At 32.5% G+C, this 72,089-nt stretch overlaps 2 protein-coding genes, 2 long non-coding RNA genes and 1 other non-coding gene across 7 annotated transcripts; 2 read left to right on the top strand and 3 right to left on the bottom strand.

The window, feature by feature from the left end:
- Positions 1-10,919: 10,919 nt before the first annotated feature.
- Positions 10,920-11,600, bottom strand: LOC107900157 (uncharacterized). Its single transcript, XM_016825856.1, has one exon. The coding sequence runs from the start codon at positions 11,598-11,600 to the stop codon at positions 10,920-10,922; it is 681 nt and encodes a 226-aa protein (XP_016681345.1).
- Positions 11,601-32,054: 20,454 nt separating this feature from the next.
- On the bottom strand, positions 32,055-34,517 carry LOC107901880 (uncharacterized). 3 transcript variants are annotated; one of them, XR_001685481.2, is made up of 4 exons: positions 34,213-34,517; positions 33,426-33,487; positions 32,403-32,462; positions 32,055-32,277 (listed from the first exon to the last, which is right to left on the bottom strand). It is a non-coding gene; the product is annotated as an uncharacterized lncRNA (long non-coding RNA). The 3 variants fall into 3 exon arrangements; XR_001685482.2 differs by having other exon boundaries at positions 32,055-32,274; XR_001685480.2 differs by having other exon boundaries at positions 32,055-32,462.
- A 17,679-nt stretch (positions 34,518-52,196) lies between these two features.
- On the top strand, positions 52,197-53,386 carry LOC107901881 (uncharacterized). Its single transcript, XR_001685483.2, has 2 exons — positions 52,197-52,602; positions 52,934-53,386. It is a non-coding gene; the product is annotated as an uncharacterized lncRNA (long non-coding RNA).
- Positions 53,387-54,261: 875 nt separating this feature from the next.
- On the top strand, positions 54,262-56,872 carry LOC107901882 (pyruvate dehydrogenase E1 component subunit beta-3, chloroplastic). The gene is made up of 4 exons (XM_016828048.2): positions 54,262-54,543; positions 54,626-54,732; positions 54,846-54,889; positions 55,595-56,872. Exons 1-4 carry the CDS (start codon positions 54,435-54,437, stop codon positions 56,565-56,567), a joined length of 1,233 nt encoding a protein of 410 aa, XP_016683537.1. The 5' UTR covers positions 54,262-54,434; the 3' UTR covers positions 56,568-56,872.
- Positions 56,873-67,691: 10,819 nt separating this feature from the next.
- Positions 67,692-67,798, bottom strand: LOC121218929 (small nucleolar RNA R71). Its single transcript, XR_005915411.1, has one exon. It is a non-coding gene; the product is annotated as a small nucleolar RNA R71 (small nucleolar RNA).
- Positions 67,799-72,089: the final 4,291 nt, after the last annotated feature.

Genomic DNA, 72,089 nt, shown 5'->3' with positions numbered 1-72,089 from the left:
AGGAAGATTATTTTGAAATACGTTTTCTATGTATCAAGTTTCAAAAGAAATTTGATTTCTATTCCATTTTTATATAAAGATGGCTTGACCATGAATTTTAATAATATTATTGCAATATTTAGAAATCACAAACTTATTTTTAATGGATCGATGTCAAATAATCTCTATTTTTTCAAACCAAAGATGTACACACTACTTAAGACTGAAATTTTAGGAAAAAAACTTCAAAAATTTCTTACTCTAATGAGATGTAATTTTGGCATTTGAGACTTGGTCATATTGACATAGAAAGAATCATTAGGCTTGTGAAAGATGACACTTTAAGTTCACTTAAAGAACATTATCTCCCACTATGTGAATCTTACTTGAAAGGTAAAATGACCAAGCAATTTTTAATGCAAAAGGAATAAGGGCTTTGAAACCCTTAGAACTTGTGCACACTGACGTATGTAACCCTATGAGCATCAGTGCGAGAGGTGGTTAATAGTATTATATAACCTTTATTGATGATTATTCTAGATATAAGAATGTGCACCTAGTGCACTGTAAAAGTAAAACCTTTGAAAATTTTAAAGAGTTTCGTACAGAAGTGGAGAAACAACTAGGTTTACCCATAGATGCCCTTCAGTATGATCGAGGTGGAGAATATTTATTAGATGAGTTCTTAGAGTACCTCATAGAGAATGAGATTCTATCCTAGTTAACTGCATCAGACACACCACAATAGAATGGCTTAGCAAAGAGAAAGAATCAAACTTTGTTAGACATAGTTCATTCGATGTTAAGTTATTCAAATTTGCCAATCTCTTTTTGGGGATATGCAGTACAAGCGACTTACTACATTTTGAATGATGTGCCAACTAAGGCAGTATTGAAAACTCCATATGAATTATGGCATGGCAAGAAGTTGAATCTAAACCATTTAAGGATTTGGGGATGCCCGACCCATGTATTGGATAAAGATGTGAGAAAGTTGGATTTATAGATAAAATTATGCATGTTTGTAAGATATCCAAAGGGAACAAAGGGTGGTTTGTTTGATAACCCAAAATAGTAAACAATGATAGTATCAACTCATGCTACTTTCCTTAAAAGAAGTTACATGAATGACTTCAAACCTCGTAGTAAAAAATTACTCAAGGAACTTCTGAGAAATACACATAACCATACAAAAACAGTTTTAGAACCAACTCCTAATAGTAGACATGCAAACAATTAGTAGCATAGGGTGATTCGTTGTAGTGGGAAGGTCTCTTGTAGGCTTAAATTCTTTCATTCTGGCGGAAGTGTTTTAAACATTGAGTCCATTAAACTTGAAGATGATGATGACCCACCCACATATGAAAAAATGATGTAGCGTGTTGATTCCAAGCTTTGAGAAATAACTATGAAAGCTGAGATGGATTCTATGGATTCCAACTCAATGTGAGAACTTGTAGACTTATCGGAAGGGATAACACCCATAGGATGTAAGTGGATCAACAAGCGGAAAAGAAATACTGATGGAAAAGTGGAAACTTATAAGGCCATACTTGTAGCAAAAGGTTAGACCTAGAAAGAATGTATTAATTACAAAGAAACCTTATCTCTTGTTGTTATGCTTAAGTCAACCCACATATTGTTATCCATTAGAGTGACTCTCAATTATGAGATTTGACAAATGGATGTCAAGACAACATTTTTCAATGCCTATCTTGAAAAAAAAACATCTATATGATGCAACCCATCGGAAGTATAACTAAAGGAAATTAGTATAAAGTTTGCAAATTACTTAAATCCATATATGGAAGTAAGCAAGCATCTCACTCATGGAATCAAAGATTTTATCAAGTGATCAAGACTTTTGGATTTGAGCAAAACATAGATGAACTTTGTGTTTATAAATGTATTAGGGATGAAAAGGTGGTCTTTCTCGTTCTATATGTTAATGACATTTTACTCATTGAGAATGATGTAGAGACATTATCATCGGTTAAATTTTGGTTAACCTAGTAATTTAGCATGAAGGACTTGGGAGAAGGTAATTTTGTTCTAGGTATTTGAATCCTAAGGGATCGAAAGAACAAAGTGATAACACTATCACAAGTTTCACACATAGATAAGATATTTGAACGTTATCCAATGATTGATTTAAAGAAGGGAAATCAACCTTCTGTATCGGGATTTCATCTCTTTGGAGAACTGTCCTAAGACAACAAAAGAAAGAGAGAAAATGAGAAAGGTTCCTTATGCTTCGGTAATAGAAAATCTCATGTATGCTATGTTGTGCACATGTCTAGATATTCGTTTGGTAGTGGGGTTGGTGAGTTGATATCAAACGAACCCAAGACCAAGACACTAGTAAGTAGTTAAACATATACTTAAGTATTTACGACGAACTAGGGATTATATACTTTTGTATTTCAAAAAAGATCTTACTCCTATCGGATATATTGATTCTGACTTCCAAATATGTCGAGATTTGAGGAAATCGATATCGAGCTACATTTTTGCCCTATGCAGCGGGTCCATTGTGTGGAGAAGTGTAAAGAAAAGTTGTACTGCTGACTCCAATATGGAGGCCGAATATGTGGCTACTTATGAGGGTACCAAAAAAGCAACATGGCTTAGAAAGTCCCTTCCAAATCTTAAAGTCATTCCTAGTATGGAAATAGGTATCGCACTGTATTGTGACAACAGTGCAACAATAGCTAATACCAATGAGATGAGAAACCACAAGAGGACAAAACATATTGACTGGAGGTATCATATCATAAGGGAGGTAGTTGCAGACAAAATCATGGATGTAGTGTAGTTAAGGTCGCATACGAGGATAACCTTGCAGACTCGTTTACTAAGAATATACTAGCTAGGAATTTTGAGAAATAATTAGAGAGCCTAAGAATACGAAATATGACTCATCTACTTCATTAGGGCAAGTGGGAGAATATTGGATCAAGTGCCCTAAGTGTAGTATATTCGTTTGTAAAGTTGTAAATTTTCAAATAGATTGGATTTGTGGATTACATTAATATACCGTGTATAAATTTCCTCATGTGGATTTTGCATGCAAAGAAAAATAGACGAAAATATTGGCTCACTAGTTGTCTAATATTTAAACTAATACTACGCGGTATTACGTGATCAGATCGTAATACGAAAAGATAGTTTATATTAGTAGACAAAGCTAAGCATGTCCTTAGTCTAATCAGAAATGAGCAAACCGACTAAAAAACTAATATGTTGTATATCAAGTCCAATTGGGGAGATGCATTGTCTTAAGCATCGGAGCAGATGACTCCTAAAAGATAGAGACATGGATGTGACTGACTAGAATGTCAATACATCTACTAGACCCAAGAAGAATAGATCTTGAATCTATTTATGGATTTATGTATTGACTAGAATGTCAATACATCTACTAGACCCAAGAAGAATGGATCTTGAATCTATTTATGGATTTATTCATTTGTGGCGTTCAAAGTGTGAAATACCTTAATCTTGAGTGGACGACAGACTATATATGCATGACTCGTATACTTTGATGTATGTAAAAGCTTGATTTAAAATATAAGGAACCGAAAGCCATTGCGTTGTGTCACATTTCAAAAATCGAGTTAGTAGGAATTAGGTTAGTGAATTGAGAGAGTGGTCATGCCTTGTTTATAAATAAATGTTGTGAAATTACGTCAAGAAAATTGATCTGGTTTTGTGTTGTGTTTGTGTGTGAGAGGTCTTGTGTTCAAAACCCTTTTCTTGAATTTTTGTTAATTTTTATCCCAATCTCTAACTTTGAATATTAAGTTTATCTATTAATTTTGCTCAATTATTGACAAGAATGAGCTTGTTGGTTCGGTGGTAAGGCTTCATCTTACCCAGAGGTCCCAAGTTCAAATCCAGTATGTGTGCAAAGTGGAATTCTTTTTTCTAATCCCTGTCTGTGCCACCGATGTGGTAGAAATTGGGTCAAATTCGAATTCTGAAAAATCTGATTGGTGGGTAGTTAAGGGGATTTTGTGGGATATGGGGAATTTTTTTTTAAATTATTCCAAAAATTTCTTGCCAAAAATCTCCCATTCCTCTTCTTGCTCACATTAGTTTTTTCTTTTCTTTTCTTTTTTCTAGTTTCTTTCTTTCCCTTTCTTTTTTTTTATTTCCTTTCTTTTCGTATTTGATACCGTAAATTGTTGCCACTATTTTGTCTTTTCTTTTTGTTCATTATTTCCTCATTATTATCTTGTTTTCACGTTATCATTCATTGCCTTGTATACCTTGTTCGTTTAACCCGAGCAATTTTAGGTTTTTTACTACTGTGTTACTTTGTAAGTGTTTTACTTTCACTTCTTTGGGGGTTTTGGTATGGCTATTATGCTTTTATTTTTTTTTGTTAAAAGGGAGGTAGTAAAATGTGTGTGTGGCCGATTAGTGTTGGACTAATCATAAATTCATTTCTTTTGATTAGGTGAAGGTCAGGAGGAGATTAACCCTCTAGTGAACTAAGGGTTGGTAAGGTTGTTGTTGCTTCAATCAAGGGTAAGTGATCGAATGTTTGTAAGGGACTGATTTCTTGGGACTAATGTCAAATGTTTAGTATGTGCGTGTGGTTGATATAGTATTCGAATTTAGTTTATTATTGACAATTAGTACCACCACTTCCACATTTTCATATATCCTTTAGCATTTCAAAAGTAAGTATTTACCAAGATTTAAACCAAAACTATCATCCCAATATAACATATATATGTTAACCCTATGTACATGCCACATAACCAAAACTAAAACAAGCATAAAACTACCAGATCGATGGAAAGATAGTGTGAGCTTCGTGGTGGTCCACCCGACGCGTTCCGCAAAACCGATAATCTTCATGGAAAGGGAGACAACGAGTAAGCATTTAGAATGCTTAGTAAGTCCATGCAAAATTTACTTAGCTTAATTTAACATAACTTACTTTAACATTTCAACAATTTATGCAATTGTAATATATTGATATCTAACATGGCATCTTTGGCAACCTTACACTTTCATAAACATTTCAACGAATATATCAAATGGGTTAGTTCAAATACATATCATGAACTTATAACACAAATATATATAACATTCCTTCATATCAACTTATAACATATGTACAATTTCATTCATGTATATATATTCATTTCGACCATTTTGTTTCCATTTAATACCATTTCCATTTTTGTCTTTCACCCTGAGAACTGAAGTAAATTGAACTTTGGATACACATGACTGATTTGCTCACACAAGTTATAATATTTGAATTTTCTATCCATATGCACATTTAACCCTGTAACATCATCATATACACACTACTTAATCAAATATCAATTTCAAATTTAATCATTATCATGTATCTATTCATATTAGTCATTTATTTCATGTTTATGATATAGTCCTTTTGATGCCAAAACACATTATTTACCTAACAATTCGAACAAAAAAGTAAAATAATATAATAAAAACATAACATGAAATAATAAAGTAAGGCTCGTATGAACTTACCTAACAAAAGCGGTAATAGACAAGGAGTCAGGGACTAATCCACAATTTCTCATTTTTCTTGATTATATCCGATTGATTCAAATCTCTATCTATAATAATTCATTTCAATTTATCAATTTTAAACATATTTTAACATCTTTTCATAAACATATATCAATTCAATTTCATTTTTTGGATCCCCCTAAAGTTTTGCATTTTATTTAATTTAGTCCCTAAAATCAAAATTGCTATAACTTTCAAATTTGAGTCTCGATTCCGAAATAGATCCCAACTTCATCCTTCTATAGCTCTCTATTATCAATAATTACATTAATTCAACATCATTTTTGAAATATTTACATTTTATTCCCTAAGCTCAAAACTATCAATTTTCACTTTACAAATTAGTCTTTTTTTCATATCTAAGCATCAAATCTAACAAATTAATACTAATTTCATAAAGTATTCAAAATGAAAACTTTTATAAATTGTAACAGTTTTACGAAATAGTACCCAGATTATCTAAAATCGAGCTGCCACGATCTCAAAAAATAAAATTTACGAAAAATGAACTTAATTTGACTTATCGTGCAAGAGGACCAGACATGAAAGGTTCAAAAATGGCTTATTCTTTTTTTTTTCTAAAGGTGGGGAAAGAAATGGTTGAAGATGACCATTTGTTTATGTTTTAACTTATTTTAATATTAAATTAACATTTTTTAACATATTTTTCACTTAATATAAGAACTAACCGTCCATTTCTTTTGAAAAGTGGCTAATTGTCATTTTAAACCTTGGATAATTACTAATTATGCCTTTTAACAAATAAAAATGTATAGTGATTAACTTTTATCACTTTTACAATTTAGTCCTTGTAATTAGTCATTAATTCGGAAAAATTACTTATTGAAAATTTAATTCACCTATAAAATAACTCTGTAAATATTTAATAAAAATATGTTCGGGCTCGATTTATGGAATCAAGATCTCGATACCCAATTTTTTGACACCACTAACTTTAGGATCGAAACACTTGTACCTTAACTAACTATCCAATTAACAAATTCGTCAGACCAAAATTTCATGTAACACTATAATTACTCGTAAATATTAATTAATAAAATTTACGGACTTGATCACCGAATAACGAGGTTTTGAAACCATTGTTTCTGGCATAACTGAAATCGGGCTGTTACAATGTCTAAAATTTATATTTTATCTTCATAAAAAGTACTTTTTGAAAATAATGATAAACTCTATCAAAATTATCAAAAGTACTTTTTAAAAGATTTTTTTACTACACTTTTCAAAAATAGTTTCCAACCTTAATGGTAAACTAGTATCACGGGGCTAGAACTTTAGTTTCGCAAACCATAGGGCTTTAGGCGATTTTTTTGCTCCAAATCTGCCTATGTCAGCCTAACTCTCACAAAAGTGAGAATTCTCAAAGAAATTCTCTAAGGCATTGAAAATATAGCGGAAACACACTTGAAGCAAAAGAGCAACGAAGAATAGAAAAGTCAAAGAAAAATAGCACGTCAAGTGTTTGAGTAAATTCTACCGAATACATTCACAACTATGATTGAGCTCTATTTATAATTGAGCTCCCCAAAAACCAACTGTATGGATTGAGTTACATCGACGATAAAGATACGAGTTTATCTAAAATTGAGAGTCTTAAGAGATTTAAACTCTATAAATCTTATCCTTTTAGCATTTACACTATTTACCCTAATAACTCTAGTTTTACTGGAGTTTTTCACTAGGCTACCAAGGTTCCAAGTAGATAAGTTTCCCCATGGGTTCCATAAGTCAAATCAGTTCTATCGGGTTAAATGAGCTCTATTTCATTAGTTAACCTTTATGGGACACTTTTTGCACAATCATCACGGGTTTTGATTCGTAGTACATGATGTTAGTCCTAAGAAATGGGTTGTAATGTTTTTGTCAATAGAGGCCACCTAGCATTATTTCAAAAATAATTCTTTCAGATTTTAAAATGTTGATCATTCTAATTTTTATTTTGTGAAATAAAAAAATTTCATTTTAGAATATTTAAAGTCTATTTACAAAATAATGTTCTTCTAAACAAATTACTAGTTATTGATCTGGTGGTAAATGTCTTTTAAAATTGTTTAAATTCAAAATTTGCATACAATACTTCTATTAACTTAAAAATGGAATGCAAGTTTTGATTGCATAAATAATAAACTAAATCCTCGATTTTCCTAATTTCAAGGCACTCTTCTATTGAAAACTACACTCGAAAGACTTGGCTTGGAATAAGCAAATATAAGGAGTAATTTTTTCGGGATAATTTCATATTTGGTACCTATAATTTTATAAAATATATAATGTAATATTAATAGTTTGAAAATGTTCAATGTGGTACAAAAACTATCAATTTGTGTATTATTCAGTACCTATACTTTCATAAAATATCTAATAACATACCTGTACTTTGAAATGTCTAATGTGGTACCTAGAGTTAACATCGTTAGTGAATGCAAAACTAGCCAATTAAAATTCAACATGTGGAAACTTTTCTTTTTCGAAATAATTAATTTCACATGGATAATATATCGTTATGTGAAAAATTAAATAAAAAAATTAAACTAAAATAAATTAAAGAAACAAATAACTTAGTCTAAATCACATATAGTTAATAAAAAAATTAAGTAAATACTAAATTTACATAAGCAAAAACATCATATTTTTCATTAAAGTAAATACTAAACTCATCTTTTTCGAAGAGCTTCCCATGTGAAATTAAATTTCCTTCACAAGAAACCTTAATTGTAAAAATTTGATCTTGATTTTTTTTTTTCAAATTTTCTTTCAAAAATTTTACCTTTAAGATGAATCCACATTTAGAAGCAAAGTTGGAGAATCTCATGGTAGTCAACCTTCCATTCAAAGCTCACTAAGTCAAGAAAGAGACAAATATCGGAAAATTTTGATTTGTATAAATTTTAGAAATTTTAAGGTTTTAAAAAAATTAGAGAAATTTTGAGTTATAACTTCGCTCTTCAAATCTTCTTAGAGAAAAATCCCAAGCTTTTTTAAAAACTAAACATATGTTTAAGTTTAATTAATTTAATTTAATTCTATTTATTTTTGTTTTATTTAACTTTTTATATAATATATATTATCTATGTGGAATTGATGGTTTGAAAGAAAAAAAATCCGCGTATCGAATTTTCATTGGTTGGTTTAACATATACTAAGGATGTTAACTTCAAGTATCATAATAATGTACAAATTGATAATTCAGGTACCGCATTGAATATTTTCAAAGTATATAAGTACTATACTGGGCATTTTACAAAATTACGATACCAAATAATACATAAATTAAAAATTTAAGTATCACATTGAATATTTTCAAAATATGTATATTAGATTAAATATTTTATAAAAATAGAAGTACTAAATATTTTATTTTTTTCTACAAGAAAAGTAATAATATTTTAATATTAATTCTGGAAATAGTGACTAGGACATACAGTTACCCCGTACCACACAAGATTATAAAGGTGAAATTATTCCCTATGCTGCTATCTAGATTTTGTGCAAAGTATTTAATTGAATACATACAAGTCATTGGCATGGTAAGGGTTGAATGAAAAGGAGAGATTGAAAATAATAACACATTCACTACAATCCAAACCCATTTGCACAACTTGCTTGCTTCCCAAGGGTAGACAACAAAATGGGATGGCAAAGCCTCCAATCAAAGGCACAACGAAAGAGACTAGCTCAATTCCAATAATAGTTTTTTTTCTTCTTCTTCTTTCTAATTTATAATGATAAAAGAACTTTTTTCAATTCCTTTAAAAAATGGAGAATTTTTCTCAATTGGATAGACCCATAATTGCTGGCATTAAAAGTTTCACATTTGACTAGCTAGAATGGAATTGATAAGTTAATGTAATAATTATACAGCGGGTTGTTGCCAACACCCCTAGATTCGCCTTTGGATATAGTATTAATATTTTAAAATTTTCACGGTATTGTTGTTGTAAGAGCACATTTAAGACATGAAAAGTTGACAATATATATTTGTTAAAAATAAGTTCTCATAAGTAATACTTTTTTCACATAATTTTAATTGAGAACTTATCCTAAATATTATAGAATTATAACCACTCGCAGTTTTAAAATCTTATAATTAAGTTCAGTTGCATTCTATTATAATGAGCTTTAGATAGAATTATCATATTCCGATGATCATATCTTTCATTTAAATGATTACATAAGTCAAATGGATACTGCATATACAATTTTAATTAATTTCAAGTTTTTAAACATATTTAATAACAAAAAAAATTAATAGTGAATCAAATCTTTAAGATTTCAAATATCATACATAAAATAATTGAACTATCCATCTTTCTCTCTATCTTTAATAAAATAACAAGTTCTTTAAGCCTAATCCTCAAAGAAGTCTTCTGTTTCAAGATGTGTAGTATCATCTAATCCATAATATTGTGCTTTCATTCAAAAAATAAATTTTATTATAACATATTTATATATAAGTAAAAAAAGGTATATTAGTAAACTTATGAAATTATATTTTATTACTCATTTATATTTATATCGGATATAATGCAATATTTATTTACTTCATCATATAAATACTTTCATAGACAAATCTGAAAAAGTTTTCCCTATTCAATGCTAGAGGAATAGAGTATAACGAAGTAGAGACACAATAATTCTACTCAATGAGTTATTCTTTCAATTAAACTAGTGAATCACTAGCCATTCTCTCCGATTGAAAATGCTCTCTAAGTGTTACAAATAAAAAAAAGTTAAGTTTTGATATTACTAGTAAAAGTTGAAGTTTTAAGTTTTCGGGTAATCAAGTTTGGGTCTTATAATAAGTAGATTTAATTCTATATAATAGTGGCTTAAACATGTATTTGTAATAATATTGTACTTAAACTCTAAAAGAAATATCTTTTAATAAAATCAAAGTGTTTAGATACATAGAATTATTATATGAAAGTGTAATTATATTAGGATAGTTGTGTTTGTAAAAAAATTGTAATTGTTAAGATAGTTATGTTTACACGTACAAAGTAATTATAAGGAAGTGTAATTACTTATGATAATAATTATACCAATTTAGAAATTTTAATTTTTTTTAAATGTGTTTGATTTATGAAAGGTAATCATTGGAGAGAATAATTGGATGGTACAATTAAGTGTATTACCATGATTACTTGATGAGGGATGACTTTTCAAACACTCAAATCCGGCCCCAATCTTTCATGAAGGAATGATGGATTAAGATCAAACATTTTTAGTGAATCTAATAAAAGTTCAGCCTTTAGACATTGTAATGATTGAGTGAGAAGTTTATCATTGAGCGTAATTTGTGATATGAAAATCTTTAAATTTCAGAAAGTAAAGAACTAAACCTTAATTTATTAGATTTAAATATGGATTTGATTTACAGTATCTCCTTGCTCTTCATATTCGTGATCCAAAGGTTGGGTGTTTCTAATACCTTGAAGCCTAATCTGCGTATTGAAGTTGTGAATAAACTCTTCAACTCTCCTGTTGAGTTCCTCATCTGTCATTCTCCAATACTCGTTTTCATCTTCTGCTTCATGGTGTTTGGTCTTTGAACTCTGCAAATTGTTCACTTTATCAGACTCGTTTCTTGGGATAGTTTTTGGTTTAGTTGCTTCATTATCAGCTTTCATGGGATGTTGTCGCAAATTATCATCCGAGTTTCTCACTCGGATTTCATTCTTCTTTTCATCTTCATTGAGACTGCTTTTTGTGACAATTCTAGTGTATTGTGAGACAAATGACGGAACAACAGTAGTACATGTCCTTCTTGCGCCGTGCAAGGCATATTCACCATAAAGGTCGAGGTTGTGATCTTTGGAGGAAGCGAAAGCGCCATAATCAGCTGCAATAAAGAGGATGAGAGTGTTGGAAATAGCAAACCAGAACTTGGAATTACTGAAAAGAGTGGATGGAGAAAGGCTAAAGACGTAGATGATAGAGATGTAAATCACAAGGGAGAAAAGGAAGGCAAAGGAGGGCATTCCTTTCCCCTTCTCATCAAAGCTTTTGGATTTGTGGGTTTTCATTGGAATATTCATGTGCTTGGCTAGATTAGTTAGTGGAGATGAAGAAAATATGGCTATTTGAAGCAACTTTTTAGGGTTTTAAATTGTATTTTTGGTCAAGTTCCAAGATCAAAGGGCTTTTATAGAAAAAAAAAACAAAGGTTGGCAAATAATTGACCGACCACAATCTCAAATATCTCCCACAATTTTCCATGTACTTCTTTTGTATGTCCCACGACCTTTCTTTATAACCCATCAATTATAATACGATAACTAATTGACCTATTATAACTTTGTTTAATAATGAATATAAAGCTTCAAATGGTGAAACATGTATGCTTGCATAAATACATACTTATTTTCTTATCTCGTGAAACATGAGATTTTTTTTTTAATAAAAAAGACAGAAAGCATAAGTAAAGACTATTCAGCTCAATCCTAGAACTCTCAGCAACTCTATCGCAAGCTAGTAGTACCTAAATTTCAGGTGAAGCCACTCGAATCAAGCTAACCCTTGTAATAGATTAAACCCCAATTCTGTAGTGAAATTTTCACGATAGTAAAATGAAAATGATCTCAAAAATAAATTTAATTTTTCGAATTAAATGAAGTTTTAAAATGAAAATAAATCGTAGTGAACCATTGAATACAGAAATATTAAATATATTTTATCATAGATTTTTTACGGTAAAGTCGTAATGATTTTAAAGAAATTAGAATTGGATTGAGAAGATTATTTAATTAAAAATATATTGAAGTTTATTTTGGAAAATAAAAAAATAAATATTGAGTTGGATCAAATTGTTAAGTATTGGGTTAAAAGCTCGAGAAGTATTTGTAATTGGACCCGATATAGGAGAGACCCAAAAGCCCTTCATGTTAAAGGGGTGGACGATGAACCCTAGTAATATTAACTAGGGTTGCCGCCACCTATACTTTTAGTTTAACTAGGAGCTCGTTTTTCTAGTTGAAATAAACTTTTACAATTCAATAAGGGTTCTACCTTACTCCCTATAAATGGTTGGCACCGATAAGGCTATTTACACAACTTTCAGATATCATTATTTTGCCCGAAAATAGAGAGACTTTTATTCTCTAAGAATTAAATATATTTTCTGGAATAACGATTCTGTTAGTTTCTATTTGAGAAGAAATTTTCACTTTCACATTAAAGAAAAGAAAACTATTTTTGGTTCTCTATTTGATTCAATTCGTTCTATCCCACACTCAGACTCGAAGTAGTTCGTGGTACGAGAATAGCAGAGAAGGTCGTTTGGTTGAAAGCCAGGAACGACAAGGATTCATCTATTCGAAAACATAGATGCAAATTTGGTTTAAGGTTTATTGCTATATCACAAATTGAGTCGGTTTACAAAATTTTTATTTTCCGCTATATAAAAAAATCGTTTTCGAACCGAATTTTTTCCAACACTCTAATCGAAAGAAGGAACATTACTATCAAGTTAATCTAATACGATACAATTTGATTCGACCAACATGGTTTATCTATATAAGAAAATAGAGTCAATCCTAATCAGAAGACATCACACTATCACAGGTTATTGTGACATATATTTCTAGACTCAACATGCACTACTTTTCAATCCTAGAATCGACTAAATATTAGCTTCGGTACCACTACATGTAACACCCCTTACCCGAACAGATTGCCAGGTCCAAGCTACAGGATGCCATATTCGTTATCGGAGCAACTATTGTCAGTTATACAGTAAAATAATCATTCAAACATACAATTATATGTTAAACACATTTGCATTATGATTCACAATCAAATTTGAACCTTAACCAAGCTTATGAAAGCTCTTTTGTTGACCCTAAAATGAAATATGACTAAACTGAAAATTTTCAAACCATACCAAATGGTGATCACGATATCCAAGGCTAGGAATCATGATTTCAAAGGCATTAATTCTATCATACATAACAAGATAATAATAACATACATTCATGCCCCTAAATATGCATACAAGTACAAGAATGTCACATCTTATCAAAATTAATCACATATGGAGAAGAGAGAAAATTCTGGTCTTAGTTTATATTATAAACATAGCACAACCTGACATTTTGATTCCAATTGTTGGAAAAAATCGGTTCGAAAATAGTTTTCTTGTACAGCGAAAAATAAAAATTTTAAAAATCGAGCCAGTTTGTGATATTTATAGCAATAAACTCTCTACCGAAATCGCAACTATGTTTTTGGCTAGACGGATCCTTGTCATTCCTGGCTTTCAATCAAACGACCTCTGTTATTCTTGTACCATGAACTACTTTGAGATTGGGCTCGAACAAGTCTAATCAAACACATAATTAAAAATAGTTTTCTTTACTCTTAGTGTGAAAGAAAAACCTCCCTTAATAGAAACCGACAAAATTTTTATTCTGAAAATAGAATTAATACTTAAAGAATAAACTTTCACTATTTTTGGGCAGAATAATAATATCTCATAATTGGGTTTTTAGCCCTATCAGTGCCATCTATTTATAGGGAGGATAAGTGAAATCCTTATTGAATTGTAGAAGTCTATTTCAATAGAAAAACAAACTCCTAGTTTAACTAGGATCAAGTAGGGCCCCCTAGTTAAACAAACTAGGGTTTGTCGTCCCTCTCTTTAAACATGAGGGGCTTTTGGGCTTTTAGGCTTCTCCCATATCGGGTTCAATTACAAGTACACTTTTAACCCAATATTTTATAATTCAATCCAACCTAATATTTGTTTTTTCTATTTCTTAAAATAAACATCTTAAATTAATTTAAATAAACTAATTTCTCAATTAAATAATTTTCTCAACCCAATTCTAATTTCATTGAAATTATGGCGACTTTAATGTAAAAGAATCCATGAGAAAATATGTTTAATATTTCTACATTCAACGAATTTACCATTACCAATAAATTTATTTCCATTTTTGAACTTCAATTATTTAATCAATTAAATAATAATCCGAAAAACCATAAATCCATTTTTCAAGTCATTTTTAGTTAGAGAAAATCACATTCATTTCCAAATGTTTCACATTTCTCTAACTTTACCATTTACATCCATTTTTGTTTATTTGATTCAATATGCAATTCATTTCTAGTTTCAATGAGCTAACAAAGGGACAGATTGAACATATGTAATTAGGGCTCAAATGATTTATAATTAAGTTCTAACTTTTTGCCTATTAATAATAAACTCATTTAGTCATAAAGTCATTTCACTATAGTATTGTGACTGAACATTCCCTAATGACATATCATTATGAAAGCAACTCAATCAGTGTTTGTCCAATGACCTTGTCATAAGTGTGTTACCCTCATAGGATATTCTTAATCTCTTTGGGATAAATCTGTTCTCCCAATATGATTCTATTTTATCTCATGGTAACCATTACATCTTCCTTCATGAAAAATTAATTGCTATTAAATAGTAATCAAGTCATTCATCAACAAGACGAACGAACCCTGGCTAAGTTTACTTTTCGTAAACCATATAATGCCAATTAGAGGATACCATTTACCCACATCTCAAGCTATGAATTCCAATGCTTTGAATGATGCTACATACTATAGAAGTTTATAACTCTAGAATATAGAGTTATCTTCGATGCTTTTAGACTAATAATTCATGCAAATTATGAGTGGTTGATAACAAATTTCGTAGTTTTTATTATAATTTTGTTTTGTTGAATAATGCTAAGGTAAATTTGTTATCTTGATTAATTTATATACTAAACATATGATTTTTGCATCTTTGAAGGTAGTTGTTGCTTTAGGAAGAAAGGACTTGAAACTCACTTATTGATGCTCAATGCTGTAGCATCTCTACAGTAAAAAACCTAAGAAATTGAGCTAATGTGTTGTCATCTTTGGATGCCCCAAAGATGGTAATTGGACTTCAAAGTTCCTCTTAACCCAATTCTAGAATGGATTAAAAAGTCTGGACAGCTTAAAGGAGCCCAAATCATCCACATGCATGCCTAAACCATCCACATGCATGCCCAAACCATCCATGTGACTTGTTCTTCACCTACCTCAACCACCAAATTAGCCATGGAGAGGATCTCGCAACTACTTACCATCCATGGAGAAAATCAAGCAACTTCTCTCCACAAAGCAAGCAAAATCGTCTACCCTCTCCTTTAAATCAAGCAAACCATCCACCCTATTCCCCAAATCAAGGAGGTTGACCACCTAAATGGAGAAATCAAGGGATGACATGCTAAAAATAGTAAAGAACAAAGGGGCTTAACAAGTATAAATAGGGGCAAGCATTTGGGATCAGTTATAGAGCAATTCAGAGGTGTTGAGAGCAACCAATATTCAGAAACTTGAGAGCATTTGTGCATAGGTGTAACCACAAAAAATATATATACTTTTTCAGCACATTTTGAGCTTTAATTCATGCAGTTTCGTAGTAAATTTTGTCGAAATTCATACTTTAATTATAAAATAATTAATTTATACTTAAATTATTAAAATATTGAATTTTAATTATTTTTAAAATAAAATTTTACAATTTTAGGTTATTTTCGACATTTTTACACAAAAGATAGAAATTGACTCAGTAAACACCTTGAAAGGCTTGAACTATTGAGGTAATTTTTGCATCAAGTGCACCAAGAGCAAGGTTGAATATATTTCCAGACAAGGATGGTCCAAATGATGATTATTTTATGTACTTTATATTTAATTTTTATCCAAATTTAATTGGGTTAAAAATTAATATAAAGCTTGAAGGAGAAAGTGGCTTAGTATGCTAAGTAGAGAAGACTGATCCACCAAGCAAATTGGTAGCCTAAAACTGTCCCTATAGCTGATGATTTTTGTTGATTTTTATTCTTGCAAAACAACCCTTTAGCTTTCTTTAAACTCCATTCTAACCCTTCCACTTTTCGTGCCTTTGAATATTTGCCCCAAGCTAAATATAGCAAAGTTTGAATTATTCAAACTTGCTCCTTTTCTAGCTGGCCAAGGAAGAGTGTATGGCTGCTAATTATTTAATATTTTTAGCAGACATTCACACCTATAAATACCCCCATTTGTTACCTCATTCAACACACCTTCTTTTCCCACACATATCTTCTTTCTTCTCGTCCATTTCCTTGATAATTTCCCCTATTGGAAAAGAGCCACTATTCACCAATTTTTAGCAATATTTAAAGTGTTCATACATGCCTTGATCAACAGAACAAGCAAAGAAGAGGAAAAGCGTATTAGTCTGGCTAGAGAGAAACGTCGGGATTACTTTCTAGCTCCCTTCTCTTTAGATTTTCTTGTTTATGTTATGAGCATGATGATGGATATTTATTGTTTTGTTATTCTTTATTTAATTAAAATGACTTAAATTAAATTGGTGTTGGATTAATTGCATTATGTTCGCTTAAATTACTGAACTCATGTTTGTGTTGTTATATGTCTTGATTAAGTAAAATCATGTTTATGTTATGCTTGCATTATAATTGTAAGGTAACAATTGAATTAATTATTTAAATAGAATGAAATTGTAATTAATGGACGCGGTACTTAATTGGTGCATGTTTAATCTTCTAAGGTAGCTGAAGGTTAAAATTAGTGACGGTATTAAACAATACATTAGCCTTGCATAACTTGCAAGTTTATTGTGATTAAATTGTTTTAATATAGGTATATGTTGTTGCTTCACTTAAACTTATATGTGCTTATGAAGATTGATTAGTTTTTTGAATTGGCATTTGGAAAATGTTCAAGAGATTGGTTGATTTAATAAGTATGTATGTGCACTAGTTAGAAAGTTATCAAGTTGCCATGAAATTTTTCGTAACAACATGAGCATGAGTTTAGAAATTCTAAGTTAAAGAATGTGATTGATCCAACACATTTATGTCATCTTGATTTAAACCCATTTTTTTGAAATCATGCATTCAAATTTTTACTTTTAATTTTTCCTTAGTTAATTACTTAGTTAAGTTTTAGTTTTTCAATCACTTTCTCAAAGTCAAAATATTTTTAATCACCAAAGTATTTGATTTATATTTAATAAATATTTTTCTTTCACAATCCATGTGGGTAGGATAATTCGACATTTACTTGTTAACAATTGTGTACATTGCACATTTTCGTCGTTCCAATAGGAGTAAATGAGAAGAGAGAAGGAGGAGCAACATGAGCAGTGCCACGGAAAATCACTTAAATCAACTTACAATTTCCTTTCCTTTAATCTTTTATTTTTTTCATTGTTGAAAAACATGATTGTAATTTACGATTTGTCTTTTAATTTAATGATTATGACTTAATTTTGTTGATGTTTGTTGATGCTAGACTAATCACATTTCCTTACCTTATGTTATTAATACTTTGCTTATGATGTTCTTTGCATTGGTTGTTTATTCATTCAAATAATATCATGAACATGCTTACCCATGCATAATTAATGTTGGGAAGTGCATGAATAATTTATTAATTTGAGCAAGATGCATGTTTGATCTTTTTATGATTGAATTAGTAATGATATTTATCAATATTGTTACCTTGCATAATCTCTAAGTATGATGCTTGCTTATGGACCTTGAAGTGAATTGAACATAGAAATATGCTAAAGAAACTAAAAGGTAAAAAGTAGAACTTCATAGCTTATAAATTCTAGGTTAGTAAATTGCCAAATTGCCATGAACCTATCGTAACATACAATAGTATTGTTTTTAGTAATTCTAGGTTTAGGGAAGATGATTATTCTAGCTCCTTCAAGTCATAGTAATTAAATCTTGTGATTTGCTACTTATGATTCTGTGTTAACACTTTTATTAGCTTTACATACCTAGTAATTTTACTTAGGTTAATTAGTTAACTCAATTCACTTTTAATTATTTCCATCATTAACTTGCTAATTGATAATTTCAAAATATTTACCTTACATATACAGTCCCTGTGGAGACGATACCCTTACTCACTACTTTATTACTTGCTGACAAATTTGTACACTTGCACATCATGCAATAATTTCGTGATCGCATACCCAGCACACCAACTTTTAGTTCGCTATCTATTTAAACTCAAGCTTTTTCTTACATCAAAGTATACGACACACACATATAGTCCGTCATCTACTCAAGATTAAGTTATGCTATACTTTGAATGCCACAAGTGAATAAATCCATAAATGGATTCAGAATCTATTCTTCTTGGGTCTAGTCTGATGTGCTATTAGTCCAGTCAGTCACATTTATGTCTCTATCTTTTGGGAGTTATCCGCTCTGATGCCAAACACAAGCATCTCCTTAATTAGACTTGATAGAAGAAATATTATTCTTCCAATCGGTTTACTCATTTCCTATTAGACTAAAGACATGTTTAGGTTTGTCTACTAATATAAGTTGTCTTTCCATATTACGATTCGACCACGTAACACCACTTAGTATTAGTTTAAACATTAGACAACCTGTGAGCCAATATTTGTTTCTATTTTTCTTTTCATGCAGAAACCATATTAGAACATTATACAAAGTATATTAATGTAATCTGTGAAATATTTTATTAACAAATTTTTTCTAAAAAAATTATAAGTTTACAAATGAATATACTACACTCAGGGCACCAGATCCAACATTCTTCCCATCACCAAAAGTTACCTTTCCAACAGGAGAATCCTCAAAATCAGTAAGATAATTATTGTTACCTTTCATGAGCCAAGAGCAACCACTATCAAAATACCATACTTTGTCAATAATAGACTTTAACGAACAATGTGAAATAATTAGGCACTTAGTCTCCTTCTTCACCTATACTTTTTCTGCATTTTCCTAGCCGATGAGCCATAAGGAGTGTGCACTAAATGCCTCCACCTTAAATCATGCATCATCTGGAAGAAACGTGGTCTTATATGACCAAGGGGACCACAATAGTGGAAAATAACCTTATGAGAATGAGAAATCTTCCAGTATGAATTGAGTATCATAGGTTTAGAACTTCCACCAACTTTCTGTGAATTGGAAGCTTTTACAAAAACTACAAAGCTTGTTATAACAACTTTTCCTTTATTAACAAAGCCCAAGCCTCCTTTACTTAGATCTCTTTTTCTAACAGCAAGAATTTCATCAAGTTTACTGCTACTACTGGTGAACTTTTTAAGCATAAGATTAGCATCTACAAGTTATATTCCAACCTTTACAAGATTGTCTTAACTTCTCTACAAGAAAAGCCTTTTTAGCGACTACCAATTTACCTAATATATTATTTTCCTATGTCAATTGAGTGTTGATTTCACAAATTAGACCCCATTTGCGTAGCATCACTTTATAAATCTTTAAAAAATCTTCATCTATCCTAACATTTGAATCTCTATCAGAATCTTCATCGTCAATAGTACTAGTAGTGAAAGTAATAAAATTTTGATGATCCTTTTGTAAATCAGATCCAATGGATGAATCCTCATCACTCCAACTAACACAGAGTTAATTCAGTTTCTTCTTTTAAATATTAGCACATTCAGATTGGATATGACTATATCCTTGACACTCATAACACTGCACACCCTTCTTCTTATCTTTTTTTATTTCCTTCTTAATGATGATTCCCTCTGACTTGTTCTTGGGAACATTAATATTAGCTTCAAACTTTTTAAATCTCCTTACTTATTTCTTGAAGACCTTATTGAAACTTTGATTAAGTAACACAATCTGCTCTTGAAGATCTTTAATTGAAGCATTTTCGGGAGTTGGCATGTAACGCCAAAAATTTATTGGTTTTGAATTGCTAAATAATGTCAAGTGGTTTGATCTGGTTCAATTGTTAAATGTCTAGATGTGTGCTTGAGGACCTGTGTTCGATTCCATTTCCTTAGGGATTTCTTTCTTAATTTTGTTTCCATATCTGATTTGGTTCGTAAAGGTTATCTTTGATTTTGTAAATTGGCTAACAAGAATAACCATGTTGGTTTAGTGGTAAGGCTTAGCTTACCCATAGGTCCCAAGTTTAAATCCTGTTGTGTGCAAAAAGTGGAATTCTTTTTGCTTCTCCTTGTTATGCTGCCCATGTTGTTAGAAATTGGGTTAAATTCAAACTCTGGTTAATTTTATAGGTTAGTAGTTAATCTGGGTTGTTGGGATATTATGTTTTCTTTTAAAAAAACTTGAGAAATTTTCTCCTAAATTGTCTCCCCACTTCTGTCATCCCTTCCTTTTTCTTACGTTTTATTTCTTTTCTTTTCTTTTCTTTCTTTCTTTTGCCTTTCGTTTTCTTTTCTCTGTTTCTTTTTCTCAATTCCTGTTGTTGAATTTACTTTGTGTTCTTTTGGATATCTTTCTATTTTCTTTTCTCTTTCCTGTTAGTTTTGTTACAACGTGGTTCACACCTTCTTTGATTTCTCCCTTACTATTGTCCAGATGCCAGACTTTCTTAGTGCTATGCTAGCATCTTTTTACTTAATGTTGGCGTGCAAGCTTTAGAAATTTGGTAAAGTTTCATAGCTTATGTAAGTATATTCGTATGTGTTATTTTTAATAAGTTGATTTTGGGACTTGTTGAGATGTTTCTTTAATTCAGTTGATGTCGACGAGGTTTGTGATGTACTTGTTGTTTGGTTTTGTTTAGGAAAGGACTTTATGACGGGTAACCTTCTAACTAGTTGTGAGCTTCGGGGAACCGTTTCTTTTCTGGGTAAGTGTTCGAGTGCTCAAATTTAATGGTTGAATGAGGTTGGTTGGTAATGGTTGAATGCTTTCTGTCTCTTAGGCCGAATACTCAATTTGAGTAAATGCCAAATGGTAGTTTCGATTGTAGAGTTTCTGCTAATTAGCTAAATTGTGGATGTTGTGTATGCAGAACTTAAAGTGTTGTTGTTCTGCTGAAATCCCAAAATAGATTAGGTGTGTCAATCTATCTTGAAAACTCATAAAACTATGCAAAATCAAAACTGTCAACGCCCCAAGATCGTGTGGTAGGCCGTGTGGGTCACACGGGCATGTGTCCGGACATGTGGGCCATATTGACCATCAGGTAAGGGCGTATAGGCCGCCCAAGCATATGGACCCATCCTAAGCAGGTTCATTCGGGGTGTGTTTTGGGTCGTTTCTTCGAGATTAATGTCTTTTTTGTATTTGTAAATTTGTTAGGATGTAACCAATTAAGATTGTCTGGTATGGTAATGATGTACGTATGTTTTCTATTAACATGCTAAGTTACGTAAAATGGTATAACTAATTTACAAACTCGTATTCGTTATTGGCTTGTTTCTTTCTGCCTTGTTCATAAATGAGCATGTTACATGTAATTACATTATTCTGATTACACCTGAACCTATGATATGACTATGCATGTGCATTGGGTTGGGTTATGTTTATGTTGAGGAGGAAGTTCTAGCAGACTACGTTTTGCAAATTCTGGCAGTATACCCACAAATTTTCTATTATTATTCTAACGGTTTTCCATAATAAATCTAATAGTTTGGCTACAAAATTTATAGTGGCTAAAGACCATGATTATGGTGTGTTGGGTTAGATGGGTATTAAATACTCTAACTGGTGTATTGGGTGGAACAGAGTTGGTGTGTAGCGAATGGGGGTAGGATCTGATTTTGTATGACATTTTGCATCACGATGTATGCCATGCTTCTGCATATGTTCTGTTCTATTGAAATTTGTGATTAAATTTTGTTATCTGTTATATATGTGGGCCAAGTCACACACTGGGCTTTCTAGTTCACTCAATTTATTAATCTTTTCAGGTAACCCCCAGACTTAGGATTGGGCGACGATTAGGAGCTCGGTTTGGTCTCATGCTTATGTTAGTTAAATGAGGTTTTACTTATGTTTTACGGGCTTTTAGACTGTGTTGGTATTTTTTGACTTTCTTTTGTTTTTTTTTAATATTCAAAAGCTATCTTAAACAAACTATTTGTTTTTCTGAAAAATAAATTTGATGTTTGTTTTGAAATTAACAAAATATGGTTTTTCGCTGTAAAATTTTTAAATGAGCATTTGACTTTAAACAAATAAATAGATAAAGAGATTTACTAATCGACTTTTTTTTTCTTACAAACGTTTTGGAGGACACGCAAGATAACCAATAAGCCTTATAGATAATAAATCAAGGCGAGTCTTTACTAAACTAATGACACAAGATTAAGACATGTTTTACTAAACATATGTACATGGTTTCAAGGAATTTATGTGACCTTCAAGATCCGGTCATAGCGTCTAGGCCAGATTTGGGGTGTTATATAACACTTCCTCCTTTACTTGAAGAGCAATATTTCTATTTCCTTTTACTCTCTTGCTTTTAACTTCATCAAAATTCATCTCAAAGGTCTGCAATGAACCAATAAGTTCATCAATAGCCAATCTTTTAAAATCCTTAACCTCTTTAATGGTTATAACCTTAATAAAAAATCTATTAAGAAGAGAACTAAATATAATTCCCCAAGTAATATGATCTCATTGACGGGCTAGATACAATCCACATAATCAACACAACCAATAAACTTTGAAAATTTTATAGAAACTTTTTCAAATATGGAAACTACCTAGACCATTGCAGTTATTATAGGAGTGGGCATTCCTTTTCACTTTCTATATTTTTCAATAGTTTCTTTTGTGCCTATCTTCTAGATGTTATTGTTAGCTAACTAGTTGTCTTTGTTGGAAATTTAGTTTAGAAAAACATTTTTCAGTCACAACGAAAATTTAAAACTTTGAAATTGAGTTGATTTGTAATATTTATAATAATAAATATTCTACTAAAAAGTACCTGTGTTTTGCGCAAGACAGATCCAAAATATTCTCGACTTTCAATCAAACGACCTTCTCCACTATCCTCGTACCCCAAATTGTGTCGAGTGTGGGCTCGAGCAACACGAACCAAATATAAAATAAGAAATTATCTAATTACTTTCAGTAGGAAAACAATTCTCTCAATAGAAACCATTAGAAATTGTAATTCTCAAAAAATAAAATTTATTCTTAAAAAATAAATTCCCACTAGTTTCTGGCAAAATAACAATATATGAAACTTGTGTAAAACTTATGCTAATAGCTCTTCTAGTGTCATTGACCTGCTCTCTGTTTTTTATTTCATTTTCATTTTCTTTCCCTTTTCTACTCTTCTATATTTTTTCAACTTTCCCAACTGAAAAAAATAACCATAATATCTTGCATGATTTCTCGTCAACCAAGGCTCAATAGCCTCTTATATGACAAGGATTTGTTTTTTTTTCTTTTCTTTCATCAAGATTGTCAAAAAAAAAAGAAAGAGTAAAAACTCTGATTTGTCTTTTCTTTAAATCTAAAATATTAATTAAAAATTCCATTTCATGCAAGTCAAGTTCAAGAACCTAACAAAAATAAGATAAATATTTAATTTCTATTGTTCTAATAAAAAGGTATTTAAAAAACAATATTTTTATTTACACTAAGATGTAAAACCTAGAAAGCTTTGAGGTTTTTTTTAAAAATCATTTTTTATTTTTCAAAAATGTCTGACCATATAGGGCTTATCACCCCTTACTCAAGTGGCAAGCTACTTGGCCTAACCTATTGGGCTACTTTCTCTTGTATCAGATAAAAAAAAACAAGTTCAGTAGTCATTAATTAAATAAAACCTTCAAATTAATTATAATTAATTAATTAATTTACGTAACTTAGCTATAATTTCATTAAAATCATGACGACTTTATTTTATTAGAATTTATGTGCAAACTTATTTAATAATCGATTTTTTTATTCTGAATAAAATTTAACTATGAAAACTAATTAGTTTAATTTTCACTTTGGACTCGATTATTTATTTCATCCTAATAATAATACAAATAAATTAATTTAACCCTAAGTCATCTATTGTCTTTGCGAGAAAATGCAATTACTAAAGATAGTAATTCATGCAACTTATTTATCAAATATCGATTTATCCATTTGTTCAATGTTTTCACATGCAAACCATATAGAATTGCAATAAGATAGCAAATAAATTGATTGAACATGTATAATTAGACCTAAAATAACTTGTAACTAAATTTCAAGTCTTCATTTATCAATTACCATGAATTCCTCGTTATATATCATTGCAAAAGCTACCTATATCAATAAGTTTCAACTCAATGACCTTGTCATAGGTGTGTTTCTCCTATAGAGTTTTTGTGATCCTTTGAGGTTAAATTTGTTCATCTAGTTTGGTTACTTTTATCTACTATAATGAAACCGATCATTGCTCAACCTAGTAATGATTAAATCATTAATCCTAATTAAATGACACATGTCCATGTTCTATTTTCATAAACCATACAATGTCAGTGAAAGAAAACAATTTACTATTTAATGAGCTATGATTCCACTATTGTAAGTAAAACTATGTCATGCATAAGTTATACACCCAACATACCAACTTTCAGCTTACTACTTTGAGACGCATAAATTTTCAATACATCAAATTATTTAAGTCATGCAAACATTGTTATTCACTTACTTCAAATTTAGGTAAGTCACACTATGAATGTCAGAAGTGAAGTAATTCATAAATGAATCTAGGATTAATTCATCTTGGGTTCACTCTAATATATTGTCAGTTTAGACAACTACATCTATGTCTCTATCTTAGGAGTCAATCCAACTTCAATAGCCAAGACAAGTTATCTCCCTATTTGGACTTATAGACAACATAATAGTCTTAACATGATTCATTACCTCATTCATAACCCCATGGAAATATTTATATTAGTTACTAATGTAAGATGTCTTCTCCATTACAAACATTCTTTGTTATGAAACTTAATATTAGTTAAACCTTCAATAATAAATAAGCCAATATTTGTTTAATCATTTTGCTTTTCTTGAAAAAATCATTTGAGGGCAATATATATATACAAAGATTACTGAAATTAATTCAAGTGGAAACTTTTGTAATCCAAAATAGTTTTAAACATTATAAGTAATTATGACAAAAAAATAAACTAAGGGCACAAATCCTAATAGCTCTATGGTAAGCATACTAAAGATAGTATTGTTGTTGAGAACCTATTAGAAGATGCTCCTGTTGAAATAACAATAGATTCAACATCCCCTATTTAGCCCTTGGCAGCAACTAAAAAAGCTAAGGTAATTGATAATTCAAAGGCTAAATCTGACTCTCCTAATGCTAACATTTAAAGGTTAGTTAGAAGAAGATGAATGCTGCTAGCTACTTTATGACTTGGAGAAGTCTACTTCGTGAAGGGGAGTTCTTTGGCATCTTTTCCCCAAAAGGGGAGAACAAATTGGCAACGAATGAAAACAAGTGTGCATCAACAAGTCTTAATCATGTTGGTGTCAATTTTGTTGACTAGTTAAAAACCTTTAACTTTTTCTTTATTTTCCTTATCTTTGGAAATAATATAGCTTGTGGTAAGTTAAATGGATGCTTGATGATTATCTGTATACTCCTTATTTCTACTTTAATAATTTATTCTTATATATCACTATGCTTAATGATTGAAAATGCAAATTGATATGGGGAGTTGTTTAATTGATGATCAAAGATGTTTCTGGTAGAGGATTATAGTAATGACTGATCTAATTCCCTTAATTTAGCTTTTTAATATATGAAAATTGTGTGATTCATTTGTTCTCGGGTTTTGTCAAAACGCCAAAGGGAGGATTGTTTGGATATTAATTGTTTGAACTCAATATTGCAACCTAATTTCAAAAAAAACTGACAGAAACACAATTTTTGTCTAAACATAGTGTTTCGATATGAGTTCCAACAAAAAATATGATAGTCAATGTACATTATGGTAAACCAGTAGTTTTGATTTGTAACATTATGTCTATTATTTTTATTTTGAAATAAGCAACAAATACATAAATTTCATGTAAATAGGAACTAGATAAATTATGTTAGAGTCCATTTACTAAATGAGACTTTGGGGGACTTATAATAGTTCAATTTTGGTGGAACTCTTTTGGGTAATTATAAGAGGCAACCAGATCTACTAAGGAAGGTTCTTAAAATGTGGATTATCAGCCTATTATCTTAGGATTTCTCAAATTTAAAACAAAATTTGATAAAGAGATACATCCATGGTTTAAATGTTGTATTTACTTCTTATAGTTTGTCAATCTTTATAGCTTAGAACCAAGTTTTGAAAGCTTTATTTGTTCATCTTAGGGAACATTTTACTGGATAGATCTTCATTGTTATCTTAGATATTCACTAGTGAGATTATTCATTTGGGATTGAGGATGTTTAAAGAGAATGAGTGTAAACAATTGTACAACAGTGAGACTACTATTATCCTTTATGAGTTGAGTAGATAAATCTTAAATCATTAATTGGATTGGGAAATTGTTTAGTAAATTCATTCTTGGAAGAAATCTCTACAGAGGTAGAATTGTTAATTAACACATCAAATTAACAAATAAAAACACATTCAAACACCACCCAATCATAGCATTCAATGTATCACTATCCAACAAGGAAAATTGCATAATCAAACACATAGTCATGCATAATTATCTACTAATCAAGAGTTGAAATTCATCTCCCAAAATATTATAGGTCAAACTACCAAAATATGCCAAAACATCAAAATAGACATTAAGTTGCAAAACCAACCTAAGTAGATGCCATTTAACCAAATATATAAATACAAAATATGCATAACTTGACTTCTAAGCTGAGCTGCTAGGTTCAATGCTTGTGGACTTTTGATCTACTTTAACATTCGCTCAAGTTTATACACGGAAACAAAAATAATCGTATGTTGAGTAATGTATGCTCAATGGTGCTAACATAATTCAAAATCACTTAAAAACATAATAGTAATCAAACAAACAAGCTAAGTACATAAGTACATTTATGATCATGAATTATTTCATCATCAATATACTTATAACAAAGTATTCATATAAATCATTAAACCCTTAGTGTCACACCCCAAATTTGACGGATCTGAATAAAAGGCGAGTAGATATGAATGTTACCTATTTTGGCGCACTATTGTAGTATAGTCCGCCATTTTTTAGAATTTTGGCAAGTGAAAATCTTAGCTCATAATGTGTTCGCCCGTGAAGTATCCAAGGATTTGGTCTCGGGGTGATTCTCAATTGAAGAAAGAGTATGCTGATCGAAGAGTATACCACAAAGTTTTGGATTGAACATGACGTTCTTACCAAGTATATGGGAAATATATGAGGGATTAAATCGTCTTTAAGAGCATGCCTTATGAGAGTTACCGCCAAAAGTATGATATGCCCGATTTGCTCGAACATTGTGCAGTGTGGGTTCTGTAACGTGATTGGTTGGGAGTAAATAAAATATACTGACTGGTCAAACAACATATGCACCAGATTCTCTGTTATATTTTTCTCATTTTTTGTAGGGGATTTAAGGGACAATTTTTGTATGAATTCGACACTTGTTAAGATCCACTAAGAGGAAATGAATATATATATGGCAAGAAGGAATATTCTAATGGTTGGGAGTAAATAGAATAGACTGACTGGTCAAACAACATATGCACCAGATTCTCTTTTATATTTTCCCATTTTTTGTAGGGGATTTAAGGGACAATTTTTGTATGAATTCGACACTTGTTAAGATCCACAAAGAGGAAATGAGTATATATATATGGCAAGAAGGAATATTCTAATGGTTTTTCTTCCTTTTGTTCTACACTTTGGTTTTTCTTCTTAAACCTAAATATTCTCTTCTTTTTCATTAATCTGGAAGCTAAGGTTTTTTGGGTTAATCAGTGGATGTTTCAACCTCCTAGTAAGTTTGATAGCTTTACATGTTATGATTTTGAAAGAGTAAGGATGTTAAAAGACATAAAACAATAAGCTGTGAATAGAAGGCCTACATGAGGGTTGTCTGAAATTGATATGCTGGTAAACTATTTGTAAATGGGATTTTAATGGAAGTTCTATAATCTTTTAAGCAGTTGTTGCTAGTGGTTCGGGTAGGATCATCGAAATAGAAACTCTAAGTTGAAGTAAAAGTGAGTCTCAAGTGAGTCCCTATCCTCGACCCCTACATTTCATTCTAAAAAGAATCTTCATATGATTGATGTTCCCGTAATGGTACATGTGTGTGAGCTTCATGAAGTACATGAAGCGCATAATTGTATGGTGCGTGGTATGCATGAGTGCAAGTGTTTTCTAGGAAACAATTGTATGTTTGTACATGAAGCGCATAATATGCTACATGATTATGTTAATGTGTGGTAAACATGCATGGAAATATGATTATGTTATGGGCATGACTGAAGTTTGCATGAATGTGTACTTATGTTATATGTATGATGGGTAGTTGAGAAAGTTGAAGAAATGGGGGTTCGGCAGAATGTCAGGATATGACGTGATATATGTAATTATGGATGTGATCCCTTCGGTAGGGCAACTATTTTGCAAACTGGATTGGTAGATCACGGTCTAATATTCCGGAATAACCCCACAGTGGTAATTTGTTGAGTCCATCGGGATAGTAAACACAAAGGCCATTATGGCAGATATGTGAAAAGACCATGGCTATGGTGCATTCTATGAAAATTTTGCACAATGAGTTCTAATGCTTTTGTGGTGTATTCAATAATGCCTTTGGGGTGTATTTCGGAATGCCTTGTTTCATATTTTGTAATGTCTATGAGGTAAGTTTTGCATCGCCTAAGTGGCGAGTATTTGTTAGCCCATTTTCGTGGCAAGATCTAAATATGGGTTTGAAAAAATTTCTGAAAGGGTTTTCTCTACATATATCCGATATATGAATCTGCTATGGTTTCTCCAGAATAGAAAATTCGATGTGCTCGAGGTTATGTGTAGTGTAAGTGTCAGCCAAACAGGAGTATTTTCACTCTAGGTATAGAGGTTAACTAGTTTCTATATAATCCACCAAACATGGGTATCTCTCTTTATGAAATATAGTGTTTTAGGATTCCATTAAATGGCTTAAAATCTTGCATCCATTAGAATTGGTTGTTCCCTGGATTGATTTAAGCATATGAGCTGACCAGTATTCACACAACCGTAGAATTTGTGTATGAGTTCATCAGAGATAGGATCTATTTGTAAATCGTTCTGAGATGATTACCCAATGTTTGTCTATATAAGAATCTACCAAGAAAAATAATTGTGTATAGTATTCTAAGAAAAGAATTCAACATCTGTTTGTATAAGAATCCATCGAACGTAACTTCTGCATGAATATCACTCTGAGAAATGTATCCATCTTCTACCTTTCTAAAGAGTAAGAAATAAGACCCGCGTTGAGGGGTAAATTTTAAAATTCGCCTAATGGGTGAAATGATTATATGGGGATCAAGTGTAGAGTTTTGCGTATAGGTATACATCTAAAGTTTAGGAAAGTGTCTGCCAAAGACTGAAAAGTAATTCGAGTTGAGGAATTCAACAACAAATGTTCAAAGGTAAATTGGTTAAAATTCACTAAATTCATTTGAACTTATAAGTGTTTGATTGTGATGCAGGTTCTGAGGTAAAAGTTGATATGCCAGAAGGGACCCAACCAAGAATGCATCAAGCGGCAGTTCATGTTGCGATACCATGCATATAGAGGGCACCATAATAATATGACGCTTAGGGCTCTACGCCATGAAAAAGTTCGTCTTTAACAAAGTTTTAAGTTGTAACGCCATATATTGCTTTTGAAAATATGATATAATTATTAAACTTTCTTTTTTATTAACCTCTTGTTTAAAGAATAGTAATTAAAGAAATAAGAAGTTTGTTTTAGAATGGTTCTACGCTTGTTGTAAATTTTTTGCTAAGTGTTTAAATTTTGTAACATTCGATATCTGGATCCAGTAATTCGGGTCGGGTATAGAGTGCTACACTTAGGTATTCCACAACCATACATCACATATCTATATTCATATCAACGTAATACTTGTTAACAAATATTGAAGTTAAGATGCACCCCAGGGTATCAAAATTTGTTTAATCAAATAAAAATCATATTTCCTATTATCATTATAATCATATTTCAACAACACATTTACTTAGCATATAATCTCATATTTTTAATCCCTATTAACAGAATCGAACTCAAGGATGTATACTTGGATCAATCCACTAACACACCAGTATACACACCAAAGTGTCGAAGTGCCAATCGAACATAAATGCACAAATCCCACCAACTACACCAGAATACACTCGTACCCCCGAAATATTTAAGCTAGTGATATGTTCTCAACCCCCAAGGTATTAGAGAACTATCACAATATATATACTCATAGAGTCGAAACTCTCACCTATCAAAATGGACCCTATAGCATGCCAACTATACTCGTAACTCTATCCAACAATGTTAATAAGGCATTTTTCCATTATTAATTATCACAACATATGTTTCCATTAAAATAGTTATCAAATAGCACATAGAAAACAAATACATATTTGATTAATATCTCAAGTAGTCACATATTCACATGTTCACTTATCTTACCTCAATCATATCATATAATAAGAAAATATATGTACCTTTCGGTCACATACGATGTATATATATAATGAAATCGAATTATAAAAGCACAAATTGAGAAAAAAGGCTATTCGTCTACAATTTTTGCTTTTTCTTTGTCTCATGAAGACCCTCCTTTGCCTTTAGCTACGTAAATTGAATTTAGTTATGGAAAATTCAATTAGTCATGCAATTTGAACATAAGTCACAACAATATAAGTAGGAATGCATTTATTTCAAATTGTTCCCTCCAATTCCTATGTTTGAAACACTCGTATGTCACGATTTACTCAATTGAAATTAAATTCGACATAATAAATATAGTGTAGAGACCTCATTCTATCATTTTTCATTATTAACCCTCAAATTTTTCATCCCTTACGATTAGGTCCCTAACAACACATAATCAACACTACAGCAAAACAAACTTTTACCGGCATTTTTTTAGGCCTATAGCGGTGTTTTTCTGCGCCGCTAAAACTATTTGCAGCGCTTTCACAAGCGCCGCAAAAAATGCTGCTATAAACATCGCCGCTAAATTTTGCGACGTTTATGTGGAAAATGCCGCTATAGAACATGATCATTAACGGCGCTTTTATCACAAACGCCGCTAAAGAACATGACCTTTAACGGCGCTTTTATCACAAACGCTGCTAAAGAACATGATCTTTAGCAGCGCTTTTATTACAAACGCCGCTAAAATAACATGATCTTTGGCGGCGCTTTGCCCACAAATGCCGCTAAAGATCATTACCTTTAGTGGCGCTTTTATCTCAAACGTCGCTAAAGATCATGTCCTTTAGCGACGTTAACAAAAAACGCCACTAGCTTTTAAAAATCAAACATTATTAATATTAAAAATTAATTAGTATTGAATATATACTTCTAGTCCAAAAGATAGTATTTAATCATATAATAAATTAATATTTTTTAGTCAAAATATTGAAAAATCATGTTAATATTTAAATAAAAAAATTACAAGTTCAAATAGTGCAATGAATTGATTGCAAAAAAAATGCACAAGTTCAAAATGTGCAGTAATAAACTTGAAAATTTATAGACTAAAATGGAAATTAAAAAACCCTTTGAAATTAGACTAAAATATGTTTAAGATATTCACTGTTTACTACATGGGTTTATTGCTTCTATAAACTCCAATTAGACAATGAAACATGGGTGTTTATATATTACAAGAAGCATGAAAAAATAGGAGTCCATCTCCACACCTCAAAAACCAGGGCAAATGCATACCCCAACATTGCCCTCGTATTCAGCATCCATCTCCAGCTGCTTCAGTGTTCGGCGTGCCAAAAGGAGTCCAACACAATAAGTTGTGTTCAAAATGTCATTTAATAAGATAATATCCTCAAACAGAAGAAAAAGATCATCTTAACATCTAGAAAAGTAAATCCCACCTGCTGCATAATTTGTAAGGCCAACTTCAAGTCCATAGCGAGGAAGCTCATGTCCGTAAGCTGTTGCAAGAACTATATCACAAGAAATACATGAACATACCCGTATCCAATACATATACACAAGTCCGAGTATCATAGAACCACAACAAGTGCTAAGTGTAACAACTCGATGATTGCATTTACTTTTTTCTATCTTATAGCATCATACTAAAGCAAGATTAATTGGGGAAACATCTCCATTCTTGAATCCTAATATCAATTCCAATCCAAGGCTTGTATTAAAACGCATTGCGGGGTACAAACAAGTGCATTTCATTCAATTAATTATCTAATCACAATGCACAAATTCTCAATGAATATCAATAACTTAAACCAAATAAAAAGGTCCCAAACTTGGTCTATTATTATGTTCATTAACATCATAAAAAATCATCAATTACATCCTAATAACAATTTCAACTCCAAAGTTGACTAAGGAAGCTTTGTAGGATATGAAAACACAAGTGCATTTCCATTCAAGTAAATTGTTGTGTTGTAATCACAAAGTTCAAATGAAAACCAATGACTTGAACCTATAAAAAATTCAACTTAGTCTATTGTATTCATTAACATCAACATAAAAACATCAATTACTTCCTAATAACAATTCCAACCCCAAAGTTCAATTAAAAAGCATTGCAGGATACACAAATGCAAATGCATTTCCATTCAAGTAATAATAGTGTTTTAATCACAAAGCTCCAAATGAAAACCATGACTTAAACCCATTATAGATTACAAACTTAGTCCATATGCTTATTAACATGAACATTAAAAAAAACAATTCTAAAATAAATAACAGGGAAGTTCCTACTTAAAATGCAAAGATTAAATAGTTACTTATATCCAATTTATAAAACATTATGACATAACAGAGGTGAAGAGCAACCTGTAACCAAGAAAATAAATTATATTTCCTCTACGGTCTATAGAGAACTGACAATCGAAGAACCAAAAGTAATAGACATAATATAAATTATTAACCTGAGAATAGCTGATCTTTTCTCTTCCAGCAACCTGCACAACTCGACCTTTAACCCTACAACCTGCATGTGAATGTTTATAATAAATTAAAGAGTAAAACATCACAAAAGAGGCCAACAAAATTCTCATGCATGAACTTAAGGCAAGCAAATATACATTTTGAGTAAGATGTAGCCTATTATCTATTCAACTTGCCAAACATTAATATAAACCCACAACAACCACTTCAATTTCAGGGCACTTCAATAAAATGACAGCCATTGTTGGCCCACCGACATAACCAGCACCGATGCAACAGATCTTCACCATTTCTGATATCTTACAACATTAAAAAAATCCAATTTCTTTGTAAGATCATGGTATTTTTTTATTAAACATCGGAATTAGCAAATATTTATGTCAGCAGCAATACATTAATTAACTGAGATTTATTTCAAAGTAAAACAAACCCAAGACAAATACTGATGAAACACAGAGAGAAGTCAGACTCAGATCTATGGTTTCCCAAATGAAAAGCAGGACACTAATACACTCTGAGATCCGACAAGTAAACCGACCAAAATACGCAGTCAATCTACAAATTCCTTTTAAAACAATAAACAAGAAGTTTAGTGAACACATTCATGTCAGAGATCTGACCAAAAAAATGATGGAAACAATAAGAGATCCACCAACTAACAAAACCCAAAAACCATAAACAACCAAAAAAGGAGTGACCCAAAAGAACAAAGTTGACAAGTGAAAATCAAAAGCCAAAAGACTAAAAAGGAAGTAAAGTTGAAATTACCTTGGTGGGTTTTGAGTTGTTAGATCAAAGAAAAAGAAACAGAACCTGGGTGAAGAAGAAGAACAATGGGAAAAGGAGAGAAACAGGAAAAAAGGATCTTTGAGGTGAAGAATGAGAAAAGCCACATATACCACTACCAATCTCAAGTAAGGAAAGATAAAGCAATATGAAATTAGTTAATCACATTGAGTCTAGAAATGATAACTGAAACTATGCACTTGTAAGAAATGAGAACTAAAATAATGAAAAATGATAATAAATGAAAAGGACGGCGTTTTGTAATGTTAGGGGTTTGAGGGGGGGAAAATTAGGGATTTTGAAAATTTGGGGATAATATGGTGCAATTTTTTTTAAAGTATTTGCGGCGTCTATTGCTTACCTTTTGCGGTGTTTTTCATAAAAATGCCACAAAAATCATTTCATTTTGAACAAAATGACGTCGTTATGTTATGCTAAAAATCCTTTATTTTATCTGCTAAAAATTATTAGTTAAGTGATTTTATAAAACATTTATTATTACTATTTTTTATAAATTAGATTTTTATAAAAAAAACTAAGTACTTTCAAAATAAATATCGTATATTTTAATAAGAAAACAAATTGGATTTTTATAAATATCGTATATTTGTTATAATTTGGTCCTATCCAAAATAGATAGTTACCTATCCATATCAATCTGTTACTTTTTATTTATTTATTTATCAATGTTTTTTTTAAGTCTAATATTTAAATATATCAAATGGTTTAAATTTCATCATTTAACAAATCTCAAGTAAATCTTAAATTCTAAACCATTTAATATATATAAAGTTTATCTATTATCTCTTAAATAATTTAAACTATAATCATAATTTTAATATATTAAAATTTATATGATCTCTTTTACAATTATATAAGAAATTATTTAATATATAAATTAAAAACACTAATTAAACTAAACCCTAAACCCCTAACCCTTAAATCTTGAACCCCAACCCTTAAACCATAAATCATAAACCCTAAACCTTAAACTCATAATCCCTAAACTCATAATCCATAAACCTTTAAATAGCATCTTTTAAACCTTAAACCCTAAATCATATACTCCAAACCATAAGCCCTAAACTATAATGATAATTAATTCAACATTTTAAAATTAATACTATCTCTTTTACGATTATATAAGAAATTATTTAATATATAAATAATTAATCTAAACCCAAAACCTTAACCTGACCCCTGAATCTTTAAACCCTAAATCCCTAACTTTTAACCCATAACGTCTAACCCCTAACCCATAAACCCATAACCCCTAAACCTTAAATCCCAACCCCTAAACCATAATCCCTAATCCATACTCCCTAAACCTTAAAATAGTAACTCCTAAACCGGCCTTAAATCTTAAATAAATTATATACCGTAAACCCTAAACTATAGTGATAATTAATTCAATATTTTAAAATTAATACTATCTCTTTTACGATTATATAAGAAATTTTTTAATATATAAATTAAAAAACAATCAGTAATCATGTACCCAAAAAACTTTAAAATTATTTTAAATAATAGTACTTTAATTCTTCCATGTGCTTTATTTCAAATTATTTCTACGTGTCATTATTTTTTTCTGAAGATTTTAAATATTCAATTAGAAAAAAATTGAATTTTATTTAATTAATATAAATAAACCAATTAAGATAAAATATTTTAGCGGCGCCTTTTCAAAACGCTGCTAAATCCCCCAGCATTAGCTGCGCTTTCTTAAAAACGCCGCTAAAGTCACCAGCATTAGCGACGCTTTTTTAAAAACGCCGCTAAAGACCCGAAAGGTAAGAAAACGACACCGTTAGGTTTTGGTTTTTTGCGGCTTTTTTACAGAAAACGCTGCTAATGCTCATTTTTAGTGGCGATTTCCGTAAAGCACCGCTAATGCTCGATTTTTACCGGTATTTTTTGTCTAAGCACCGCTAAAAGTGCCGCTAAAAGCCTATTTTTGTGTAGTGCAAGTAATTCAAATTTGATTTAAGCTTAATTCTATACCATCAACATGTCTAACATGATATTCCCATATTAACTAACTAACAACACCCATGCATGACTTTGAATCTTTAACAACCAATTTCTAAAGCTTTCCAACAACGGAAATCTACATTAAAACATATGAATTCATTAATCTAGCATGTGGGTATTATTACTCTAAGATTATAAACTAAATTTCCATAAAATTTCAATTGAAAATTTATACCTTACCTTCAAATTTTAGGATCGGCAATGGAAGAATAAACTAGCGTATTTCTTTCTTTGTTTCTTCTTTGACCGATTGTAGAAGAAAGAAAAGAGAAAAATGTATTCTCTTTCATCCCACGATCACACTAATATATTTAATTTTGATTCACAAAAATATTTATAAAAATCAATGGCTATTAAGCCTTTAACATTATCAGTGGTGGAATCCAACGGTTGATAATATTGTTGGGCACTAATCCTTCATTTATGATGGGATAATTGTTTTTAAGGATCTGTCGATTGGCTTAACAAGGACTTATCTCAAGACTTCAATTATATCTTCTCATTTACTCCACTTATGATTTAGTCCCTATGCTTTATATATATTAACTTAATCCATTTGACCCTAAAATTTCATAATTGGCATGTACTTATTCGATTCTAATTTTCGATTAATTCAATTTAAAAATTAAATTTTCCGACATCGTAAAAAAACACAATCAAAATAATATCTAAAAGATATCCAAAGTGAAACCAATAGTTGTGGAATGACCTAAACACAGTGGTATTTGAGCAAAAGTAAGTTTAAAAACAAGTCGCACATAAATGAAAGGGGAACTTAAAATATTAAAGTTTGGAAAATTTATGAATAGTTTAGGAACAATATATCTAATTTCTTCAAAATATTTACATCACGTTTAATGCATATTATACGGGTTTAAATGAAATATGTAAAAATAATTATTTTGTAAAAGAGAAAATAATAAATATGAATATGAATAATTTGAATAATGAAGAAAAGGAGCCTTGAAAACGACCAAGAATGCGTGTTTTGGGCACTGAAATTCCACATGGAGCCAGAAAGTTTTGGTTGGCAGTTTGATATTGATCCATTTCAAATCAACTTGTTATTTGTCTCTCACCATCAAACTAATTTTAGTCTATGTATTGTAAATTCAACCCATTGTAATTGGAAACATGTCATGTATTGAAAGAAAGATAATGGCCGTTTACTTATGAATGCAAATTGCTCCTTTAATCATAAAATGAGAAGATAACTTATTTTCATACAGGGTTGAAAATCTCCTACTTTCTTTACCTTTATTCCATTTTTTTTTGTGCCCCGGTTTGGGAACTACTTTGGAATATTTAAACTGCATTTTTTATCCTTCAAATATTTTACAACTAACTCTTTATTTTTAAATTTTATTTTCAACGAAAAAAAAATATTATTTCTTTCCTGCTTTAAGTTGTTAAATATTTAAACTTTGAAGTTAACAAATTATCAAACTTTATTTTTTTTTACCTTATTATTAGATTTTATATTTTAGATTGTTATCTCTTTATTGTTTTTTTTTTTAAAAAAATTTAACACTCTTATTTTTATTTTCTATTTTTTTAGGTTACTAGGAGTATTTAATTTTAAACTTGTTTGATATTTATTTTTTGAATTATTAGATATCATTAGATTAAATTTTTAGATTATTATCTGTTTATTTTTAAAAATTTATTTTGTTAGATGAGTAGGAGTCCTTAACTTGTAATTTGGTTAAAATGATTTTGATCAAATAAGCTTGTTTTAAACCACAATATGTTGATATATGATTGATTAACACTTCAATTATGATTTTATGTAAAATATTAGTATTTTTCTATATTTTTAATTTAATTTTGTTATTATATAAATTTAGAAAATATATGTAGAACAAGTCATTTCCTTTCCTTTCCACAATTAACCAAATACAAATCTCTCCCTTCCATTTATAAATTTTAATTATCCAAACAGGAAATAGATATATCTATTTTATGTCCTCTATTATTCTTTTCCATTTCCTCTACACTATGTTTGGATTAATATTTTAACTTAAGCAATGGAGAGTAAAGGACTTTCTTTTAAAATACTTGATTTTCATTTACCTTAATTTGGGGATAAAAGCTAGAGAAAGGAAAGGAAAATGATTTTTGAAGCTATAAATTAATTATTTTTGTCCTCTTCATTTTCTATATAATTTATTTTATAAAAACAATATAATTGTCAAAAAGATCATCCTAATAAACATTTTCCTTTCCTTTCCATTGGTTAATCAAACAAAATTTGTTAAAATTAGTTTACTTTCCTTTCCTTTAATAATTTTAACCATCCAAATAAAATAATAGGTAATTATTTTCTCTCCTTAACCTTCCTTTTTCTTTTTTTTTTCTTTTTTACTTCAATATTGTTAATCCAAACATAAGCTAGGTAGTTGGTACAATTGAATGATCAAATTGTACAATAACAAATTCAATCCAAATAGTAAGAACTGCTATTTGCTCAATTTAGAAATTTTCTTTCGTATTTACAGCTCATTATTTTAGTCTCAGGTGATTAGTACATGTTTGCATACTCATTTACTACATAATTTTTTTTAAAGGCTTAAATGTTAAAAATGCCTTTGTAAACTATCAGAAAAAAAAATCATTTAAGCCCCTAATTGAAGTATTTCTTGGTACAACACCGGTGTCCATTGCACCAATTGAATTAAAGGAGTTGAAAGCACAACTACAAAAATTGTTAGACCAGGATTTTATATTCCCTAACATATCACATTGGGGAGCACCAGTGTTGTTTGTTAAGAACAAGGATGGTTCTTTGAGACTTTGTATTGATTATCGACAACTGAATAAGGTGACCGTAAAGAATAAGTATCCACTACCGATGATTGATGATTTGTTTGATAAGTTAAGATAAGATACAATGTTCTTAAAGATTTATCTTTGATAAAGGTATTACCAGTTAAAGGTGAATGAGTCTCATGTTTCTAAAACAACATTCAGAACACGATATCGACATTATGAGTTTTTGGTTATGCCATTTAGACTCACTAACACACCAACAACTTTCATGTATTTGATGAACCAAATCTTTCAACCGTACTTGGATCAGGTTGTAGTGGTCTTCATTAATGATATCCTCATGTATTCCAAAACTGAAGAAGATTATTATCAAAACTTGAGAATTATGTTACAAGTTCTTATAGACAAAAACTATATGCAAAGTTTTAGCTATTTTTGGCTTCAAGAGGTTGCTTTTTTTGGGCCATATTATAACGACTATGGGATATGAGTTGCTTTGAAAAATATTAAAACCATATTGGAGTGGAAAACACTTAAGAATATTTTAGAAATTCAAACTTTCTTAGGTTTGGTTGGATATTATCATAGGTTCATAAAAGGATTTTCAATTATTGCTTCACCAATGACCAAAATACTTCAAAAAAAATGTCTCATTTGAATCAAATGATAAATGACAAGAGAGTATTAAGAAACTCAAAGAAATTCTTACTGAAGCTCTAATTTTAAACCAACTTGAATTGGGTAAGGACTATGTTATTTATAGTGATGCATCACACAACAATTTCAGTTGTGTTTTGATGCAAGATGAGAAAGTGGTAGTTTATGCCTCGAGATAGTTGAAACAGCATGAAAAGTATCACCCAAAAATGATTTAGAACTAGCTGCTATTGTTTTGGCTTTCAAGATATGTTGACATTATATATATTGGGAGAATGCTACATTTATGCAGACCACAAGAGCCTTAAGTATCTGTTATCTCAAAAGGAACTTAATTTGAAACAACGAAGGTAGATAGAGCTTCTCAAAGATTATGATTTTATTATAGACTACCAACTTAGTAAAGCAAAGATGCATTGAGCAGAAAGCCCTTTACAACTAATAAAAGTATATAGTTAATTGAAATTTCTAATTAGATATTGTTGATTAATGAATAATCTTAATTGTATCTTATTTAACTTGTAGCATAAAAAGCTATGAATGCTCGACTAGAGATGATGAGTGGTGGTGCTTTGTTGGCTGAATTGAGAATTAGACCGACATTACGTAAACAACTAAAAGAGGTTCAATTGAAAGATGATAAATAATGAATACGTGAAAAATAAGTTGATAATGGAGAATCAAAATAATGAGTTAAGTGCTAATGATTGTTTATGTTTCAGATGAAGAGTGTATGTGCCTAGTGTTAATGAGTTGAAGAAAGATATCCTTCGAGGAGCTCCTAGTATTTCTTATGCAATGCACCCTAGAAGTACTAAAATGTATCGTGATCTCAAAGTTCATTATTGGTGGCCAAGGATGAAACAAGACATGACAAAGTTTGTATTGAAGTGTTTGACATGTCAACAGATGAAAGTTAAAACACCAAGTTCTTTCAGGTTTGCTTCATCCTATGGTAATACCTGAATGGAAATGTGGTAAAATTACTATAGATTTTGTGGTAGGGTTGCCACTTACACCAAGAAAGAAGAATTCAATTTGGGTGATAGTTGATAGATTAAGAATTCAATTTGGGTGATAGTTGATAGATTGATAAAGTTTGCTTATTTTTTGTCAGTTTGAAATTTAAACCTTAACTTACTTGTATTGGAAATCATATAAATTTGAATGGAACATGCTAAACATAGAGACATGGAAATAATGACATTAGGTATAATATAAATGATACAAACTTCAACAACAAAGATTTCAGGTTAAACTTAGGAACAAGTTCATCCCTCTGTTATAAAAGCGAGCAATTTAGTCTTACATTTAATTTCAAAGCAAATAGGTAAAACTGTAAATGATAGTAAGATTGAAGTCCTTATCATGTTCTAAGTCAAATTTTTAGACATTCAACATTACAACATTTAAAATTTTATCTTTTTGCTTCAAAATTAAAAATTAAACGTAGAGAGGCTGCACAATTCCTTTTTTTTTTGCAAAATCAGTGAAATACAAAAAGGATTGTTGAGAACAATCCAAACAAGTTCAAACACAGTTTTTTTTAAAAAAAATAAAACAAAACAACCTAGCCAATACTACAAAGTAGACAAAAACACTTCAACAACAGACTTCCCCATTGTACTCTGCTGCAGCAAACAGCAGACCATCCCAGCATCAATCACTCTACTTCAGCAGCAAAACACCAAGCAGCTTTAAAGAAGTTTTTCCTTGACATGCCAGCTGTCGAAACCGTTTTTTGAAAACAAAAATTTTAGTTATCGACTTTAAAGATAAAACTGGAGTCGCCACCGATCTTTTATTAAGGTGTGATTGGCTCACCTTAAAAATTATTTTGGTCTACGAATTTTGAAGAAACGAGTTCAGGAGTCAGTTACGCACGAGGAAGGGTTAGCACCCTCGTAACGCCCAAAATCGGTACCATATTGACCATTTAATGTCTTAGTGTCGAAGGTTAAAAAGATTTTGAAATCAACTCAAATGATGAAATTTGAAAAAGGATAATCAATTGTTCAAGTCATGTAAAGAAATCGAGTCCCAATACGTTAGGGTACAATTCCTCAAAATCCCCGAACTTTGAATATCACTTTTATTTTATGTGAAAATCTTCATTTTGAGAAGGTAACATGCCACACCCAATACGTTAGGACACAACAAGTTAAGTTTCCAAAAATGATTTTTATACTCATGCATTTTGAATAAAGAATATCCTCGGCCATTTAAGATCATCAAAGAAAATCAGAACCCAATACGTTAGGGCTCAATTTTCCTTGAAAATCCCAAACTTTGAATATCACTTTTATTTTATGTGAAAATCTTCATTTTGAGAAGGTAACATGCCACACCCAATACGTTAGGACACAACAAGTTAAGTTCCCAAAAATGATTTTTATACTCATGCATTTTGAATAAAGAATATCCTCGGCCATTTAAGATCATCAAAGAAAATCAGAACCCAATACGTTAGGGCTCAATTTTCCTTGAAAATCTCAAACTTTGAATATTGCTTTTATTCAAAAAACTTTGTCAAGAGAAAATGATTTTGATGTTTTGACAAAACCAAATATATTTTCCCTTTTTTTTCAAAAAAAATGATAAAAAGTTAATAAACCTCATAAAACAAATACTTTAACGTCAGCTAAATATATATATTTACAACATATGTATATGTACATAAATAAGTACAACATGTAAGTAAATTTGGAAATACGTGTATGCATATTAAAACACATACAGTATACTTATAAAAAAATGAAATATGTAAAACTTATAATAACTTCTAAGAAAATATGCATGTTTATTTTACAAAGAAAATACATGTATGTGTACACATGAAAATTCTGAAAGTAAGATAAAAATATAAAAATATGTATTTGTGTATATATTTAAAAATAATAGAAATGTATAAAGCATATATATATAATATTAAGTATATAAAAGTTAAAAAAATGTATGTATATGTATATATATTCACAAAATAAAAAAATACAAAATTGAAACTAAAATATAAAAGTATATATATATATAAAAGTTAGGAAAATGAAATATAAAGCATATGTATAAAAATATATGTACGAATAAACGGGTAGTATATATATAAGAATGCATATATATATTATATATATATAAAAACAATGCGTGAAGACTATAAGAAAAAATGCATATGTATATACATTATATAAAAATTATGCATGTGAACGAATATAGAGATAATAATTTGTAATAATGATAATATATATAATATAATAATGATAATAATAGTAAAAAAAAACGAATTAAAAAAACGGAAATTAACAAAACGAAGGACTAATTTGCAATGCTTGCGTTAAATGAGGGGGCTAAAATAGAAATAATCCGCCTTCCTAAAACGCTGCGCAGCAATGGGGATTAATTTGAAACAAAAATAAAATGTGCAGTAAAATTTGAAAGAAATAAAAAAACAGTTTAAAAACACCATAAAATCAGAAGGACTAATTGCAGAAATAGTCCATTGAAAATAAAAAGGCGGATGGTATAGGCAAAACGGCACCGTTTTCGTTTCTTCTTTAAGTTAGCCAAAACCTTTAAAAAAATTCTGCTTGTTTTTTTTGTGTTAAAGAACAGTGGTCTGCTAGGGGTTTTTTTAACCCCCTCCCTCCTTGCGCCGCCGTTCGAGCCTAGTGCCCCATGCCCCGATTTCATCGGAGAAGACACCGGCTCGACAACTCCGGCGACCAGGTAAGTCTTTTCCTTTCTTTATTTTAAATGAAAAATAAAATAAAATAAAATAACTAAAAGAGAAAAAAGAAAACAAAACGAAACTAGGAATAAAAAAAATCCAAAAAAACCACCTTTTGTATTCGGAAATCAATAAGTAAATCTCTATTTTCTCTCTATTTTTCGTATCTAAACATTAATCCCCCTCCTTTTTACAGATTCGATAACGGCTTTAAATAGCTGAAAATGGGAAAAAAATGAACCCAAATCCAAAGAAATCTCCTATTTTTCATTGGCATATTGTTGTTTTTGTTTCATTTTTTTTGCTGTTTTGTTTTGCGTTTGTTGCTGCAGGTATTGCTAGCGCATGGAGCGGCGCACGTTGGGGAGGGTCATGGCGCGAGATTCGCGGTGGTGTGCGAGGGTGAGCTGCGGCAGTGCTGAAGCAAATAGGCTCTTAGGGTTTCTGTTATTTTGTTTTTTGTTTCGGCCAGGTTTAGTGGGTTGGGCGTGTTTGGGGCTATTTATTTTCTTGGGCCTGGGCATATTTGGGCTTGTACAGCTGCCCCTCTTTGCTCGTTATCGTGTAACGGGAACAGAGCAAAGACTGAAAAGCCCAATTGTGCCCGGTCTTACTAAGCTTTAACTTCTTCAATGCTTCATTTCTCCAGGTAGCATCATTCCTTCCTACTGCATCTTCAGAGGTATAGGAACCCGTGCTTCGATCACTTCACTGCAACGTCAGGGAGATAGGATTCGTACGTTGTAACTTTTCAAAAGAACAAAATTTGCTATATTTAATCTGCTCCACTGCAACTTCAAGGAGATAAGATCTGCAATCTTTAATCTATTCCACTGCTGCCTAGGAAAGTAGAATTACTGGCTTCAATGTACTCCACTGTAACCACAGGGAGGTAAAATTCACCATCTTTGATCTGCCCCACTACTGCTTAGGGAGACAAGATCTGAAATCTTTAATCTATTCCACTGCTGCCCAAGGAAGTAGAATTACTGGCTTCAATGTACTCCACTGCAACCTCAGGGAGGTAAAATCCGCCATCCTTGATCTGCTCCACTACTGCTTAGGGAGGTAATATCTGAAATCTTCAATCTATTCCATTGCTGCCCAGGGAGATAGAATTACTAGCTTCAATGTACTCCACTGTAACCTCAGGGAGGTAAAATCTGTCATCTTTGATCTGCTCCACTACTGCTTAGGGAGGAAAGATCTGAAATCTATTCCACTGCTACTTAGGGAAGTAGAATTGCTGGCTTCATTGTACTCCACTGTAACCACAGGGAGGTAAAATCTGCCACATTCGATCTGCTCCACTACTGCTTAGGGAGGCAAGATCTGAAATCTTCAATCTATTCTACTGCTGCCTAGGGAAGTAGAATTACTGGCTTCAATGTACTCCACTGTAACCATAGGGAGGTAAAATCTGCCATCTTTGATCTGCTCCACTACTGCTTAGGGAGGTAAGATCTGAAATCTTCAATCTATTCCACTGCTGCCTAGGGAGATAGAATTACTGGCTTCAATGTACTCCACTGTAACCACAGGGAGGTAAAATTCACCATCTTTGATCTGCCCCACTACTGCTTAGGGAGACAAGATCTGAAATCTTTAATCTATTCCACTGCTGCCCAGGGAAGTAGAATTACTGGCTTCAATGTACTCCACTGCAACCTCAGGGAGGTAAAATCCACCATCCTTGATCTACTCCACTACTGCTTAGGGAGGTAATATCTGAAATCTTCAATCTATTCCATTGCTGCCCAGGGAGATAGAATTACTAGCTTCAATGTACTCCACTGTAACCTCAGGGAGGTAAAATCTGTCATCTTTGATCTGCTCCACTACTGCTTAGGGAGGAAAGATCTGAAATCTATTCCACTGCTACTCAGGGAAGTAGAATTGCTGGCTTCATTGTACTCCACTGTAACCACAGGGAGGTAAAATCTGCCACATTCGATCTGCTCCACTACTGCTTAGGGAGACAAGATCTGAAATCTTCAATCTATTCTACTGCTGCCTAGGGAAGTAGAATTACTGGCTTCAATGTACTCCACTGTAACCATAGGGAGGTAAAATTCACCATCTTCGATCTGCTTCGCTATCTATGCAGGAAGACAAGATCTGCTATCTTCAACCTACTCCACTGTCTCCAAGGGAGGCGAGGTTGGTGTCTTCGATCTATTTCACTTTCGATACAGGAAGACAATATCTGTTATCATCACTGATCTGTTCTCTGGGGAACATGACCTGTATAATGAACCTAATTATGCCTAATGATTAGGATGACATGATCAAAATGAATCAAATGCTCCTAACTAGACAGATGTGAATGGTGTTTGCATGAATGCAAAATGTCATGAAAATGATATTTTAACGTTTGAGTTATTATTACTCCAAGTTTATTAAGGTTTCCTCACTAATGAGCTATAACATATTCTTGCTCAGCTAGCATCTCCGAAAAACACTTAACCAGATTGCCCCCCACTGTAAACCTCCAAGTTTGATCCACTGAGATGCAAAATATGTACCATCTTTCTCCTGTTGTAACCCAAGAGTAAAAAGATTCGGCCTTTTCTCAATCCTCTGCTATCACAATTCAATGATACAGGATGTGAAACTTTTTGGTCTCTTACACCATTCCCAAGGTGTTGTACCAAATGCTCATGCACAAATGAAGAAATCTTCTCCAAGAACAATTTCTTCATATTACTCGGTAATCATTACTTGCTTGTTCATTGAAGTTTTATCACCAACATGACATCCTGCCATTTTGTTCAATTAATACTTTAGACAAGAAAATTCAAAGGGATAGTCTTAATTTAGACTCTTCTTTATCAGATTTCCAACCTGGTGCGTTCTAAACAATAGTCATGTTTGAGGTTCTTATATTATTCAAAAACTTCTAGAGTAATATGCAAAACTTCCATTGTGAAAGTTTTATTAGTCTATTGATCATTATTCTAATGCAACACGCTTGCAAGAGATTATAACAATGGGTAGGAATAGAATTGATTTAGAGCATGACTCTGAAATGAATAGATTCTCAAAGATAATAAAGATGGATAACAAAGAAAATGATTTAGGAATGCATATCTTGGCAATAAATGAAGTGTTCCAAGAATAACAAAAATGCTATAAGGATTAGGTGCCCCAGATATCGCAGTTTGAACTTCTCTGTACAGACTCTCTGAAGACCATTCTGAGTTTAACATGTGTTTAGGAGATCTATAGTACTTTGTCGATGCCCCAAGATGTCTCTTATCCTTTCCTATTGAAATTCAGGTATAGCAAGACCACTGCATGCCCCACTCTGATCAGTATTTGAACTTCTCCAATAATCTCATGTCCCATTCTGATCAATATTTGAGCCGCCCTTTTTGGGTTTTCAACTCAAATCCCCTTTGGTCTAAGGCGCCTTTTGCGGGTTTTCACCTTAGCCTCTCCGTTTTTACAATTTCATTTTTCAATTTCATCTTTTCATTTTCCACATCACTTTTTTTCTTTTTTTTTTGGACTCAAACTTCCCTTTGCGGGTTTTTACCTTGGTCCTCTCCTTCTTTAGGTGGAGAATTTCCTAACTGAGTCTGAGTTTACAGGACTTTACAGGTTTATCATCTATCTCGCTCAAAATCAAAGCTCCTTCGGAAAAAAACCTTCTCTATAATCACAAGGTTCCACCCAATTTGGCATCCGTTTCCCTCCATAATATTTTTTGTAGATGGAGGATCTTCAACATTTGGTCACCCTCGTGGAATTCTCTAGGATAAACCTTTTGTTATAGGCTCGCATTATTCATTTCTGGCACATCTGACCGTGATGAATAGCTTTTAGCCTTCTTCATTCTATCAAGTTCAATTGATCACATTGCGATCGGATCTATTCTACTTCATCTAACTTGCTCAGCCAATACCCGGAGAGAAAGAATTTCAACTTCAATAGAAAAAACCGTGATGAACTAAAGAGAGAGGCACTGCTCCGGTAGAGTTTTCACTGCATCATTCATGATATTAATCTTGAACATACTGCAAATTTCTGATATCGTGCTGTTGTTCAGATTGCAATGACGGCGCTTAAACCGGGTACATCCTGGTATCACCATGCGAAGGCATCTTTGAATGCTTGAAGTAACCCAACAACGTATTACTTTTTCGGTCATGCATGTTCCCTCAAGGTCACAGTTTCTATTGTCTCCTCATGAGGTAAAATTTCCTTCCTGCTCTACCATCCTTAATAAGTCCAGAAATAAGCTACAATTTATGTCATCTTCAAATATGTGAGATCCTTCTAAACACATGTCTCACTCAAAAGGAGATTCTGGGTCTGTTGCAGCATCACTCATGTCATTGATATTTGGGGACCCATAGTGGGTACCGAAGAATATACGAAAGAATGTATGGGTAATATGAATAAATGAATGAATAATCTGGCAGAAAAAAATTGAAAGAATGGAAAAAACGTAAAGAATGAAAGAACATTTGCTCAAAGATGATTGCAATAATGTATTTCATTAAAATAATAATTTTTAGACGTGAGCCAATCTCACAAAGTAATTCTTATTGCTTCTAGGCTGAAAGCAACAAGTGTGTTCTGAACATTGCTCTAACAAAATCTAAATACTACAGAGTTTCTTCTGCAGTCCAATTATTTAGAACACTCTCAGGTTTACAAGGGCGAATATCTGACAAGGTCCCTTCTTTAGTTGTTTATTGTATAGGTCCCTGATGTAAACACCTCCAAACACCTCTTCATATATTGCATCCACCCTATTGTCAATCCTGATTAGGATGCGGATTTTTTTGCACTAGATGAGTCATCAAGCTTGACAACATTCATGTTGATGAGTTTTTCGACTAGCTTTTTGAAGGTAATGCAATTCTCGATTGAGTGCCCTGTAATTCCCGCATGGTAGTCACATTGTGCGTTCGCATCATACCACTTAGGATACGGAGGTTGTGGGGGTTTTAAGTAGGAAGGAGAAACAACGTGTGCATCGAATAAGCTTTGGTACAGCTCCTTATACGACTTCGGAATTGGTGTAAACTGGAGCTTCTCAGTACCTGGTTTCACTCCAGATTCCTGTCTCAATGAACTTTGTTGACTAGCAACCCCCTTTCCTGGATGACTTACAGTAACTGATTTAGAGTAACTTGTGTTGTTCACCTCATTTTCTCTTCTCCTTGAGACTGATCTCTTGTTACTCTCTCCAGCCTCAATCTTCCCATTCCTGATGGCGTTCTCAATCATCTCGCCATTCATGACTATGTCAGGAAACCTTTTTGTGGCACTTCCTAACATATGTGTAATGAACGGTGCCTTCAGGGTGTTAATGAACAACATGGTCATTTCCTTTTCCAGGAGCGGTGGCTGAACTTAGACTGCGACCTCCCTCCATCTCTGCGTGTACTGCCTAAAGCTTTCGCTCGGCTTCTTCTCTATGTTCTGAAGGGTGATTCTATCAGGAGCCATGTCTGTCACATGACTATATTGTTTCATGAATGCTTGTGCCAGGTCTCTCCATGAACCAATCGTGGTACGGCTCAACTGATTGTACCACTTAGATGCTGCCCCTGCTAGGCTATCTTAGAAACAGTGTATTAATAGCTGGTCATTGTTAACGTATCCAGCCATTCGCCTGCAGAACATGGTGATATGAGCCTCTGGGCAAGTCGTCCCATTGTAATTCTCGAATTCTGGCATCTTGAACTTGTGAGGAAGTACCAAATCTAGAACTAAACTCAGCTTTTTTGCGTCAATGCCTCGATAACCCTCAGTGACCTCCATCGCCTTGAACTTCTCCTCGAGCCACCTACACCTTTCCTCTAACTGTTTCGATAACTCCTCCTTCATTCTTTCCTTCTCAACCACTTCATCAAAGTCAGGATTGGCAGAGTTAACAGGATTATTTTCAGGATTAGAACCCGGCCCAGTTTGGAAGTTTGAAATACCAGCCAGAAACTGCTGAGGCATGATGGTGACAGTTGATTTGTGCGGGTATTCAGCTTGAGTTCACACATGTGGAGGGGTGAAACTTGGAGAATAGAGAGGTTCATCATCATTTCCCTCATCGATACTTGCCATGGGGCCCTTTCCTTTATCACTTCCCCTAGTTATCAGTTGGGTTAACTTTGCCACTATATCTTCTTGGGATTCTCGCATCTTCTCAGACATCTCTTGTTTCATCTTATCTAACCGCTCCACCTGTAGCTGAAGTCGGTCTTGCATCTCCTTCTGACACTGTTCGAGTTTTTCCAATCTCTGATCCATGTCCTTAATCTTTGCTCGAGTGCCGTAACGGTGCTTGGTCGGTTGGTTGGTTTCCAAGTTAACTGAGCAATGATTTTAGTTAATTAGGATCATTTAACGGTGTCTAATGCATATGATGTAATGAAATGCAAATGCATGAATGCAAAAAGAGACGTTGATTCTGGTTCAATTCTTTACTAGAAAAACTTTGCTAGAAAACAAATATTTTTACACAAAGCGGATATATATACGGCTTCACCCTCGTACTCCAAACAAAGACATCGACCATTCAGGTATTAAGATGTATCTCGCAAATTTGAGCTCCTTCTTGTTTGATCTAGGTCGTAACTCTCTGTTCATTATCTTCTTTAAGAGGTTGAAACCTTTGATGACTTTTGACTAATCTTTGGCAATTTGAATCCTCTGGTCATGCAGCAAAGTCGTATACTCCTCTTGTTAGGTTTTTTCATGTCATGCTTTCTTAGACTATACTCGGACAACCGTATTATCTTCCACCTTATCAAGAAACCCGTTTTCTGTGGTAAGTTCTCTATTTAACAACCAAACATGAATCAACATCTCTTTTCTATAACGAAATGCCATGCAATCTAAATGCTATGCAGTCAAAGTGAAACACAAAAAGTCAGTATCATGCATAAAATCATAATTCAATGTACACAGGAAATTATAAAAGCACCTATTCAGGACCCTTCTAGGGTTTGGTATAGCTCTACCTAGGGTAAGTTCCTAAGGTTTACTATATGAGGGTTATTTTCTAGAGTAAGGGTACCCGAACCATCAGATTCCTCGATCCTCACCCATTATAGGCTCATGTGGATCGAGTTCAGTTCAGGGGGATACATTTCCCTATGGCTGCACGGAGATGAAAATCTCACGAAGACATAGGTACGGATGTATCCCGGAAGCGGTCCACTACCCTGCACGGAGGTGAAAACCTCACGAAGGACTAGTTTCTCGCTCCCACTTAAAGGGGCAACATTGACCATGCAATGCAAAATGAAAATACAGATCAACCGACTTGATTCAATCCTGCAAATGATGAAAATCAATAAATGCAAAACGAAATCATGATTTTTAAAAAAAATTGACTTTCGACAAAAAGACAAAGCATAATCAATTCATGGCTCGACTCTCAAATGTCCCCAGTGGAGTCGCCAAGCTGTCGAAACCGTTTTTTGAAAACAAAAATTTTAGCTATCGACTTTAAAGATAAAACTGGAGTCGCCATCGATCTTTTATTAAGGTGTGATCGGCTCACCTTAAAAATTATTTTGGTCTACGAATTTTGAAGAAACGAGTTCGGGAGTCAGTTACGCACGAGGAAGGGTTAGCACCCTCGTAACGCCCAAAATTGGTACCATATTAACCATTTAATGTCTTAGTGTCGGAGGTTAAAAAGATTTTGAAATCAACTCAAATGATGAAATTTGAAAAAGGATAATCAATTGTTCAAGTCATGTAAAGAAATCGAGTCCCAATACGTTAGGGTACAATTCCTCAAAATCCCCGAACTTTGAATATCACTTTTATTTTATGTGAAAATCTTCATTTTGAGAAGGTAACATGCCACACCCAATACGTTAGGACACAACAAGTTAAGTTCCCAAAAATGATTTTTATACTCATGCATTTTGAATAAAGAATATCCTCGGCCATTTAAGATCATCAAAGAAAATCAGAACCCAATACGTTAGGGCTCAATTTTTTTTGAAAATCCCAAACTTTGAATATTTCTTTTATTCAAAAAACTTTGTCAAGAGAAAATAATTTTGATGTTTTGACAAAACCAAATATATTTTCCCTTTTTTTTCAAAAAAAAAAGATAAAAAGTTAATATACCTCATAAAACAAATACTTTAACGTCAGCTAAATATATATATTTACAACATATGTATATGTACATAAATAAGTACAACATGTAAGTAAATTTGGAAATACGTGTATGCATATTAAAACACATACAGTATACTTATAAAAAATGAAATATGTAAAACTTATAATAACTTCTAAGAAAATATGCATGTTTATTTTACAAAGAAAATACATGTATGTGTACACATGAAAATTCTGAAAGTAAGATAAAAATATAAAAATATGTATTTGTGTATATATTTAAAATAATAGAAATGTATAAAGCATATATATATAATATTAAGTATATAAAAGTTAAAAAAATGTATGTATATGTATATATATTTACAAAATAAAAAAATACAAAATTGAAACTAAAATATAAAAGTATATATATATAAAAGTTAGGAAAATGAAATATAAAGCATATGTATAAAAATATATGTACGAATAAACGGGTAGTATATATATAAGAATGCATATATATATTATATAAAAACAATGCGTGAAGACTATAAGAAAAAATATGTATATACATTATATAAAAATTATGCATGTGAACGAATATAGAGATAATAATTTGTAATAATGATAATATATATAATATAATAGTGATAATAATAGTAAAAAAACGAATTAAAAAAAAAACGGAAATTAACAAAACGAAGGACTAATTTGCAATGCTTGCGTTAAATGAGGGGGCTAAAATAGAAATAATCTGCCTTCCTAAAACGCTGCGTAGCAATGGGGATTAATTTGAAACAAAAATAAAATGTGCAGTAAAATTTGAAAGAAATAAAAAAATAGTTTAAAAACACCATAAAATCAGAAGGACTAATTGCAGAAATAGTCCATTGAAAATAAAAAGGCGGATGGTATAGGCAAAACGATGCCGTTTTCGTTTCTTCTTTAAGTTAGCCAAAACCTTAAAAAAAAATTCTGCTTGTTTTTTTTGTGTTAAAGAACAGTGGTCTGCTAGGGGTTTTTTTAACCCCCTCCCTCCTTGCGCCACCGTTCGAGCCTAGTGCCCCATGCCCCGATTTCGCCGGAGAAGACACCGGCTCGACAACTCCGGCGACCAGGTAAGTCTTTTCCTTTCTTTTTTTAAATGAAAAATAAAATAAAATAAAAAAACTAAAAGAGAAAAAAGAAAACAAAACGAAACTAGGAATAAAAAAAATCCAAAAAAACCACCTTTTGTATTCGGAAATCGATAAGTAAATCTCTATTTTCTCTCTGTTTTTCGTATCTAAACTGTAATCCCCCTCCTTTTTACAGATTCGATAATGGCTTTAAATAGCCGAAAATGGGAAAAAATGAACCCAAATCCAAAGAAATCTCCTATTTTTCGTTGGCATATTGTTGTTTTTGTTCCATTTTTTTTGCTGTTTTGTTTTGCGTTTGTTGCTGTAGGTATTGCTAGCGCATGGAGCGGCGCATGTTGGGGAGGTTCGTGGCGCGAGATTCGCGGCGGTGTGCGAGGGTGAGCTGCGGCAGTGCTGAAGCAAATAGGCTCCTAGGGTTTCTGTTATTTTGTTTTTTGTTTGGGCCAGGTTTAGTGGGTTGGGCATGTTTGGGCCTATTTATTTTCTTGGGCCCGGGCATATTTGGGCTTGTACACCTGCCATAGCAAAAGATTCTGCAAAAATCGAGGCAACCGCCATACCAATCAAACCTCGACATGAGACTACAATTCGAACCTCAACCACTACCAAAAAAAACCTCCCAAAATCACGAATAGGTTTTGTTTTATTTGTTTTTTTAAAAAAACTGTGTTTGAACTTGTTTTTTAAAAATTCTGATGACTTTGCTTGAAGACTAAAAAATAAAAAGATACAGGACATAATTCTTGTTATTTGGATATAACAGCAGATAGTATAATGGGGCCTTGCAAATTAGATCATGCTGAGATGTTTAGCTTGAATGTTAGGATCCATGGCCAGCCTTGAGTTTCGCATGAGCATAATTTTTGAATTTTACTAAGGATACGTATATTCATTTGTAGGGTTAACTGTATGATTACTCGAAAAAATGAGTTCCTACAAAATTTCAACTTAAAATAATCAATATTAACAACTAAAAGAAGAGTATTAAGTAGCAGAAAAGGGATACTCACAAAGGGATTATGAACAAACAAGCCGATTCAGATAAAAAAAAATCGGATTGAGAAACCAATTATTCAAGAACGTGAAGAATTGGAAAATACAATGATTAGGAACAAAAACGATTACCATCTTTTTATTTGTCGACAACCACTTGATTTTAAGTCTTAGAACATAAATTTGTCGGAGAAGAAGACATACCTGGACCCTCCATTGAATCCTCTTTTGTTTTTGTAGGTGATAAAAAATTCTGATGATAATAGCTTTCTTAGTCAACTGAAAAAGAAAACTAAAAAAAGGGGGAGATGAACGGTTTTTTAACTAAGATTTAAGGTTTAAAATTTTTAATTAATTAAATTTATTTAATTAAAAATCTATTCTCATCCCAAGTTGGCACTTAAAATCTAGTTGGACTGCCACGTAGGATTACCGTTAGGAAGATAACAGAACTTAACGGAAGAGTGATCACTTCGTAACAAAATAATAACATAAGTGACTAAAACGTAACATTTCAAACATAAATGACTAAAATATAATCTGAAGCAAACAAAAGTAACTATTTTTATAATTTATCCTTAAACCTAAATGAACTAGTCTTCGATGAAAACAATGCCTTATGGGTGCATTCCACTCCAAATAAATCGCCCAACATTTAAAAAAAAAAAATTAATATCAATAAAAAGACCCTCAAATTCTCCGCCTAGTTTACTCCTCTCGTATAAATTTCACACTTCCTTGTTTAATTTATTTCCATTTTGTTTTAAATAAATTTCATTTTCTTTTTTACTTTCGCCGCTGCAAGTGCAAATCCAATGGCTGCCATCTTCCAAGGAGTTGGGGCGGCTGCTGCGTTATCATCATTACCCTCCAATTCTTTCGATTCCAAAAATATTCTTTTTTCTCCTCGTAGATCCTTCTCCGGTTCGTTGTTCTTTTTTCATTTTTCATTTTCATTTCAGATTTTTTTTAAAAAAAATTGTTTTTGAATACTGTTTTGGTTCAGTGAGGAAAGCGCCGAGCTTTGTGGTAGTCAGATCTGATGGAACCATGAACTTGGATTTGAACCCTAAAGGTCGAAGGGCTCAACAATTTATTGCCAATGCAGTTGCGGTAATGCTTCCTTTTTATTCCCCTCTCTCTGTCTCTTCGTTTTCTACGTTTTGAAAATTCCTAGTGTCATTTCCTATGATGTTACTAATTTAATTGTATTTTGATTTTTTTAGACCAAAGAAGATAGCTCCGCAGCGTCGTCATCTTCGAAACCAGGGTAATTATTTTCGATTTTAGAGTTCAGAATTAACTTTTGAATTAGTGTTACATTGTTGTTAATTGCTCTAATTTTGTTAAATATGAAAGATGTTGATATTATTACTGTTGTATTAGGATGGTATTGCTCAATTTTTCTTACTTTTCTGCCTAAGACATAACCCAAAGCTTGCATTGATATTTTGATTCTTTTGTATTATTTTATAACTTAGTCTTTTTTTTCAGTTCATGCCTTGGTTTTGACGAACTTTTTTTTTCCTCTTTTCATTGCAATCCTGCAACTTTAGTTGAGATGCATGCTTAACCAAGTCTTGCTCATATTATGGTAATGTTCATGCATTTTATACCAGTCAGGCATTAACCTCTTTCTAACATCAGTACAGTCTTTCACAAGTGAATTTGTTTTTCCATATCACTGTTGTTGTTGGCTTATAGTAGGTCTTTCTAAAATGACTGATTCATTGCAGTCTGTCTACTGTCATCAACTGATTGTCAGAGGCATATGCGTCAAAGGTTGAATGGGTGTCACTTGATTCTTGGGTGTATGCTTGCATGTATCTATGTCTGTTTCGTGTTTTGCAATGGAGCTATGTTCATCATTAATTTTTTTTTTATATTCATACTTGTCACAATCATGTCTTTTGTTTTGTTATTTTATGAAAATTGTTGGAGTGATATAAGTAACTAGATCTATATTGTATCCCAGGCATGAGCTTTTACTTTTTGAAGCTCTACGAGAGGGATTGGAAGAAGAAATGGAGAGGGATCCCCGTGTGTGTGTCATGGGTGAAGATGTGGGTCACTATGGAGGTTCCTACAAAGTGACCAAAGGACTAGCCACGAAGTTTGGGGACCTTAGGGTTCTTGACACCCCTATTGCGGAGAACTCTTTCACTGGCATGGGAATCGGAGCTGCTATGACTGGCTTGAGACCCGTTGTTGAGGGTATGAACATGGGATTTCTCCTCCTTGCTTTTAATCAGATCTCAAACAATTGTGGTATGCTTCATTATACGTCTGGTGGCCAGTTTACCATACCGATAGTTATTCGCGGACCTGGTGGTGTTGGACGGCAACTTGGTGCAGAGCATTCTCAACGCCTTGAGTCCTATTTTCAGTCAGTACCTGGAATTCAAATGGTTGCATGTTCAACCCCTTACAATGCCAAGGGATTAATGAAGGCTGCTCTCAGAAGTGAGAACCCTGTTATACTTTTTGAGCATGTTTTGCTTTACAACCTCAAGGAGAGAATCCCAGATGAGGATTATATCTGTAATCTTGAGGAAGCTGAGATGGTAAGGCCTGGAGAACATGTCACTATTCTAACCTATTCAAGGATGAGGTATCATGTGATGCAGGCAGCAAAAACTTTGGTGAACAAGGGTTATGATCCTGAAGTAATTGATATTAGGTCATTGAAACCATTTGATCTTTACACCATTGGTAACTCAGTTAAGAAGACACATCGTGTTCTCATTGTGGAGGAGTGCATGCGGACAGGTGGTATTGGTGCTAGCTTGACCGCTGCCATCACTGAGAATTTCCATGATTATTTGGATGCTCCAATCATCTGCTTATCTTCACAGGATGTGCCTACACCATATGCTGGAAGATTGGAGGAATGGACTGTAGTTCAGCCTGCGCAGATTGTGACGGCGGTTGAGCAGCTCTGCCAGTAGTTGTGATAGCAGTAATAGTGATTCCATAGTTGAAGTTCTGTTAATCTTGTCGTGGTTAGTAAGAAAGCAGTTCTTTTGCAACATCGTTTTCGATCTCTAATTCCTGTTCCTTGGCAATTTTGTCAGTTCAAACTTGCAAGTTTTCATCAAGTTGAGGCCCTTGTGATCTTGTTCTTTCTTGACTAAAATGGCAAGTAAGGTCCTTAAGCAATAGTTATAGGTAGAATTATGGAAAATAGCTCTGTACTTTCCGAGATCTGATTGATAAAATATATTTATAACTCGTTATGAGGGGTATTCTGAAACCATGAGATTGGTGTGACCTGAGCAAAATGTTGAGGAGAAATGTGGTGGTTAAGCCAGAGAAATGAAGGAAATCAAATTGATAATGTAATTCGGTGCACCAATTATCTACGAGGGATCTTGTCTAAAGAAAATTTCTATGATTAAATTCAGTCTCACTCTTGTATCTTTAATATGAATGGTTCTCTAACAACCTTTCATACATCAATCAATACAACTCTCACACACAAAAGGCTATCCACTTATCACTCCCACAATAATTCCATGAAAAATGCAATAAAAAGCATCTAAATTCAATATTTTATCTTCCAAGGCTTTTTGAATCTCTAAGAACTTTATTTAAGGTTTTGTTTTTTTTATTGCTTACCAAAATTGCATTTAGGGTAAAAAACGCTTTTGGTAAGCAAAGCTAATTTTAACTCGCTTTTAAAAAATGTTTTTGAACCAAAAAAGAAAAAAAAATATTTTAATTTTTGATTTTTTTGGAAAAGCCAAATAACATTTTAACCATTTTTTATATTTCAACGTATGTTATGTAATATTTATTAAATTTTATTTCAAATATATAACATTATATATTTAAATTTGTAATGGTCATATTTTAATAATACTTAAAAATATATTATATGTTCAAATTAAATTTTACAAATAATTAATACCAACTGCTTACAAATATTTAAAATTTATCTTTAATATATCAAAATACATTATTTAAATGCATATTTTTATTTCATAATATCATGTCTAAAATGAAAATTTTATTTACCAAAAGCACTTTTTTACAATAATATTAAACACTTAAATCTTAAATCATTCAAAAACAATGAAAAACTAGCCTTAAGTATCTCTAAGAATTATCTTCAATTGCAAGTATCATGATGCTTGGATTAGGACTCTCCAAAACTTGTTGCCGAAAGATAAGGATATGGACTCTTCAAAAATCATATTTGGAATTGAACTCTTTTATCTTGAAATCTTTTAAGTGTGTTGCGTCAAAAGATAGATATTTGCACGTTTTTTTTATCTATAAGGATAAAGATAAATACAAAGTAAAAAACTACAAAGCATGTTGCAACTTGATTCCTAGGGCAACTTATCTCAGCTCTTAGCTCGGGACTCTTTTATAGGGCAACTGAACTAAGATTGGGCCTCTACTATAGCTTTTCTATATGAGCAATCATACTTGTCATCCTTTTTACCTTTTTGGCACTTAATCGAAGAGTTCTCTGTCCATGCTAAAGTTAGACCCGTAATTAAACAAGTTTATGATAGGCTGAGTGATATTTTCACTTATAGACAGAGTTGAATTTATTGTGAAACATTGGAATTCAACTGATCAGATAAATTATTGTAGTAGCATCTATTAGCCTTTCCTAAGACCCTAATTACTTGAAAATGTTGAAAGATGCATATCCTTTTGTTTGGGATTATTTTGAAAGGTGCAGTATAATTGCTACCGTGTCATTACCATTGCCTCAAAACATGTGGGATAGTTAGTGGATTCAAACAAGCATGTCTATTGGCTTTTTGCCAAGCATGTGAATGTTTCAAACCCTGGAAAGGGTCTTTTCCTAGGGACTTTGAAACCAAGCTTTTTGCATGAACATCAAGCGTTCTTTTATGTTTCAGTATTGACATGTAACCCATCATGGTAATGTTGTTTTTTTTTCCTCTTTATTTTCACATCACATGTGCATGATCTGCTTTTTCAGTATAAAGGCTTCCACCTGCTAGCCATGCCATCATCTTTCTTATTTTTTTTTTCTTTAATCTCACTCACTTGGACATTGCTACCTACCTAGCATATTACATGCTATATATGTATGTATATACATTGGTTTTCAGGTGATAATTGGTTCATTTTTCAAGATTAGAGCTTAGGTAAGCTTTATATATAAACTATTCCTAATATTTTGGTCCCTACTCTTAAAATTCAATTCTGATAGAGTACATTAGTTATAAAAATAGTTCATAGACAATCTAATCAATTAACCCTTGCAAAATTGCAAGTACAGGTCTGGTACAAGATTATAACATAAATTGTGAATCAATTCATTTGCTTTCATTCTTGTATTACTTTTATTTTGTTTTTGTCGTCATACAAGGACTCTCGAGGTTTCTTCTGCGTTTGTGTTATTATATTTTATCAATGCAAAGACATTTCTTTTTCTTATAACAAGTAAAATAAATAATAAATAAATGGTTGGTCTTAACATTAACTTAAGTCTATGTCATGCTATATATTGAATATTTAAAAAAAAAAAACAAAGTGTCAGAGCAATATTTATTAAAAAAAAGAAAGTGAAAAGTGAACAAATTATCCATACGGATATTTTAAGGGGAAGAAATGTTGTGGTGAGAGTTTATGCAAGGTTATCATTGAAAAGTTTTTGGCATTTTAAAATGTTATGCAAGTGCCCACCACTATTTCTACTACTTAAGTCTTAAAGGGAAGTTTATAGCAAGGTTAAGGTTTCTTTTTGTAGTTGTTTTAGTTGTCCTTAAAGCTTAATGGAAGTTGGGTATATAAATTTATCCAATGGAAGTGGGGAGAGCAAGGGTGGCCACTCCTCTAATTGCTTGCATGCCTCATTCGAAGATTAAATAGGTAGGCCACAACTTATTAATTATTCGATTAATTGACTTCCAATATAAATTTAAAAAAACAAAATTTTATCCAATTAATTTTCATAAAATCATTTTTTAAAATAGTATATTTTATTCAAATGTGGGCAGTTACAATTCTTTTTTGGGTATTTCAAATCATGATTTTTTTTTCATGAAAGAAAAGGAAAAAGAATTAAAGAGATGATGTTTAATTAGGAGACAATGACTAGGAGATATAGTTTGGTGATTAGTTCTTGAACAATGACACACAAGACAAAAAAGTGGGTTTTATTTATTTATTTACGATATATGGAATTTTCTTTTTTAAAATAAATGTTGGAGAATTTCTTGAAATATGATTGATTAAATTAAGAATTAAGTTAAAACAACAATAAAGAAGTAGTAGTAGAAGTTTGCATCATCCAATTCGTCATGGTGCATAGATTTTTGGGGAAGTCTAGATGTTGAAATTAAAAAGAGAAGAAAATTTCATTAATTTGATGTTTTGTTTCTCCATAAACGTGTTGTTTCCACTTTTTTTTTTCCTTCTTTTTTTGGGGTTGAAGCTGTTTCTTTGTGGTTGCAGGGACGTGTACGCTGCTATGGTGCACACTTGCTCATGGATTACGTCGTGGGAAAAGAGGAGACTTTCCATTTAGATTTACATGGGCATTTTGTCAAACACCAGCCGACCATCGATTTGGCGGCCACCATTGTCCCACTCACTCCCGCACCATTTGCTGCTCCATCTCTTACTATATTTTGGGGGGGGCTGGAAGAGGCTTTGTTAAGCCTTTGTGGGTTTCACGTGGACACCATGCTTGCCTACACTTTTTTCTGCAGTCTAGTCATTTGAGTTCAGTAGCCTTGTGATGTCTTTGTCATCAACTTAAATTATATTATTAATAAAAGAACCAGGCTTTTTTCATGCAAATTCTAAAAGCTAACATTTTGCAGAACACGTTTTAGAACATTAATTGAAGAGATAAAACTTCCATAATTTTGGATGAACAAGTCGGTCCCTGCCAGGGCCTCCTTAATTCTTCCTAACCAAGTTAGAACAGAGGCAATTCCATTACAACTTCAACCCTTTTGCCTTCGACTGGGGGCTGCTGCAAAATAATTACAAAACATCAAATGGTTAAACCACTATTTAGGGTTTGAATTTTTAATTATTTTCACATTGGAGTCTGAACTATTTTTTGGTCCAAGTTAGACTCACAGTTGTTCTTATATTGAAGCATGAATCAGACAATTTTCCCATATTGGGGTTTGAATTTTTTTGCCAAATTAGTCCATGAACTTGACAATTATTCTCATATTGGGGCTTGAACTTGACAGTTGTTCCCACATTAGAGCCTAAGCTTTGGGATTTTGAAGGACTAACTTGGGCAAAAAAAGTTCAAGGGACCTAACTTGGATCAAAACAAAGTTCAGACTCCAATATAGAAAATGTTTCTAAGTTTAGGGCTTAACTTGGACAAAAAAAAGTTCAAGCCCCAATTTACAAAAAGTTTTCAAGTTTAGGCCTTCAAAAGTGATTTAACCCAACATCAAATTATTGACTTTAAATTTTTTTTTTTATCATTGCTTGAATTTGGCCTTTCGCCGATAAATTGAGAGTAATGAGAGACTTTGACACGTATTCTTCAGCATATTCAATCATCAATGTGAGGATCCAGATACGGAGAACATCTATTTAGTTTATTGTTACTATGACAATGGAAATATCTCTAACCTAAAACAACATATGTAATGGAAACCCAACAAAATGAGTTCCCACAAACTTGAGCAACAAGGTCACAAAGGATAAAAGAACTCGACTGACCAACCATAGGCCACCTTATGTGAGGCCATATCAAGCCTAGACCCATGGCTAAGACTTTTTATTCCAACGAATCAAACTCCTTCATGCCAGAAAAATGGCCCGTCAACAACATGGACAAAAACAAACGCGATTAAGAGAGGTGGCCATTGACTATTCAATGATTATATGATCGACTATTATGAGTTCTCTTAAAACCTTTAAGACTTTTGCTCAGTTCCCTTTATTTAGGATCTTTGTTGGAGATTCGAGCAATCAAGTATCTTGGCAGGACAAGAGAGAAACGACTAGATTCCCATGACGATTGGATGGAGAAACAACCAAGGATTAGAGGAGGACTCTTTTGAATCTTAAAGACAAGATTTGGGAGGAATAGTATGGTTTTAGTAAGAGGAGAACCAATAGTAGAGAAGAGAAGGGGGAGAGAAGTCGGTTGCCCTTCAAGGGTGAAGATGGTGTCGGATGATGACAATTGAGTCAAAAGAAAGACAATGACTAGGTTTCTCATAGAAAGAGAAAAGACATAATATTCCACATACATTTTAGCTTAAATTTAACACACTTAGGTGATGTAGTACCATATATAAGACATTAACTTATTCGAGTTTATTTAAAAAGAATTAAATTAAAATTTGTTATTATCATATCTAGCTCTAGCAAGTAAAGTTATAGTGTAAACTAAATCTTAGTTTCTTAATGATTGGATTGTGTAACTCATATGACTAATGTTACTTTAATATTTTTAGCTAGTACTAAAAAAATTGTTAATAATTTGCGAAATTAATAATACCACATTATTAAGGAAAATATAAATATAAATAAAATATATAATAATTTTTTGTTATTTAAATAATTGTATCAAATGATTAGCCCATTAGACTAGTGACTATTTATTGATTTCTTATATATATATATATATTATATTATTAAAGAAATCTTGTTCCGGACTTAAGTTTAATGGTGCAAAATTTTTTAGTTTATTATAATTATTATTTGTATTCTCATAACAATAGATTTGCCCAGGTGACCTACAGTTTTTATCCTACCTTATGAATTGCTGAGATTTTTCTATGCTCCATCCTGCATCAGTTTCGGCGAATTCAAAGTGTCTATTGAAATGGTTTATGAGCAAATTACACCACACAACATTTTCCTAGATAGATTTACATTTTTCGCCTCACCTTAAAATGTTTTGAATGCTTATGTTCAAAGAACTCGACATTTTTAAAAAAAAGTGTTACAAAATAACACATCTAGTGTCAGGAGTTACATGGCAAGTGACATGTTACTTTAATTTGCACCTTTACACATCTTATATAATGACTATTTTTGTATGCCATTTTCACTCTTGATTTGGTTATTTATGGCTTTTTTGTATCCTAGAAGCATAATAAAAACTTTATGGCTTTGGTTATTTTCATGCTTCAAAGTCTTAATTTGTTACTTATTATGTTTTTTTCTTACTATTTTTATTTGTTAAAGTTCATTACCAATACCAATATATGTTTAAGCTAGATAGGTTCAATAGAACAAAATTACATAAGGTGGAAAGAAATATGGTGTTTTTGTTAACTATATTGAAGATTTTTTTATATATATATTCTTGATCTGAATCCCCAAACCATTACTATAAGAGACCATAAATTCTAATGCTATAATAAAAGAAACAAGCAAACACTAAGAAAATGTGTGCATTCATTGTGGATACATACTAAATTCCCTCACAGATAGACTAAATGACCTTTAAAAGAATGAGTTCGTCAAGGGAAATCTGGATTACACTTGAAAGCTCCTATGGAAATAAGAAGACTAAATGCATGAATTGTCATATTTTGAATTTAACATGACTAATACAAAACCTATAGTAGACCAAATGCATGAATTGTAAGCTTTGCTTTTAAATTAAGTGAACAAGATTCCCGATTCACTCTAAGTGGGTGAAATATTATTCAACTAGCCTTTTTCTTGGAATGGATATAGATGAAGATATGACATTTTTTTGGAATCTTATAAATTTCAAAAGTTTATAACTTGCAAATTGAGGCTGAGAATTTTACTTGAGATGCACTTTTCTTGGTTTGAATGTGAAGAAAAGCTTTGAAAAGACATAAAAAGGGCTTTGAATTCAAAAGAAATTAAAAAAAAAACCACAAAAAAGATTGATAAAATGTGTTTTTATTGCGGAAAGAAAGGACATTTATTAGATATTATAGATTTAGAAGTCTTGAAGCTAGATTGGTTCTGGTCTTGTAAGCATAAAAAGCTAATCTTGTCAAATAAGGTGTAACACCAGATTCCAATTAACCCGGAAATAAGAATAAGTAAGGGACCAAATTGAAAGAGATTGCAAGTTGGCGGCCTATACTAGAAGAAACGGGGAAGCTAGAAACCATATTGGAAATGGTTGAGATCTAACTATGGTTCGGTTAGGATGAAATCAATCGGTTACTAAGTGGGAAACATCATAATTAACTATGGTCGGCTCTCTTATGATTGGAATTGGCACAGGAAGGGATATAAGTAGTTGGGAGATGGCTTCCCAAAGATGATTTTCTTCCCGATTCTGATTCATTTCTCCCGTTCTTCATCTTCTTCGGTAGCTCGAAAGAGTAGCCAGGGAAGGTTCTGCATGGAGCAGACTTCATGAGGATAGAGCTGGAAAAGTAGGGAAACCAACAAACTGGTAAGGTTCTTAACCCTTCCGTATACGTAGAATAAGTTAAGGATTTCAGAACCAATTTAAGGGTTCTGCATGTTTCTGAAAAATGGGTTAAGGTTAAGAATGTTAAGTATAACCCATGATTATTTTTGGTTGTAAGCTGCTGCTTGGAGGATGGAAGCTCCGGTGCTCGAGAGAAGGGATAAACCAGGAAAAGATAAGGTTTCAGGTGAGTTTCAGACTTCAAACTTGCTATTCTAGTCTACGCTATTACGCATGCCATGTTTGGATAAGCATGAATTATGACGATATATTCATGCATTGCATAATTATGGGAAAACCTCAAGGGGTTAGATGAAGTTAGAATAAAAATAGGGAGAGGACCCATTAATTACGGTCTTAGGTAAAGCTCCAAACCTTGCAGAGGGAACACCGTAGTGTTCGAGCATCAAAATTAAGAGGTGTAAATGAGGTAATGAGAGGAGGATTCGGGAAATGAAATCATGAAATGGTATTTATTGTGATGAGGTATCGACTGGTCCTTTAGGGCGACACCGTAACGATGGTATATGGTGTAAGAAAATAGATGAAAGATGCTATGACAGTATGTATGTGGTACGTAGTGTAAGACCATGAATGAAAGATGCCATGGTACCAAGGTATATGGTATAAGGTAAACAGTGTAAGACCATATATGAAAGACTCTATGACAGTCATGTATGATAAGTAAGACCACAGATGAAAGACTTCAAGGCATCATAAAATAGTATGCCAGAATGGCAGATCGGTGGAAGAGAGGCTTCATGGCATCCATAGAGATGAAGTCTGTTGGGACAGTAAACACAAAATAGAGTAAGTCCACTGGGATAGTAAACACGAAACAGATAAACTCTCCTGAGACAGTAAACATGAGGTAAGTCTGTCAAGATAGTAAACACAGGTAAGTCCGATGAGACAAGGGATCGAGATAAGAAGGGTATAAAACCATAGCTAGGCTACGACATCTCATAGAGTCCGCCAAGACACAAACACGAAAAGGCAGCTCAGATATTAGGTGTAGGGTATAGGTCTCAACGACCAGTACAAGAAACCCCGCAGTTAGAAGAAAGGTAAAAGAAAGTGTAAGTATGGTAAGCAAATAATGAGAAATCTACCAAGAATGGTGAAAGTTGTAAGAAATAAGATGTGGCTAAAGACCCAACAAGATATAGAGAAAGTGGGACATGTGAGAGTAGGCCTTGTTATGGAAATGAAGAAAATGGAATTTCCTAAGGATTACAAGATAGGATCTGCAATCAAAAACCACCAATAAAAGTGCAAAGAAAGAATATGAGGAAAGTGAATTCCCACATAAGGAAGAAAGTCTGATGCGAAAACTATGCCACAATGATAGTGGTAATGAGGGAAAGAACAAGTGAGATGGTAGGATCATATAGCCATATGATGATAAGTCAATTGTTTATTACGGGGAAATGTGAGGTCCCAGGTTAGACATGAGGATAAAGTGGATTATTGGAAGTAATCCCTCCACAGTTATCGATAGGCTTGAACAAGAATGAGATCGCTAGAGTGACGAGGTTAGCGATAAGACAACACAATACGAAAATGACAACCAGTCTTTCAGGACTAAGGTGTGGATAGAAAGAAACCGTCAAGGACAACTATGAAGAAGTCTACCAAGGAAGGAATGTCCCAAGAACCCTTGGACAGATAGTTGAGAAGCATAGGTTCACGAATATGGTAAGGTATCAGGTACCAGGCCAAGTGAAAAGATTGACCAAATGATGGTCTCTTGACGATCCATGTAACTCATAGGATCAGGTGAAGTCTGCATTTTTGGGTGATTATTCAATGTTTGTGGTAAATTGTATGCCCCTAATTCTTTAAATTCATGTTTTTATACTTAGGAGAGCATTTAGGAGCAAAATGAGCGAAAACTAAAAAATCGGAGCAAGGTACAAGAGCCACACGGGCTGACCCCTTCCACACGGCCGTATGAGCCACATTGGCTACCACACGACCATGTGGTAGGTCGTGTCGATTTTACGAATTAGCAATCCGAATAGTAGAAAAATGAGATTTTTTGGTTTTTCAAGAATTTTAAGACGTATATATAACAAAAATGAGAAGGTAGGAGAGAGCTGTCATAGGATACTCAAGAAAACAACTTGAAAAACACCATTAAAGTTAATTCTGAAGTAGATTTTCGTCAAGATTGAAGACTCCCAGTTGATTTCTTAGGAAGCCATCATGAGAAACTCTTTATTTTTATTTGCAAGCATAAACTAAATTTCTAAATACATAGGCAGATGAACCGTATGATGAATTTAGTCTTTTGATTTTTATTTTACGTAATAAATACTTAGATCTTTTCTCAATTATGTGTGCTTAATTCTTGGTTTAATATTTTTAGACTATTGATCCATGTTTGATGTGTTTAAATCAAAAGAGGAATAGACCTTGTTTAATAGTATATCTTACGTATTTGAGTGGAGTTGCATGCAATCCTAGAAATAGGACGACATAAATCTACCATATTAGAGTCAAATCTAATAGAGGAATCCATAAATTGATTTAATGCGATAATATGAGTTTTAATTAGAAAGAAATTTCAATTAATCAACCTAGAGTCAGTTGCTCTTACTCACGAAAGAGATATTAACATAATTTAGGGATTTCTACGGATCAAGATTCTAATTAAATAAAGTGCGTAATTTAGATTGATAATGACAGATGAAATCTAGGTAGATTTATTCCTGGGTATTTTTTTGTTTTTTGGTTGTTAATCGTTTATTTTCCTGATTTGTTCTTTTTTGCGTTTGTAGTTAATTAATTTAGTTAATTTTAGCTTTAATCAATCACTCAAATTTATTGGTTAAATAATAGAAAGATGGTAATTACTAGTACTTTTAGTCTTTATAGGAACGATATCTTTGCTCCCTATAGCTATACTATTAATTGATAGATGCACTTGCCTTGCCTTAGTCAGATGTTTAGTTAGTTTACGACGCATCAAGTTTTTAGCGCTGTTGTTGAGAAATAAATTATTAGGAAAACTTTATTTCTATTAATTTAGCCATTTTTATTTTTATTTTAATATTTTTGTTTCTAATTTAATTTTTACATTTTAATTTTTCATTTGTTTGATTCTGACAGGTTCTTTTGGTTTATAACTAGAGGAAATTTGTTGGAACTGTTAGTTTCTAATAGTGAGATTGAGAAAACTGCTCGCAGAAATCAAAGAAAAGTTAGAGAAGCAAGGGAAAGTAAACAGATTTTAATAGATGATCAAGTGGAAAATGATATTACTGTGGAGATGGAAAATAATCAAAATAATCAGCAACCTCCTATACCTCATGCTCATCGTATTATATATGATTATGCTAAGCCTACTTTGATTGGGGCTGAATTGAGTATCATCAGACCGACTATTGCTGCAAACAATTTTGAGCTAAAGCTAAACACAATTTAGATGGTACAATAATATGTCCATTTTAATGAGTTACAAGATGAAGATCCAAATGCTCATTTGGCTAACTTTCTAGAGTTTTGCAACACATTTAAGATTAATGGCATTATTGATGATGTCATATGCTTACGATTGTTCAAATTCTCTTTGAAGAGCAAGACAAAACAGTGGTTGAATTCACTTCCACGGGGTTCTGTCACAACTTGGGATCAAATGACTGAGAAGTTTCTGTTAAAGTGCTTCACACCGACTAAAACAACTAAGTTGAGGAATGTCCTCTCTTCTTTTTCTCAAATTGAGTTTGAGAAATTATATGATGCATGGGAGCGATTTGAGAACCTTTTGAGAATGTGTCCTCATAATAGGTTACCTTTGTGGTTACAAGTTAAAACCTTTTACAACGGTTTGAATCCCTTGATTAGGCAACTAATTGACGTAGCAGTTGGTGGAACATTGAATACTAAGACACCTGAGGCACCTCAAGAGTTTATTGAGGAGATGGCACTAAATAACTATCAGTGGCAAGTCATGAGAACAGAATTGATTAAAACAACTAGTGTTTTTAATATTGATGGTTTGATTTGCAATAACATGATGAATTTAGTAATGCAATGTGATACAACTGGAGTAGGAATAATAAATCTCAAATGTTTACCTTTCGGTTCTAACATGAAGCATGAGCAAGTCAACTTTATGGGTAATAATTCTAGACCTCAAAATAACCCATATAACAATAAATATAATCCAAGATGGAAGAATCATCCAAATTTCAATTGAGGTGGTTAAGGTAATCAAAGGTCACAACCCTATTCGGGTTTTCAACAAACTTATCAGTAAGAAAAAAACTGAACTTTGAGGAGATGTTAGCTAAATTTATTTCAGTGTCTGAAACTTGATTTCAAAACACTAAGAAAGCTCTGAAAAATCAACAAGCATCGATTCAAGGGTTTGAAAATCAGATTAGACAGCTTGATAAACTAGTTTCAGAGAGATAGCAAGGTATCTTACCTAGTAACACTGAAACCAACCCAAAGGAGCAAATCCACGTAATCACTGTTCGAAGCGTGGAAGAGTTAGTTGAGCCTGAAAGGAACGTAAATCTAGAATTTGTTGAGAAAAATGATGGGGTTGAAGAAAACAAGAAAGAGTATAAGCCGGTGGTCAGAGAATACAAATCACGAATTCCATATCCAACAATACTGAAGCAAGACCGAATAAAAGAATAATATGGTAAATTTCTTGAACTTTTGAAAAAATTGCATATTAACTTACCTTTTGTTGAAGCCCTTTCATAGATGCCAAAATACACAAAATTGTTAAAGAAGCTATTAACAAATAAAAGAAAGTTAGACGACTTGTCAACTGTGGAGCTCAATGAGGATTGCTCGACTATTCTCTAAAAAAAAGTACCCACCAAGCTTAAGGATCCAGAGAGTTTTACTATTCCTTGTCTTATTGGTAGCTGGAATGTTGAAAAAGTTTTACCTGATTTTGGGGCTAGTAAAAATGTTATGCCTTATACAATGTTCAAACAACTTGGTTTTGGGGAACCAAAACCTACTAGGATGAGCATTCAATTAGTTGACAGATCAATTAGGTATTCTAGGGGTATTATTGAGGATGTACTTGTGAAAATAGATAAATTTACATTCCCTATTGATTTCATTACATGACATGGATGAGGCTATTGAAGTTCCAATTATCTTAGGTCTACTCATTTTAGCCACTACTAGAACTGTTATTAATGTGGGTAATGGTAAACTTGTGCTGAGTGTAAGTGATGAATAGGTTACTCTTCAAGCAAGTGATTTTGTTAGAGTTCCTATTGAGCGAGATGATACTCGTTATTCTATTAGTGTTAATAATCATACGGCTTGACATTCTTTGCAGGAATTCACTAATGAATACGTGTTCAAATAGTATCCGTCTCAAGGTGATAAAAAATAAGGGACGAGTGGAGAACGAATGGTTCAACTTGATGAATTAGATGAATGGTGAACAAAGACTGATGAAAACCCAATAACAGTCAAAGAAATAACTAAGCAATGCCATAGTGTGCATGTAAAGATAACGAACCAATTCAAAGTTGGGGATAAAGTGTTTGTTTTAGAGCTTAAGTCAAGAGGGTTGAACCAATTTGTTGTACAAAACGTATTTCCATACGAAATCATTAAGGTAACACACCCTGATTACGACACATTCAAGGTAAACATTTTTTGTCTCAAACTTCATTTTGGTGATGATATTAATAATGAGAGAAAGGAGCTCCGTATCCAAAATATGCCTTAATTGTTAGCTTGAAAAAAGGAAGTCGAGCTTAGACTCTAAATATGCGTTTCTTGGAAAGCAACCTGAGTGCTTTTATTTTATTTATTTATTTTACTTTCATGTTATTTAATTTAAAAAGAAAACATTAGTACATTTAATTTTATTTTTATTACTTTAAAAATGAAATAAATATTAAAAACTAAAAAAAAGTAACCACACAGTCTAAGATAATCCACATGGCCTAGAGACACGACTGTATGGGACACACAGGCGTGTGCATACCAGAGCTAATTTTTTCAATTTTTTTTCAACATACACGGAATCAGTGAGTTACATGGCCTACAAACATGGTCATGTGAGACACAAGACTAAGCACACGAGCATGTGGTAAACCGTGTCACCTACACAGCCTCAGACACGGGTGTGGGAGAAGTGAACAAGCATTGCAAATGGCTTGGCACACGGCTGTGTGTGACACACGGCCTTGGCACATGGGCATGTCCCAAGCCGTGTAGAAATTGGGCTTATTTATTTCAATATTTTTGTGTTACACATTGGCTAAGAGGCCTTACACGGTCTCTAGCCACAGTTGTATGACCTAACACGGGTCAATTACACAACTCTGTCTTCTATTCTAGTTTAGGGTTTCTTATTATTATTATTTTTTTACTTTTTTCTTTTGTTCTTGCCATTTTACCTACCCAAAAACCATAGCCACCGTCACCCACTCTAGCCGTTCCAACATTGTCGATCTGCCTGCCTCACCACTGGTCCCCTCCTCCCGTCGTCGATCCATCCACCGGCTCCCACGCAATCGCCCTTTTTCCTTCCCACCTCAACCTCGCCCCTGCTGTTCCCTTCGTTTCTTCCTTGGTGCATCGGTGTGAGAGACACCTCTCTCCTTCCCTAGCTCGCCGTCAATTCCTTTCCCTCTCCCATCAATATCTATCGCCACTATTGCTGAGTTCCTTACGCCACTCCTACCCAGTCGTCCTTCCTTCCCCTCCCCCACGAATCCACATCCAATACCATCTAATTCTCCTTTTTCTCAACCTAACATCGTCCCCCACAGATCCATCATCTTTGTTCGTCCCTTAATCATTTCATGACCGCCATCGAGTGCGCCACCATCGCTATTGCCAATCCCACCATTTATCCTTCCTTTTTATTTATTTATTTTATTTATTATTATATTTATTTTATTATTGTTATTAGTATTATATTTATTTTTTTATTATTAGAATTGTGTTTATTATGTTTATTATTATCACTGTTGTTCATCTTAGATTGTTAGTTTAGTTTAATTAAGTTTTTCTATGCCTAATTACCATTAGTTCTAATTGATATTAGGAGTAGATTTTAGGTATAGTAGTTACGTGATTCGGTGTTCGTCATGAGATATATTGCATGCTAATTTTTTTATTTTGTATGTCGATTTGTTTATCTGCTAGATTTGATATTGTGTGATGATTTTTCTGGGTCTTTGATATTTGGTGGTTATATTTTATGTCATGTACATGATGCCGAACACACGAGGCAAGAGCAAGATACCTACTCAGTCCAAGAAACGAAAGGCTACTAGGACCTCATCTTCCTTCTCTCCGACCATAACCACCTACCACCGGTACCTCACCTTTGACCATCCACCATATGAGGAGAGGTACCAGCATCTAAAGGACAGAGCACTAGGTTTGGGTTAGTGTATCGACTGGGCAGTCCTTCTGACTATGGGTTTATTTATATTGGTTCATACTCTACTGGACACAACCCTATAGGAGCGATTATTTGTGATCATGGAGCCAACATATGCTGAGCTTACTTTAGAGTTTTTCTCTACATTCTTCCTACAGGCAGTGCTATCATCGAGGGACGAAACCACAAGCGATTTCATTCTGTCTCGGGGGTATCACTCGATATTTGAGTATTACAAAATTTGAAGTCACTCTCGGCCTATATTCTGATGATTTCTTAGCTGCACTCGAGTTCTCCACCCTCTCGAGGCACATCCATCGGTGGTTGTAGCACTTGCAATATCCAATCGATCATGAATTTATCAATACATCAATTCACAACCATTGACATCCATTAATGATACTTACATAGGATTATGCATTCACATCATATTTATTCACGACCATGAATTTAAACAACTCAGAACAGACACAGACAAATCATACAAATAGTAAAACATCAACAACCACCCAAAGGTAGAGTACAGAAAATCACCTTAAATCCTTTGTCCTCATCAACTTAGTTTGTCCAAACGCCAGAGCCTTATTGTCCTGGAAGCTATGCATGACAACCAGATATACCGGTTAAACTAAAGGTATTCAAACCTTAAAACTTCAAATCCATTATTATACAGAAGCTTTTCAGGAATTCTTACTTCTC

Source organism: Gossypium hirsutum, chromosome D06, assembly GCF_007990345.1.
Source record: "Gossypium hirsutum isolate 1008001.06 chromosome D06, Gossypium_hirsutum_v2.1, whole genome shotgun sequence".
NCBI classification, from domain to species: Eukaryota; Viridiplantae; Streptophyta; class Magnoliopsida; order Malvales; family Malvaceae; genus Gossypium; species Gossypium hirsutum.
The sequence above is the reverse complement of the archived record's forward strand: the minus strand, read 5'-3'. Positions and strand labels throughout refer to the sequence as shown.

Excerpts from the sequence above, each read along its gene's own strand:
- LOC107900157 (XM_016825856.1), bottom strand. The coding sequence starts at position 11,600 with ATGAATATTCCAATGAAAACCCACAAATCCAAAAGCTTTGATGAGAAG.
- LOC107901882 (XM_016828048.2), top strand. The coding sequence starts at position 54,435 with ATGGCTGCCATCTTCCAAGGAGTTGGGGCGGCTGCTGCGTTATCATCA. Across the intron at positions 54,733-54,845 it reads TTATTGCCAATGCAGTTGCG|ACCAAAGAAGATAGCTCCGC; the intron begins GTAATGCTTCCT and ends TGATTTTTTTAG. Across the intron at positions 54,890-55,594 it reads TCGTCATCTTCGAAACCAGG|GCATGAGCTTTTACTTTTTG; the intron begins GTAATTATTTTC and ends ATTGTATCCCAG.